This window comes from Adiantum capillus-veneris, chromosome 29 (assembly GCF_014529385.1).
Source record: "Adiantum capillus-veneris isolate H3 chromosome 29, ASM1452938v2, whole genome shotgun sequence".
NCBI classification, from domain to species: Eukaryota; Viridiplantae; Streptophyta; class Polypodiopsida; order Polypodiales; family Pteridaceae; genus Adiantum; species Adiantum capillus-veneris.
The window spans coordinates 123563215-123635303 of NC_140959.1; positions in this window are offsets into that span (position 1 = coordinate 123563215).

The window sequence follows — 72089 nt, forward strand, 5'->3', positions numbered from 1 at the left end:
TCAATACAAAATTCAATTTCTACCAAGTTTTTGGTTAATTTGGTGATCCAAATCTATGGGCCTTTACAAAAGATGTTTGTACACATGCATTGAGTCTCTGGTATCAACCTTGGTCACTTTTGGGCTGAAAGTAAATAATCATCATGATTATTTACTTTCGAGCACTTTTTTCAACTTTTTCAGTGGACAGTCTTTTTATGAACTATTTTAAGCCTTTAAGTCAAGTCAAAACTTAATTTGGCCTAAAATGTCAAGAAAAAGTAAATAATCTGAGTTTTTGCAAACTCTTGAAATTTTACCTGAAATACGTCCTTAAGCTTACCCACTCGTTCATACAACTTTTAAAGCATACTCTCCAATCGGATTTAATGGTGGACAGTCTTCTGGTGCTATTTCTAGCCGCAGACCTGAAATTCTGCAACTTCACATACACAACTCACAATTGATTCTTTTGAATAGAGCAATGTTCTGAGATTCCACCTCGGATTCTACTTACCCTACTCTTAGGTTCTACTACAATGGGGGTTGTGGGAAGTGTCTACAAACACTCGTTTTCTTGTTTTTAATGGTTTTCTGAGCTCTAATCTTAAGACTTATCTCGTCCATCAATCATTCTCAAAATCCTAATCTAATTCTACAATCCTAAAAGGTACTTAGCAAGTACAACCTACTTCCCAGCCACCTCTACACAACAAAAATGACAATCTTAAGCTATGCAATTTTAAAAAGAAAGTTTTGACTCTAGGTGATCCTAGAGGAAGAAAATGATAACTTCACAAGATGCTCGTGTTTTTCTCTAGTTTAGGTCTCTTCGTTCCTCGATAGCGGTGCCAAATGTGGGACGGGTGTCTAACTTCACTCCTATCTTATTGCAGACATAGCGAGAACCACTAATATAATTGTCAATCCATGGGACGAAGCTGACTTGACTAGTGCATAGAGTCTACAAGGTGTTGTCAATCTCTTGGAAAACAACAAACAAATCGCATCTAACTCAAGCTACACTCAAATGACAAAAATCACCAAAAGCTGATCAGTCACATTGGCAAATAAATCATAATCGTTACAACATCAAACGACATCCAAACGTTACAAAACTTTTAGGACACATTTATAAGATCTAAGCACACATGCTTATGGTCTCAAATCTCACTTTAGGTCAAGTGCAAAACTCACGATTATTAACAACAGTGAGTTTTTGACCTAGTCATTTTCAATCGAGAATGCATCTAAATGCTTAGCAATGATGCCCCAATATCCGCCTATACTTAGTTTATGATTTTGAAGCTTAAATTTCTATTTATGATGAAATTAGGTTGTGGATCGACGATTCCAAAAGCTATGGATTACCATGAAATGCTACGCATCAATGCGTAGAGCTCTTACCTGTGGTTGCACCGTAACAGATGGCACTACAATGTGAAAATCGGGAAGGGAGTAGGAAGTGCGAGAAGGAGAGAAGCGAGCGTCGTTAGCTCACACTGTGTTTTTATTATCCAAAACTTATAAAATACTTACAAAAATTGGCTTTTATACCTTAGCCAAGGTTTTTGTGGTCGAAACTAATAATCTAGTAGCTCTAACTAAAGACATGTTGATACAATTTGTAAGCTTGTAGCCTCGGCTCATCAGTTACACTATTTATCTGGAAAGTAGGAGTTACAACATTCCCGATTCATCAATGCGTAGAGCTCTTACCTGCGGTTGCACCGCAACAGATGGCACTACAATGTGACAATCGGGAAGGGAGTAGGAAGTGCGAGAAGGAGAGAAGTGAGTGTCGTTAGCTCACACTGTGTTTTTATTATCCAAAACTTATAAAATACTTACAAAAATTGTCTTTTATACCTTAGCCAAGGTTTTTGTGGTCGAAACTAATAATCTGGTAGCTCTAACTAAAGACAGGTTGATACAATTTGGAAGCTTGTAGCCTCGGCTCGTCAGTTACACTATTTATCTGGAAAGTAGGAGTTACAACATTCCCGATTCATCAAAATACTAAGTGTTTTTACAATAAAAGCTCCAAAAAATGTTATCAGAGTTAGCTTGCGGCTAACAAGCCCTTTGATGTGTGGTTTCGTTTTTGACTACTATAGTAAAATCAAACTCAAGCAATATGATAAATCATTGAACAGTACATCCCGTATTGCAAGGTATGTTCACTAAGTATAATAGTGCTTGATGATCCACGAAGAACACAAACTTGTTTGCGAGAAGGTAATGTCTCAACTTTTTCATAGCATAGACCATTCCTAGCCCTTCTCATTAGGGAAAATTTAGGCTCTCAAAGGGGTCCTGTAAGGAGGTTTGACTTTGCCTCTCTTGTCCAAAGTGGGCAACCCATTGAAGTACATAAATGCTTTGTCAAAACCCTATTAACCAACATATCATTGGAAAGATCTTAGAAAGTAGGTTCTAAATCCCCAAACTTTGATAAATTTGGAGTTGATTTGTAAACGTTATGGCCTCCGCATTAAAGCTGAAATGTGAGGAGAGATTCCATTTATAAGACAGAGTTATCACATCAAAAAATGGAATCTTCTAGAATATAAGAAATCTGATGGCTTGCTATATATCAGTGGATAGATCTCGATGATTACATTCTAAATCCAAAAGGTCCGACAAGTTTTGATTTCATTCGTAAAAATTCTACTGTGCACCTTGCACCCGTTTTGGAAAAGAGGCAGAAAGTCAAAGTCCTTATAGGGCCCATTTGAGAGTCCAAAATTTCCCTAATGCTCTCTATGGTCGTGTAATTCTTTTTGTTACTATTAAGCTATTTGCTAGAGTAACAAATGGAAAAATCCATGTTGCTCTCTCCAAACTTCACTAAAATGTATCAACATGGACATGGAAGAAGATCTTTGTTTAGGACCTTTCAAAGTTGGAGCATGCTTCTGCACATTTGTTGGTCCACTCAAATTTTGTGATGAGAGCATAGAGAGGTTTGGCAATGATTGCGTACATATAGATAAATCTTCTATAGTAACCACAATGGCCCATGATTTGAATCTTCTCAAGATCAATGGAAATGTCATTCTTGGACACAATATGCCCTAGAATTTCCCTTGTCTTACTTTGAAGACACATTTCTTGGGATTCAAGCAAATACGATAGGTTTTGCATTTCTCAAAGATCGTCTTTAAATGCTCTATGTGCTAGTTTCTTAGGAAAGAATGCACGCATAAGTCATCCATGTAGATTTCTAAGAATTGTCTTAGATATTCTTTAAATGCATGACTCATTAGCCTTTGGAATGTGGCAGGTGCATTGGTCAAGCCAAATGGCATCACTCAATAAACGAATATGCCCCATTATGTGGCAAAGACCATATTATGCTGATCCTCCTCGCTTTATAGCAAGCTGGTTGTAGCTTGAAAAGCCATAAAGATAGCTTAAGCTTCCTTGTCTGCAACTCTCTCAATCACTTGATTAGTAATTGTTAGGGGATAGTTGTCTCGGTTAGTAGCAGCATTTACCTGCTTGAGATTTACACTAACTCACAATTTTTCATTCTTCTTGGACACTACCACAATCAGTGAAACTCAATCTTGTCCTTAATCTCATAGATAAACTCCACTTTCTTAAGCTTATCTATCTCCTCCTTGATGTTCTTGGAAAAAAAAATCATTGTATATATAGGGACGTTGTCTGTGAGGCTTTGCTTCACTCTTAAGGGGTATGATATGTTGACAAATGCTTGGATCTACACTCTTAAGGACGTAATTTTCGGGCGAGCACTTCTTGGCAAGCGCTTTTTGGAATCAGAGAGCAGAGTCCAAAAAGATTCCTCCCTCTATCTTGATAGTTTAGGATATGCCCATTTATTCTCTCTCCTCATCTTTTCTCTCTCCCTCTATCTCTCTCTCTCTATCTCTCTCTTTCTGTGTGTGTGTGAAATTTTTGTTTCACTGACCTCAACTCATACACATGCACACTCATATGCAAGTACAAAAATACACTCTTTTCAAATATCATGATCTACGTTGAGGCGCAATAAGTTTAGCAACAAAACGGACAATGATACATACACCATAATTATTTTCAGGAAGCCAATTTAAAGGGTTTACATTACAAATAATACAACTGAACTTGGACCTTTTAAATCAATTGATGAATATCATTGAAAAATTGCTAGAACAACTCATGTAAACTAATATTTAAAGACATAAAAATAAGTACATGTGAGTTAATGAATACATCATAGGTGAGGGGGGAGATAGAAGGATGGTGGAGCTAGAAATTCTCTTGCTAGAAACAAGGGCCGTGCCAATGGTGGCCATTCAAAAGCTGCATCCATGGCTGAGAAAGGTCCAACAAACGGGAAAGGGGGTGCACTGAAAGCAACAAGAGGTGTTCCAAATGGAGGAGGAAGTGCCCTATATGGGTGAGGATACAAACCAATGTGGGATACTTGCAGGGTGTGTGGGTGGGACCACATCCACTCAAGGGGGGCCCTTAGGGGCTGCAGCGGATGTGGTCACACTCGCATCAAATCCTGGGGGACACTCAGGTTTCAAGGCAAATGTGGGAGTGGCTGCTCCATATACGGGCCATGCTATTATTGGGGCATAGCTGGTGTCTACCTACTATGAGATGTGCACAAAGGTGGTTCCAATGGAAAAATGTTCTCTCCTTCATGCTATGGATGAATTTTCTCTCCCTCCCGTTGTGGACAAATCTTCTCTTCCCAAACAAAATGATGTGCCTAGCTTTGTAGGGAGGCGCTGGGCTGGTGCAAGACATGCACTGAAAACGATCGAGTCCATCTCACATCTGATGTAATGTCTATGCAGTGCTAGACACTATAAGGAAATGTCCCCACTCCGACAAAAAAATACAGCACAACATTTCCCATGTTGGTAAAGGTACCTAGTAGACACATGCACGCCCACACAAATCTCATGCATTTTGTTATGGAGTAACAAAGATTAAACTGGGAGTAGGTATCAAGTACCTGGAAAATGGTGGACTTCTCTTAGTGCCTCTACAAAACAGTCTCCCAATATGATCAAGCATCCATTGTGCGGGCTCCGTGCATGGTAGGTTTTCCCATAAGATGTCCTCATCTACAGAGAAACCACATATATTGGCTGTAATCTCTCCATCTACTCGAACATACCTTGGAAGCCAACTCCCAACACCTCTAAGGGATGCAAAAATGGCCAACAACAAAGTACCAACCTGCAAAGAACATGAATAGCTATACATTTTGCAATGTAGAAACGATTAACGTGCTTTAAGACAATTATATGGATGAAACTACCCCCTCTACATAGTCCTCGACGGTCCTGTAGCTAGTCTCATGGAGCCATATGTGTAGTATCCTTAGCAAGAAATATCTAGATCCAGACCTCTGACATCCTTCATACATTTATAGGTTGTCCTCTTCCTTAGCAGAAGGTCTAATTCAATGGCTAGGGAATGACAATCTACAGTAGACTACCGCTGCCATTGTGGATTAGCTATTTTGTCATCAGAGTTTAGCACCCATTCATGCACTCTTTCTAGCAATTGAATTCTGCTAGGATGCTCAGGTAGTTGGCACACCTCTTTGTCATGGAAAGCAACTGATTTCCAATGTTGGACCTTTTCTCTAGCACCGACATACAGTCGCTGAAACCGTTCCAGATCAGACAAAAGATCATCATCCTTTAGATACCTCCTGGTTAAAGGAGCTTGCTGATGCCTTAGTCTCCTGTTTAGTGTGATGAGCTACAATGAATGTTTCTCATCACCTTTTAGAACCTCAGTCATAGCTTTTCCTTTCCCTTTCTCATCCGTACTGTGCTGTGACTAGTGCACTGGTGAATTCCTAGTGTTGCTGGGTTGTTGATCTCCAGCTTGCTATTTACCCAACTTCTGGCCTTCATACTGGTCTGGTTGGTCTGTGTTGGGACGATTTCCTCCCGTGGCCCCTGCTCCACGAGCACCAGATCCTGAAGGTGGAGATGGAGGAGAGTCATCATCATCATGCTTTTATTCTGGTTCATCCTCCTTCTCGTCCTCTTTTGTTGCCTTATCATCATCCTCATCGAGGCTGTTCTGCTGCTCAATATAATCCAAGATAGCTTGATTTGCCAAATCACTATTGTATTGTTTATCTTGCAAATCACTCTGCATTGTTTCCATAAGCGCTCTTAGATGATCTATATTGGAAACAACATTCCCTTCTTGAGTCAGTATCTCAGCCAAATTATTATAGATATATCTTTCAGTTAAAGTGGGATTTCAAGGCAATGTGACTAGTCAACAATGAGTTAAAATCAACTCTCTTCATTCGCAACATGGTTTCGAATCTGTCAGCAGCTCTTTCAACCTCTGCTTTTTCTTCTCGAAGCATCCACAACATCTCAGATTCCATCTTGGACAACTTATCTTCCAAGTGCTGAATGGTCCTAGCTGATTGATTTTCAACGACACTGTGCCGCAGGGACTGGGCTCCTCTCTCCTGCTCCAACTTTTCAACTTGCTGCTTAGTCTCCCTCAGTTCAGCTTTCAATTTGGTCAATTCATCATTTGACACTGAGGCATCCAACATTTTTCCTATGGCATTCACAATAGTGTTCCATGATGATTGAATAAGTACAGAACATCCATCATTCACTGTGGCTGGGTTACAGGCAACTGGCTTGTAAACTGTGATAGGAGCCATATATGGTAGTGTAGTGAAATCAAATTTGTGCAGGAGTAGACGTCCTTTGAGAGGATGAGTCTGCAGCTGTTGTAATCGGTCCTTCTTGGTTAAATGCAGAGCTGCCTCACTATAAGGAATGGAAACCTTACCCAGTGGACTTGAAGGTAGCGCTGGTCCTTTCTCCTTATCAATCTGACCCGCTGGCTACTCAGCACTAGTCCTATCTGACTGGTCTTTCTAGCAGTGGTGGTTCCTGAAACTTGCCCTTCTGTCTGGCTGATTCCACCAATGGTTTGGACAAGGGGTTTTTCTGACTGTCCAATTAAAGTCTGGTCTGCTGGAGTCTTTTCAGCAGACACTAATTTGACTTGACTTTCCAGCTGCCTGAGGAAAGCACTGCTTTTGGCCAATGTAGTTTTTGTCCTTTTTGAACTGCCAGCCTCCTCTGGCGTGGCTTTCCTCTTTTGCCCAGTGATGATGACTAACTGGTCATCTGGGGCTTCTTCATCTGATGACAATTCCACATTGTTAGTTACTGGAAAGGGCTTTTGGCTCCAAGCCATCCTTACCTGGTCATGAGCATTCAGAGAAGTCGCCCAGTAAAGGAATTGCCAAACATACCAGGCTTTGAAAACATTTTGGGATTGCAATTTAGCAGTCTGCTGAAGCACATTATGTAACAGAATCTGACATAGATTGATTGGAACTGTGGCGTCTAATCTTTTTGCTAATAACATAGCAAACAATTTTTCTTACACATAAGTTGGGTTGTTTTTGAGACTCATAGCTTCAGCTACAAAATGGTAAGCAGCAGGAATGTCCAGACCTGCTACTGGACCCCTTGCACGCTGGCTTTGCGTTTCTTCTTGAGAGAATCATATTCTTTCAGAGCTGCACTGATCTGTTCTGCTATTGCTACAGATGGCTTTGGCTGGTTTGGCATTTTGAATGCAAAAAGAAATATTCTCAGGTGTTATCGACACCTTTCTACCATAGACCATAGCACTTCCATCCTCAACATCGAAAGTATCAAGAACCTGTCTAATGATAGCTGTGTCAAACTCAAATCTTGTGGCTTGCACAACCACATGTAAGTCCCACAGTCGGAGTAATGCCTCGGCTTGCTTAGTGAACACATACCGCTGTAGTTTACTGTGAGAGGAATAAGTGGAAGAGAAGCTTTTGCAGCAGCAATAAGTGCTTAGGTTTCCTCTACAGGCTCTTGCATTCTTTTCGACATTTTCTTTCTACCCATACACCGTGAAGATGATGACTCAGTAGAGGAAGAAGAAGAAGACTTACTTGAAGCTTCAAATCCGTATCCTGGTGTAGCTGATAAAGATAAACAGTAATCAGCAGTTTCCTTAGACAAAGAAATTTGTGGTTGTAGTGACGAAACTTCAGAGCTTGGTGATGGTGAATGGATAACATTAGGTAGATGTCGCGCAGGAGATTTATGAGGAAAAATACCTACGCGCCTTACTGTTATACGCATCCGTGCCATAAAAGCTCCACTACTTACCGTTCCTAGAGTCCTGTGCACCGCAAATGATGTGGCACACATGCATTGGCTAATCCTCTCCATCTTCTATGAAATGATTACCACTGATAGTCCAACTGACCCTTTTCCCCATAAAAGATGATATTGATTTCGACAATTTATTGATTCTAGTACTGCCATGGTGTTATCATACTGAGACTTTTTTGAACTTTTGACCGGTTCTGGAACTGGCTGTGCATAAAAAAGGCTTAAAATAGCTGATTCTGGAATTTCTTGATCCTTAGTTCCCAGATTACCAGTACCCTTATTTCTGGAATTCTCTCTATCTTCTGAATAATAAAGCTTGATTTTGGCCCCATTATAAACCCCTAGCAACAATAATCCAGATAAATCTTTCAATCTAACTGTGCCATTGGAGAACACCCAATAAACTTCGTATGGACCTGCCCAAGCTATTTTTAAGTTCGGTTTCTTAGGGCCTAGCTTTCATTGATATAACAGAACCAAATCTCCTTTCTAAAACTCCCTAAATCTGATTTGTTTGTCATGCCAATGTTTCCTTCTTTGCTGAACAATTTCTTGTTCCAGCATAGCCCTCTGCCTTAACTCATCCAACTGTGTTAACTCCTCCAGTCTCTGCCTCAGATTGTGATTAAATTCTAACCCATACTCGATTGCCATCGTGAGATTGGGTATGACAAACTCCATAGGCACAACAACTTCGATGCCATACACCATTCTAAATGGTGTCAATCTCATGGTGACCTTATAAGCTGTCCGATATGCCCATAGAGCTGTTTGAAGTTTCAAGTCCCGATATTGTGGCTCTTTCTGCACAATCTTAGTGAGAATAGTCTTGACAGTCTTGTTACTGCTTTCGGCTTGCCCATTGCATCTAGGATAATATGATGTGGATTTTTGATGCTTGATTGAAAGCATATCCATGAGAATATCCATAGTGTCATTGATAAAATGCGTACCCTGATCTGACACAATCTCCATAGGACATCCGTATCGACAAAGAATATTTTCAAATAGAAACATAGCAGTAGATTTTGCTATGTTGTCGGGAAGAGCCTTAGCTTCTACCCATTTGGTCACATAACAAGTGGCCATCAATATATACCTATTCTTTCTTAGAGTAATTTTCTTGAAAGGGACCCATAAAATCTAGACCCCTTTTATAAAAACACCCAGTGGTGGCTGAACCGGTGTGAGAGTAGTCATATCTGCTGCCGTGGGTCTGCCAATTCTTTGGCATATATGACAAGTTTTACAAAAGCTTCTGACGTCAGATATTAAAATCTGCCACCATAAACCAGCCTGTAGAATATTTTTGGAAGTGATATTAGTAGAAAAATGTCCTCTAGAATCCCCATTATGTGCCTCAAAAAAAATGACTTGCATTCGTCCCTCCATAGGCACACATCTGCGAAGAACCCCATCACCTCTCCATAGGCACACATCTGTGGAGAACCCCATCAACTCCCAATCTGTAAAGTGATCCTCCAATGATGGTGAACTTCAGACTCTTAATAATCAGGGCCTTCTTCTGATTCTGAGTCTAGTTATCTAGGAATCCTCGTTTAGAAAGAAACTGGTATACCTCATACAATTTTGGATCAGTTGATTCTACCACTGTTACTGGAACAGTTCTGCATCTACTGGCTTGTCTCTTAAAGACACCTCAGAGTATCCATCCGTGCTCCTGGACAAGAAATCAGCAGCACAATGGTTTTTGCGGGCTTATGGAAGATACGAAATTCAAATTCCATCAGGAACATCATCCAGCGTATCACTCTGCCTTGAATAATGACTTTATTAATTAGAAATAATAAGGCCTGATGATCCACATAAAAATTAAATAGCTTGCCCAACAAATAATGTATGAATTTGGTAGCACTGGAAACCATCCCTAAGGCTTCTCTTTCAGTAGTTGTATACCCTTGTTCAGCATGTCTGAACCTGCGAGACTGGCAAAGTATACTGGATAATCGGTTCTACCTTTGGATTGAGCCAGTTGCTCCCATCACCAGTCCTAAAGCATCGACATGTACATGAAAAATGACATCCCAATTTGGTTGTCAAAGAACTGGCTTACTGATAATAGCATTCTTTAAATTCTGAGAACTCTCCTCACATTCATCAGTCCAACTGAACTTGCTGGTCTTCTTTGTAAGTTCATACAACGATAATGCTTGGGAAGAAAACTTGTGCACAAATCGTCGATAAAAATTGATATATCCCAGAAAAGAAATTAACTCTGACACATTCTGAGGCGCCTTGGCCTGTTGGACACACTGAATCTTGTCATTGGCCATTTCTATACCAGTCCTTGACACTACATGTCCCAGTACCTGTCCTTTCCAGACTAAGAAAACAGATTTGAATGGATTCAAACAAATCCTCTTTTACTGACAGCACTGGAAAACCATTTCCAAAAAAAGTAAATGCTTCTCCTCGGTTAAATATATAGTAAAATCATCCATAAATATGGTAAGGAATCGGTGAAGGAATTCACTGAATATTTCCATCATACATTGTTGAAAAGTGGCTGGTGTGTTGCAAAGACCAAATGGCATTACCAGATACATGAATTTTCCCCACTCAATAATAAAAGTGGTTTTACTCCGCTCTTAAGGAGCAATCTGTAACTGGTTATAGCCACTATAACCATCCATAAAGCTATACAATTCATATGCTGCGATTTCATCAAGCAACATATCCATAAATGGTAATGGAAATAGATCCTTTATTGTTTGAGCGTTCAGCTTCCTATAATCCACTCACACTCTGAGCTTGCCATTTTTCTTTGGTACCACCACAATAGGGAACAACCAGTCACTACTAGCTACTTCAGTAATACCTAGCCTTTAGAAGGTTATCAATCTCTTCCTTGACCTTCTTGGCGTAATTTGGATTCATTTGGTATCGCTGCAGCCGTACTAGTCTAGCATTTGGTTTCAATGGTATTCGATGTTGACATACCTCTAGATCTACTCCTTTAAGATCAGTATGTTCCCATGCGAACACATCCTTGTACTGCTGGAACATATGTCGGGCCTTCTCTTTCATCTCAGAATTCAGATGCTTGTTGGCTTTATTCAATCTAGGATTTTCCTCAGAACCTAAATTCCATTCCTCTATTTCCTGATCATCTGGAAGTAACCAGTTAGGCCCGCTGCCTTTTCTCTTGGTTGACTCCTCAGCGTAATCCCAGGATGGTCCTCTGATTTTGGAACTGCTATGCTGATTCTCAGTTACTTTCTTCCAAGTGTTTAGAATCCACTAGTATAATGGAATTAACTGGTTCTTCTGGCCTTCCAGTTAGTTGAACTGGCCTTTCTCCAAAGTTCTGCTCAGTGAACTGGTCTAGAAATTGCTTCTTTTACTTTTCAGCCCGATCTTTGTCTAGTAACACTATGTTGAGATCTATCTCGGCTAATGGGAAAATATTCATTGTTGCCAACATTCTCTCAATTTTCTTCACCTTATACTTCTGGCAAAGCTCTTCAGGTCTCAACTCTTTTTTCCAGCTCCTAGTGTTGTTTGTCTGAATCTGAATTCTGCTATTGGCACCTTGTATTGTCAGAGTCTGATTAGCATAGTCGTGAACAGCCTGTGCCATTCGCAACCATGGGTGCCCTAATAGCATCCCATATGAGCCTTGCACGTCTAATACTAGGAAGCTAGATTTGAAATTTTTCTTACCCACTCTTATCTGCATGCCTTCTATCATACCAGTTTCCTGCACTACCTGATGGTCTGCCATTCGAACTTTGAAAGGTGCAGGTTTCAGATTTGTAATTCCCATCCTTTGCTGAAGATGTGCCCCCATGATGTTTACCCCTACTCCGCCATCTAGTATGACACCAGATAGTGGCTCCCACTGTTTCCTAACTTTATAATATACCTGGATCACTGGCACTTCATCATCTCTGAGAGTAGCCAAGTCAACCGTTTTGGCTTCCGCCTTAGCCTTCCTTCGTTGTCTGATGAAATTTGCTGCGTAGGCAAAGTTTTTCTAATGTCCTCTAACTCCACCGTGAGTCTTTGAATTCTGTCACAAATTTTGACATGACTTTCCTCCTTATCATGATTGGAGTTGCTATCAGAACTTAAAGAATTGTTAGTATTTGCACAATACCATTGCTTTGTTTTAGTGATTTTAGCTCCCTTGTCAGTCCCTAATTTTTCCATCAATCCCTGAACTGTAGCCAACATGCTCTCATGTGTTCCAGACCTTGACTAATCTGGTTGTGCTTTCTCAGAAGACTTTGCTGGTATCTTCTGAATGACCCGAGCATCAAAATTCTCCGGCTGCTCCGGCAGCTTATTGGCTAAATCCTCTGTAATTTTTGTCGCCAATTCTCTCTGCTCCTGCCATTCATCAACCACCTTTTCTTTACCCTTGGATTTCCACACCTCTCTCTGTTGAGCCCATTTGCTACTTTCAGGATTAATTGGTTTTGCTAGATTATCTGGGATTTCTTCAATCAGTACCCCTTTGCTGCGTGTGACCGCTTGTACAGGAACTCGTTCTGGGGTTTTTGCCTCAGTAGCTGCAGTAATAGGTGTTTCTAGACACAGAGCCGCAAAATGCCCATTCTTGCCACAAGTATAGCAATTCAGACTTCGACTCTGGAAATTACCGCGACCCCGGCCTCGGCCAGTACCCCCTTGGTATCTGCCGCACCTCGTACCTGCACCGCTGATACCTAATTTCTCTTCTTAGGGTATACTGGTAGTCTCCACTTTTACTGGTTCGGCATTAGTAAATGCCAGCACAGACAGATCTTTCCATTTTTTAAAATGATGAATGCGAATGCCACAGTTGTTCCATAGATGGCCATAAGCTTTGCAGTAAGTACACTGTCGACATTCATTGGAAACATGGTCTTTGGATTTACCCTTCGAAGACTAGGTTTCCGCTCTTCTTACTGGTTGTTTGGTCCAGCTAATTTTAGCAATCTGTCGGGCCATCTCATCAATCTTCCTAGACCAAGACCCCTTCTTAGTCTTGTCTTTGCTCTTCTCATATGAACTGCTTTCAGAACTACTAGAGGTCTTACTGGAATCAGAGTTCTCAGTAGAAGTACTGCTACCACAGGACCTCCTCTTCTTATGACTTCTTTCCTTCTTAGCCTGCTGTTCTAACTTCAGGGCTCGCTCCACCAGATCATTAAATTTCTTGGTTGGTGTAGGCACCTCCTGTTCCCTAAGCTTCATACTACGGAAACCATTCAAGAATCATGCCCGCAACCGTTTTTCTAATGGTGGTTCTTGTGAGCTGCCTAGTTAGTTCCTTGATTTTCTCAACATAGCTTCTGACTGATAATTTCCTTTGCTTTATCTTATCCAGTTCACAGAGGATATCCTCATCTCCTCTATTATCTGAATGTTCCAGTCGGAAAGCTTTAAGTAGTTTGTTATATGATCTGAGTTGGCAAGCTGGGTAATGGTAGTACCATTTCCTTGCTGCCTCCTTTAATGTCTGAGGAAAGTATTCCCCCCAGTCATCTTCATCAATGTTTTTCAACTCAACATAGTGTTCAAAGGCTTGGATATGAACATCCGGGTCATCTTTCTTCCCACCCTTAAATACTGGAAAAGAAATTTCCAATGAAGAGGTGTAATCATGTCGATCAACATCGTTTCAACCTCTTCTCATCTTAGGAACCTGACTCCTTTTTGAAGATTTCTTGTAAAGGTCTGTATCTGCTTCCCAGTCAATCTCTTATGCAGTCTCAGTTTCTCTTCCCTGGCTTTTCTGCTAGAACTATGGCAACTACCTTTACTGCCTTTGGCTCCTTCATCCCCATGTGTGGTCCAAGAACTCCTGGCCTTGCGTTCTTCCCTTTCAGCCCTCCTTCGTCTGGACTGACTGGAGTGCCGAGAGCCCTTAGCCTCATCAGCTTGACCGTGCTTCTCTGGAGCCTCAGTCTCAGTATCCGGTTTAGTTTTAGGATCATAATCTCTTTCTGACTCCTCAGGGATAGGGTCGACACGGTAGGATGGTTTTTGACCATGGATGGTTTTGGGTGCCATATCTTCTCCTGAAAATTCAAACTGGGAGAAGCGGTTTGGTTAATGAGCAAACAACTTTAGCCACCGTGATCGCCAAAATGGAATTGGAGTTGATCTCTTCAGATAGCTGATTCCAATGTCAGAATTTATAGCTACTACTGGAAGTCGTCAGCTCAGTCAGTGAGATTGGAATGGAATATAGAAACTGAGCTGGAATAGTTACTGAACTCAAATACTCTACTGGAACTAGGAATAGACTGAATGACTGGAAAGTGTTTTAGATTCAGAGTTTATGAATACAAGGTATTATAGAATGAAGCTTAATGGATCATTGTATTAATGATTACAAAGTAGAGTTACAAGAAGAGATTGTCACTCAAGAAAGCTTCGAAGACTAGAACCAAGAGAGTAGAAGTAAGAAGTCAAAGAGCACAAACAGCCCAAAGTACAATCATCCCAATTACAATGTAATGGGTCCTATTTATAGCTTCTTGAGGTTACTGTGGTAACCGCCATGGTAATTACTGGCTGGTCCGCTGTTCGGCTTCCTAGAGATGATTCCCACTTGTTGAGACTGTCTCTGCCGTCTACAAGGTGGCCACTCCTAGGAAACACCATTGCCCATTGCATTCTACCTACTAGGTTGTGGTGGTCATATGTGTTTTGAGATGTAGTGAAATATGCTAGGTCTTGTGATCCATGCCAACAGTGTTCCACAAAACCAAATCGCCAGGCCAACCATCCCTTACAGTTCTCTTTGGCATGGTTGCCTTGAAAGATGGGGTATTGGTTTTGTTGGGCCAATCAACCCAGTTGGCCAGCCAAGGAATAGAAGGCATCTTTTGATTGCCACAGACTATGCTACCAAATGGGCAAATGAAAGGCCGAGGGGAGGCTGAACACTAGATCCCACTCCCAGCCCACCTAATATAGAAGAGCCCATGGCCCTTTGCCCTAAACGGATCCCCTGTCCACACCTTTAGTCCGGCCCTTGGCCTAAGTCCCCGACTCCCCTTGTTCGGTCCCTGCTCTATAGCCCTTGGCCTGACATTACTCCCCCCTTGGAGAAGTGTTTTTGTCCTCAAAAACACAAGTGGTAGTATCTCCGTAAGAACACTGTGTTGGCATCCCATACGCGGCCAATTGTCCATATGACTGATACTTGGTTCAGTGAGGAGGTTCAATGAAACCAAGAGCAACATCTTAATTTTCAACATTGTTGTCCTTTTGCAACCACTTGTATCTAAATGGTAACTCAATTTATAACTCACTTGAGTACTTTAAAGGAGTAACCACAACTAAGAGGTGTCTAAAGGCATAACCAGTTTTCAAACTTTCTGAAGGACTTGAATAATGCAAGAAAACCTTGGCGCAACTTTCCATGAAGTTGTGAGCCAGATTTCCAACTCATGTTAGTATCTTGAAAAGCTTATAGCTACTAAGGAATAGAAGAGGGAGTATCCTCATGTTAGACCTCTAAACATTTTCAAATACACAGAACTACATGTTCACCCCTAATGTAGGTTACATGCCAACATACTTTGTCAGCACACCTACTAAGTCCTTGACTTACGAAACTATTGAAACAGTATCCAATCCACCATAACAGGTGTTCAAAGTGGAAAACCTAACCTAAGTAAAGAAGAGATGTAAGCTGCCCATCCAACGCAGGATGAATAGCAGTAGTAAGAGTGAGGTACTTTCCCCCAAGCACTTACAGACAGTCTTCCCAAATGACTGGTAAACAGGGTTTACCATATCCTACAACCTTACTAAGGAACCAAAAATTACCTGAATAACCATCTTGGTTATCTTGGAAGGTCCACAAGCACCCCGAACCGAGCCGTGACCTCTATTGGTGATTGGTAGACCCAAAAGTAATCTCATAGAGATACTGCACATAGAGTGCCAAATGCTTTATAAGCAATTGATGTGATGAATATGCATGCAGCTCCAAATCAGCCTTTGCTAAACACTAGGGCCCATAACACCTAGTGTGCATGCATTTAGCAAAAAACAGATCCGAACCTATATATCCATGGTCATGTTTGTGATGCTCATAGCACACATTAAAGAGGGATGTTACTAGTTTTGAAAAAAGAAACTAAATACTGTCCGCTGCAATCATTTGCAAGCCTTGCTAAAACGTTTGAACCATAATAGAAGGTGAAACATTAATCACTTCTAGGGACAAACAACGAAACTTTTTCATTAACAATTTCGAGCCTTGCTATATGTATAAAAAAAAATCTATAATGTTGTTTTAAAGTACTTGTACGTGAACAAGTCATTCGAAGTATCCGACAATTTTTGAACACCAAAATTGTTCCTGATACATCGTGTTGAAAATGGTGTAGAAAACAGATTTGACAAGCACCTAGGGACTTTGTTGTGACACATACTTGAAATAGGGGACGCCATTGCCAGTCCCAGAGACTCATATTCTCCACATGTGGAATATGTCTCATGTAAGAATGTCTGAAAAAAGAACATCCTTCAAGTACAAGAGGTACTTGTGCGTGGAGGTAACTTGAAACACTCTAAGACAGGAGTGAGAGGGACCCACATTATCCTTGCTCCACACTGGCTAAACCGAACTCCTTGAGTTGCTAGACCATGTTGTATCCCATGTGAAAACATGTGCCAAATCGACCCCGACAAGTGGGTTCGGAACATCATAATGTATAGTGGACACTACGGCCCAAAATACTTTGTTCCGGCATGCCCTTGGCATGGCTCTAAAATATTCAAGCATATTTATACGACTTGAAAAACCAAGTAAAGCATACTAAAAAATGGAATAACACCAAATCAATAGATGCGTACCTGGAGATGTGAACTTAATGTTCACTTACCCATATTCAAATGCACAGGAGCATGTCGCCCACCTGTGAAAAAACTAAGCAACATTGCACTGGAAACCCTGGGTGTTGCCTTCACAATCCAAACCTGTTGGTTATAATCTACGTAGTCAAACCCCTTGGTAAGACCCTTTATAGAAACTGCTCAACTGGTAGGTAACGGTAACCAACATGGTCAACCGTGTACCGAATGAGAGGAATCAACTTGAATAGTTGAATTTGTCCGCTACCGCGTGGTAGATTGCAAAATTCTTTCCTTGAAATTATAATGGAAATAAATCAAATTGTTATCCTCAATGCCTATGGGATGATTGAGTAAACACCCCCTGGGTATTACCTCAAAGCTGCGCTTCCATAGACACTCGTAGTGCTATAGAGAGAGCAGGATATCAACACAAGTGAAATGCCTAACTCTTATGGATAGCCATGCTGTCACAACGGTTTGCTGCATCTAGAATGCGTGGGAGAGATCAATTAATGTGAGTTTATGGTTATCAAAAACTCAATGTGAGCGTTGCACTGAAAACATGTAGTGCAAAAATGACACCCTAAACATCCGTAATGACAAGAATCTTGCTTGTCCATTAACGTCCATGTATACTGCACTGGGTAGATCTGTTCGATCTTAAGAACAATCACCCAAGGAATGCTAACAATTGGGTCTTACTCGAGATCTGACAATGACTCTTAGCCAGCGTGTGTGGCTCATAGCCCTCGTGGCAATTAATGGTCAATCGACAAATTGATGAAGACTAATTTGGATGGCGTCTTGCCCAATTTCTAGCTGAGAGTTAGAGCACCTTGTCTCAGGCTGAGTCACGAGCAAAACATGTATGAAACAATTCTTAAAAAGTTTTCTTTATTTGTTGAGAGAAATAAGAAAGAGAGAGGGAGAGAGAATGTTGGACTGAGGAACTTTCCGTAAGTGACTACTTTGTATATGTTGTGCCCATGCTCGTGTGCATCTTATGCGTAGCGTGTAGCTTATCATATAAGCGTGCAACAGTTTTCTTCTATGACTCTCTCATCGAGAGAGGTAAAAGAAAAACACAAACAAGTCAAAAACCATGTATGTGTTTGTGACGACACCAGTGTGACTTAATGATAGCACTTTGCCTGTGAATTAAGTCCTTGATTTAGGTTCTTTTTAGTGTTGTTGTGCGTTGACAACAACCAAAATTATGTGAAACAATCTAGAACTTATCTTGTCCTTGACAAAGTGTTTGGTGTTATAGCGGAAGCGTGTTTTAGGAGGCGGTAGAATTGAATCCACCTAGCTAGCATGTCATGCATACACATTCTTAAGCCCTTGGCAAAAGTGATGGCCTCAAACGTGAGAGCCAAAACCATAACTATCTTGCACAGTTTAGACTGGTAGGGATTCTGTGAGCCTAGATTCCCTATTTTTCCAGTTTCCCAAACTTATGTGCCAATGCCCTTGATGCCAAGTCATTGGGCAGTACTTTGGCACAAGGGAGAAGCCTTGCTTCTGTAAAGAATGAGGATGCAAGAGAGCTACACAAGACAAGCACAAAGCACACAGAGATGGAAAGCTTCTTCTTCTTCTTCACAGAAAAGAGAGTACAAAATGACTTAGTGCTAAAGCTGAAAAGTAGCACATATGTACATGTGGTCACTAAGTGTGAACTCGCTAGAAGCGTACTAGGCTGGCACTATAAGTGTAGTCCAGCTGTAGAATCACTGGCAGAGATCCTCCATGTCGGTCACCTAACGCGCCAGTGAGTAAATGCCGTAAGCGGCCAAGACCCGTAGTGGATGCCAGCTCAAGATGTAGAGCTCGACATCTCAACACTCCCCCTCAAGCTCTGTATGTCGCAGAGTCCAAGCATAGTCCGGAAACGTCGAAGCTTCTCAACTCCGAGGGCCTTGGTAAAGATATCCGCTATCTGCTCCTCTGTGCTGACGTAGACCAAGTCAATGTCGCCCGCCAACACTCGCTCTCGAACGTAGTGGTAATGGACCTCTATGTGTTTGGTCCTGGCATGGAACACTGTGTTCCTAGCCAACTGTATGCTGATGAGGTTGTCACAATGGATGACAATCTGCTGGTCCACCTGCACTCCCAAGTCCTCAAGTAATGTGCGTAGCCAAGCTACCTCACACGTCGCAACTGCTGCACCTCTGTAATCGGCCTCTGTGCTCGATAAAGCAACCGTAGGATGCTTTTTGCTGCTCCAAGTAACAGCAGCACTCCCAAAAGAGAACATGAATCCACTCGTAGATCTCCTATCAACAATGATACCTGCCCAATCTGCATTTGTATACCCATACAATGCTAATGGTGCATCTGCTGCATATAACAATGCGTAGTCAAGAGTACCTTGCACATACCTAAGTGTGCGTCGTACTCCATCCAAATCTGGCTTCCTCGGAAGGTGCATGAACTGACTCTCCAAGCCTACTGTGTAGCTCAAGTCTGGCCTCGTGATAGTCAAGTAGATTAGACTACCCACAATCTTCCTGTACATGTTGACATCCTCAACAACATCACCCTTCTCTGCACTCAACTTTGCATTCACATCCAAGGGAATAGAAATTGGCTTACAATCAGCCATACCATACTTTGACAACATGTCCAAAGCATACTTTCTCTGTGATAGCCATACACCCTCTGGAGTCCTGATCACCTCAATGCCAAGAAAGTAGCGCAACTCGCCTAAATCTTTTATTTCAAACTCATGTTTGAGAAGACCCTTCACATGGTCAATCTCCATAGCATTGTCACCAACAATAATAAGGTCATCTACATATATGGTAATGACCACAATCCCCACATCACTCTCACGTACATAGAGTGAATGATCAGCATGAGCTCTCCTAAAACCAATACTGACAAGATACTTGGCAATCCTGTCATACCATGCTCTAGAGCCCTGCTTCAAACCATACAAAGCTTTGAGAAGTCTGCATACATAATCTGGGTAACCTGGATCGACATAACCAGGTGGCTGATCCATATACACTTCCTCTTGCAACTCACCATTCAAGAAGGCATTCTTTACATCCATTTGATGCATAATCCATCCTCTAGATGCAGCCACTGCTATGACAACTCTCACAGTCGTCATCTTTGCCACTGGAGCAAAGGTCTCCTCATAGTCTATGCCATACGTCTGTGCATAACCCTTTGCGACCAGCCTTGCCTTGTGACGCTCAATGTTACCATCAGCCTTATGCTTGGTTTTATACACCCATTTACAGCCAATAGCTTTCTTGCCACTTGGCAATGACACCAACTCCCATGTGTCGTTTGCTTCCAATGTAGCCATCTCTTCATTCATTGCATCATCCCAATGCACATTTCCAACTGCATTCTCAAAACATGTGGGCTCCACATCTTGTATCACCTTAGCCATGTAGGCTTGGTGATGTGCTAGATACCCATCATAAGTCAATTTCTGAACTGGATTTCTGACTCTATTAGATCTGCGCGGTCCTGGGTCACTCCTTTGCCCTCTAGCATCTTCTTGTACTTTCCTTACACCAGGTGTCCTGACAGCCGGAATTCCAAATTCCTCATCAAGACTTTGTTCAGAACCATCTGAATCCATGTCTACATGTGAAAAACTTGATGATGCATCAGCCATAAAGGGAGGTTCATCAACCTTTTCCTTTCCTTTTCGTGATACATTCCCTGTACCTGTTGGTGGAGTAACCTGCGTACGTAGTCTACCATTCCATGGCTTCTCAACAGAGCCACGAGAAGAGGACTCTTGTGGTCCACTCAAAACCTGTGACTGTGGCCTCACATTTTGTACAACCACATCATCTTTTACATCAGCCCCAATAGTGCCATGTGCATTACTGTACCAACTGCTCATCTCATCAAAGATTACATCTCTGCTTACTCGTAATTCTCGTGTAGTAGGATTGTAGCACCTGTACCAACTGCTCATCTCATCAAAGATTACATCTCTGCTCACTCGTAATTCTCGTGTAGTAGGATTGTAGCACCTGTACCCCTTTTGTTCAAGGGAATATCCCACAAGAATACATTTCTCTGCTTTAGGATCCAATTTCCTACGCAACTCATCTGGTACATGCATGTAAGCTATGCAGCCAAACACTTTCAAGTGTGCCAAATCAGGCTTTGTACTTGTAAACTTTTCCTCAGGTGTTACATCATGCACCGCAGCTGTAGGTGTCCTGTTCATAATGTACACAACTGTATTTACGGCTTCAGCCCAGAAATGATGAGGCATATTCTTCTCATTCATCAATGCACGTGCAACCTCTGCAATGTGCCTGTTTTTCCTTTCTGCGACCCCATTCTGTAGTGGAGTATATCTGCATGTAAACTACCTGCGTATACCATGCATTCGCAGAAAATCTGAAAAATCATTGGAGAAGTACTCTCCCCCTCCATCTGACCTCAATGTCTTGATTTGCATATCTGTCTCCTTCTCAATCATGACTTTGAAGTCTTGAAAGTGACCAAACACTTCACTTTTGTTACGCATGAAGTAGACCCATACTTTCCTTGTATGGTCATCAATGAAAGAGACATAATACCTGCAACTATGTATACTTGCAGTATCGGTTGGACCCCAAACATCTGTGTGCACCACCTCAAGTGGCTTTTTACATACATTGCGCTCATGTGGAAATGAGCCCTTTGACTGTTTTCCAAACTGGCATGCTGCACACACTTTATGCATACCATCCACCTTGAATTTGGGCAAACCTTTTACAATCTGTTTTGATTGCATGCTGCGCAATCTCTGCTCATTGACATGGCCAATGCGTTTGTGCCAAATGTCAACATCAGCCACAACACCTGTGCCCTGTGTAAATAATGCAGCTTTTACCTCAGGCATGTCTACATTCAGCGTAAACATTCTGCCCACACATTTGCCCTCTGTGATCAGCTTACAGCCATTCTGGAAATCTTCTACATAACAGCTGGATTGAAGTGAACCTGCAAACCCTGCTCAACCATTTGTCCAACAGAAACAAGATTCTTTGTAATGTTTGGGACATGAAGTACATCTGCTAAGTACTTTGATTTCCCACTCTTCGTATTTAGAGGTATGTCCCCTACATGAGCAATGGGGTGAGCTATGTCATCTCCTGTCTGCACATAGCCTGACACATCTGGTTTGCGCATATCTCTAAACCACTCTCCACGAGACATCATGTGATTAGAGGCACCTGAATCCACATACCAAACATCATCTTGGGTGGAATTCTCTGCAGTCATTGTATTCATTACATGCTGCATAACAAACATGCGCTCGTTTTTGCTGTCATCTGCATCTCTGCTAGTAGATGCATAGTTGCCATGTTCTCTCTTTCCACTTGCTTTTCCCTTTGGACAGTCACGTGACATGTGACCTCTTTCACCACAAGTCCAACATTCTCTGCTATCTGGAGTATGTTGCTGCCTGCTTGATCCTGCACCACGACCTCTTTGACTCCCCCTGCCTTGAGACTGGTTTCCCCTGCCACCTGTATTGTTTTGATTTGATTGGCCTTCTAGAAATTGGCCCCTGCAACCCCTTGGGCCTCGACCACGACCTCTACCTCTACCTCTGTTGGAGTTAGAATAGAAGGCCTGTTCAGAATTATTTCTGCCATGAGAAGAAGATGTGTCAAGGTTCTTCTCCTCAAGAATAAGCATAGAAATCAAATCTTGGAACACGGGGATGTCGTCTCTTGTATTCATGGAAGACCTAAAATGTACATACTCATCTCCTAGACCATCCAAGCATGCACGGACAATGTCATCGTCTTCCACTGAGACTTTAATAGATCCAAGAGCCTCAATGATACTCTTGATCTTCAAGGCATAATCATTGATTGAGAGGTTGTTCCTCTTAACCTGATTTAGCTCTGACTTTAGTTGAAGCTTCCTGGCCTTTGTGTTCACCTCAAACACTCTGCCTAAGTTTCTCCATGCAATGGCGAGGGTTTCAGCATCCTGTAGATAGCCCATCATGCCATCTGTGATGCTCATAGAAAGCCAATACATCACTTTGCTCTGGCTTTGTTGCCAGTCCCTCAAAGCTTTCCTTTGTTCTGCTGTAGCATTTGCCTCGGGAATCTCTGGTTCCTTTTCATTGTCTCCTTCTACATAGTCCCAATAACCTTTTCCTTTTAGGAAGTTTGTTATTCTGAACTTCCATGCAGGGTAGTTATTTTTCTCAAGCTTCTCAGTAACAATCTGACTGAAACCGTCAGACATCTTGAAGCACTAAGACAAAATAGCTGCAATCTACAAAAATCTGCAAATCTGCTGAACCTGCTATCGTGGTACCTGTAACGCTTTCTATACTCAACAAGTGTCCACAATCAAGCGTACATACAACCACTGTACTTGTACAGTAAATCTCTGTATACTGCACTTTGGAGACCTGTTCAGAAACTCTGTAATCCTATCATGCAACACACTAATCGCAAGCACGCACACAGAGATCTATCGAGCACCACACTCCAATCAAACCTACATGCACACACAAGAAAAAGAGGGCAATCACACAAGATTAGAGAGAGATTAACCACTAATTAGTTAAGAAGCATGAGAGAGGCATAGTGAAAGAGAATGAATCATTGATTAGTGTTAATCAAGTCTCATGAGCAAGGAGAAGCTCAAGGACTCCATAGCCACACACCTCAAGAGCTCTCACCAAAGAGTGCTCTCAACCAATGAGCTTGAGAACCCTAATTTCTTTTACACACTGCCTTATGTACCTAGGGTAAAAATATGCAATGTTTGGGCGCCCAAGGCCTTTAAGGCTCAACCACTTACTGTATCTGCAACCTAGGCACAATAATTGACCTATTCTTTACAACTTGGAACTCCCATTGAGCCCGTAACATATTAAAATATTACAATGGCTTGAAATAAATCGAGAATTATAATACGTGACCATTTTGGAAAAATGTGGAAAATCTGTAACTCCAATTTTTACTGCTTCTTTGTATTCATCCCCGGTCTTCAATCTTTAGCAGCTTCTATTAATTGACATTGACTCAGTTAACATTCCCCCCTTCTGATTTTAGTGCCCGTCCTCGGGCAAGGTTGAAAGTGTCCGTGGAGGCTGTGGAAGGTTTTTGATTGGTTGTTGATGGGCTGATTGTCCTCAGTTGTCATTGAATTTGTTGATGAGGTTCAATTTGTTGCAGCATCTTCATTGGTCCAAATATGTCTGAGCATTTGTCCATTGTAATAGCATAATGATGAGGCTGATGTTTATTTATGAAAAGTATGTACAAGGGAAGTAGAATGATGAGGTTCTAAATTAGGGTCTAATACCTGGATGACCAAAGGAGAAAAACCCAGTGGGAAAAAAATGCCTTTGGCATACACGCATTAGTGAAGTACTTATTAGCATTGGAAATTAATAAAGTACTCAAGGGATTATTTGTTAATAGATATGGAATTAAAAAGGCAACAAATATGAAAGGGTAGCATGGTGGAACATTGGTTTGCCTGTTGTAGTCCAATCAAGGTGCAGAGGTGGAAGCAAAAAAGAGTGTCCGATGCATATGTCCAATGGTGGGACATCCTTTTTATGCATACACAGAAATGCATGGGAAAAAATATGCTGTGCAAGAAAGATTTTGAGGGGTTCTTTAGAAAGATGGTGTAGCTATAAAAGCATATGACATGGCTTTGCAAGCTCGCACCCCTTTAAGAATGGTTTTCGTTGACGAGGATATGTGCTCTCATCTTACTGTGCATTGTGCCTGAGTGTTGGACTCTACGTCACTTCACCAATTGTAAGTTAATAGACTTTGACTCTTATGCTCATCTCATCCAGCATGTGCAACAGGACTTAGATATGCTCAACTCTTCCAGCTTGAGCGTAAGCCTAATAACTATGACTCTTAGCATAGAGTTTAATATGACTTGAAGATTTGGAACTAATGCTTTGCTCATTTCATGGCTCAGCAGCCCAACTCTGACTATGACAAAGAGTGTTTTTTGCACCCTAGCGACTTGACTTTTTACATTCTTGTGCTTACTACAAACATTTCTTCAGGTAAAAGTAAGCTTGAATCCTCAAAAAGAGGATTAGTGAAGGACCAAGTTGGCATTGAAGGTTTCTTTTACCATACTTGTTTTATCATCTTTGAATTTGGATTCACGTTGGTTGGGTTGTCCTTCCTTGACTGTGAAGACTCCATTATCTGTTTGATTCTCCAATTAGGCTTGTTGATAGGAGTCTTTGATATTGTTGTAGGCCCCTGTTCACTGTCGCCATCTGGCTTTTGACTAGGAAAATTGAAAGACTTAGGAATCCAAATCTCTTGATGACCTTTGTATCTCCATTGTTGAATTTGATTCACGCTAGGTCTTGTTAATTTCTTGATATCTTCATGCAAGTCTGGTGTAGTTGCAGTTGGCTTATGGTTGACTGGTAGCCAGATCTTTGTATACCCTGTGTAAAATCCTTGTCTAAGAGGAACATTCTTTGAGATCTATCTTTGTTCTGTATCCTCTTGAAAGTTGTGGTTGACTTTAGCATCTTTTGTCGTTCTGTTGTATACCTGCTTCTTAGGTATCCAAGAATATTGTCGAAGTTGATACCTTGTGGGCCTTCTTTCTTGGGAGGGTCCTGACTTCACTTCATATGCTCTAACCTGCGGTTTTGGTACCCATATCTGTCTATTATCTTGATAGTACTCGTGTTCCTTTAAGCTCCATTGTGATGCTATCCATCCCATGTGTTTGTATTCATGTGTTGATTTCCTATCCTTAATCCAAACCAGATCATTGACTTTGACTAAATTGCTAGGAACAAACACTTGCTTGTCTTTCCTTTTCTTTCTTGAGTACTTTGACTGAAATATCGTTGCTTTTCTGGGTGTCTCCTTAGAGGGTTCAGTTGGGTCAGCAATTGATTTGAAGTTTTGAAAGCCTGACTTGCTTGAAGTATTTGATCCATGAGGGTTCTTTGATGTAGAGGCATATACTGTCACAACTTCTTTGCTAGTCGTTGGAAGTTCTACTTTAGCTTTACCTTTGTCTGCAAGATTTGTCTTTGATTCTTGTGACTTCAGCAACTTTGAATCTAGCATTAATGGTACCTATAAATGCTGCTGGCTACCTCTTGAAAAAAAGAGTATTAGCATTTTATCCTCTTTGTAGGCCTTGTGTTGGTCTAGCCATTGATGTCCAAGGATTACATCTGCAAGCATGTCTTTTGAAGACTTCACCTGAAATTTTACCTGCTCTTCATGATTTTGGATGCTAAGGGTAGCAACCATTTCTTTTTGACTTGTAGCCTTACCCATGATTTCTCTATTATCTGGCTTGCATCGACTAATCTCTAGAATGCTCTGAATGTTGTTTGAAACCATATTGCAATTTGCTTCTTTATCCAGTAGAGCATTATATCTGACACTTGCTTCTTTTGTACTGTTGAGAACTACAACTATTCTCATTGCTAGTTCTACTAAAGATCTTTGTTTTGCTTTCGCCATGGTTTCATCTTGATCTAGCTATGTCTTTATGGAGGGTAGCTTGAGACTTTGTTTTCCAATCTGACTTGCATCAGCTGATTCAACTAGCAATGATTGATTGATCTTTGGACTTCCTATTACTTCTTGGTTGTCTTCAACCTCGTTCTTCTTAACTTCTGGATTTGATGGCAATCTCTGCTCAATAGATTCCGTGGTTGCTCTTTGCTCTATTTGATCTTCACTTGATATTGCCTGATTTGCTTTCAGCTCTTTTGAAGTTCTGCTCGATGGTGGAGATGAATCATCTTCAATAAGATTTTCTTTGGCATCGGTCTCCATTTTAACTGTGCTTGAGGACTTTGTGCTATCATCCATGGGCGACCAGTCTTGGTCTTCATTCTTTGTTGTCTCTGAAGATTGCATCTTGTTATCATTCTGTATCGCAAACATCTTCTGTGCCATTGGCATTCCCATTATGATGTCGTCTGGCATATCCTTTGCTGTGATCACATGGAATTGAGCTATGATGATTTGTGAACTTACTTCAATGGTGGTGGAGATGACTTCCCAAAATTTTGCTCGTTTGTTTCTTGATATGCTCACAAATTCAAGAGTATCTTCCAGTTGTGGTTGGCCACATCTTTTCCAAGTGCGAAAAGAGATGAGGTTCTTGTCTAACTGCAAATCTAGCTTTACTTCTCTTGAAAACTTTTCTTCATTTTCACCAACAATGTTGCACTTGATCGTCTCAGGATTTGAAGTTTTGTATTGACTTCTTTTGCTATGGCAACATCCTTTGGTTGGATTTTATCTGCATTTTCTTTGCTTTGACCACCTGCTTCCGTTGATGTTGACTCGTATGACAGTGATACTACACTTTTTGGCAAATTGTTGAGCATTGTCCACCTGCATCTAAGTAACCTTTGACCTTAAAAGATCCATTGTACTTTCTGGCAGAATCTGTCTCTTCGGAGGAGATTTTGGTGGTGACCTTTGTGTAGCTTTATGGACTTTAGCTCCCATTGACTTTGACTTTTGTGCCACCTGTTCTGGCAGCTTGAGGCTTTGCATCATCTTTAGAGTCTTTGACTTCAGTCGCGGGCCATCCGTAGGGGTTTGTATAAGGTCACGACCTTGCTGATATTTTTTACCATGTGCATCTTGATATGCATATGTGAGCTTGGTGACATGTAACTGTTTGAACACTATTGTACTTGTTGGCTTTTGACTATGACTTGTAGAGATCAACTAAACTTTTGTCCTTGATGATCTTCATAGAGGCATTTGTGTGCAAATTATGATGGAATCTGGGTCAAGTGGAAACTTCCAACAACCATATGATCTTTCAATGGTTTCTCCCTTGAAGGGGTCTATTGACTAGAGGCTCTAGGGTTTCTAACTGGTGTAGCATTTCTTGGTATAAGAGTTGAGCTTGATGGATTTATAGCTCCCCCCTACCTAGGGTGATCACTATAGCCTCCTTCATTGTAAGAGTTCAAAATTGTTTGACTCTGGTTTAGTCTCACCTTTTGCAACTGTGTAGGTATACTTTGGGTAGCAATGTTGATGTTTGGCATCTGTAAACCTTCTGTAGAGTTTCCTATGTATCTTTGTGAAACATGATAAATTATTCCCCAAGTCAATAGCACTATCTTTGCCCTGATATTGTCTATCCCATGGGTCTCCTATGATATGAGCTTCCGTGGTTTCAAGACCCAATGCATCATAGATGCTAGACTCTCGTCTATGTATGACTGTTTTGGTCAAAGTATATGTTCGTTTGGTCACAACATCGAAGCTTGATTTCCTATGGAGGAGAGTTTGGCTCTGAATAGATTTTTGGGTTCACTCGGGTAATATCCTTCGGCTCTAGAGAGGATGGGCTATAATAGATTCTTTCCTTTGAAATGAACCATCCTTTTTGATCTATCACTGGACGTACTTCTATGAGTTGGTATGTGGGCCGTTCAAGCACTGGTTGATCCTTTTTGTACAGTTTCCCTTTTTGGTCTACATAGCGTGCATATGAATTATGTGTACCATACAAAGCTAACATCATTCTGTTTGATGTGTCCCTTAGACTCGTGAGTGATTGCACACTTGTGGTAGTGGATGTAAAATCGTTTGTAGATTTAATAGTCTTTTCAACCTTCGGTGATATCTCGACACCTTGACTAAATTCATGCAAGAATTTGTTGTTCAAAGAATTAATTTTAAGCCTTTCAGGTGTCTATGCATCTTTATGCTGATTTTGAATTTGCAGTAATTTTACTGGTGCTTCTAATGGTAATGCAGAATCATCTGATAGCATTAAAAGTGACGAGCTAGATGCACTTACATCGAGATTTTCATTTCCAATTTTCTCTGTACCTTGCTTGGCAGTTGATGTATCCTTGTTGTTAGGATTTCTTTGACAATCTTCAAAAAAAAATCCACCTTTTCGTCTACAATCTGAGCAATATGTCATGACTGGTGGTATTTCATTTGGTTCTATCATGTCAAGCTCTACCTGAGAAGCTCCTGTTTCTATGCTTGCCAAGTTGTCGACATCTTCTTTTAGAACACTAAGCATCAATCTGTAGATTGCTCCATCTTGACCTTTGTACCGTCCTTGCTTGGTTCTCCAATTAAACTGGCTTCTATTGTCTGATCTATTGGATCTTGCAATGCTGGTTCTTGACTATAGATCTGACCACTATAATCCATGTACAATGATCCTGATTGCATATGCACCAACTGTATGTTTTGTTGGCTTGTGCAGATTTCTGGATAACCACTTGGGTTGACTTTTTGAACTTCTATCTATACTTCATCTTTTAGCTTGCTATATCTGGCTTCGCTAAAGCCTGTGAACATCTGGGAGTTCTATGAATCTGGCTTTACTCTGATCAATAGGATTTTGGCTCCTGTGCTGTTTTTATTGCTCATCAAGTATCTATGGCCTTCTGAATCTGTGCACAAGAATTCATCTCCATTGTAGACATATAGCTACAAAATTTGCTTTGTTGTAGTTATGTATGTGTTGCCACTGCTACTAGCTTGCTTTGCTGTACTTGAACTCTCGGCTCGATTTGAGTCCATGTTTACTTGATCTACAAAAACTGTCTCCTAGCAGATTTTGGTATTGATTAGTAGAATTTTTTCTGCTCGTACTAGCCTAACCTGCAATCACATGTGAGTTGTGCCTATTTGTCCAATTGGAAGCTAATTTACAGTTCATTACCTCGCATTAGCAAATTTCTAGTGTGCAAAATTTGAAAATTTGCATGCCGCTCCACTGCTTAAAGTTGATCATTTTCTCGCTTTTCTTCTGCTGATTTGGTTCGCTTTGGCACACTTTACTGCTGTTTTTGTGGTGTTTTTTGGCGGTACACTCTCCGGCGTTGCTTTTTGGCTTTTGATTTGCTCGAGGGTGATTTGTTCTAGTGGTGCACATGTTTTTTACGTTTCGGCTTCGTTTTGGCTTTTTCTGGCACTTTCAATGAGTTTCTTTTTATTTTTCTTAATTTTTTGTGAAATTTTGAATTTTTATAAATTTTTAATGTATTTTTATAAATTTTTATGATTTTTTATAATTTTCCTGTGAATTTGTGAATTTTCTATTTTTTTAATGAATTTAGAATTTTTGGTGAATTTTTTGAAGGTTTTATGAATTTTGTGATTTATTTTGTTTTTCTCGGGCGATTTTAAACTTTTTTGGTGAATTTTCTCTGACCTTTTTGATTTTTTAATGATTTTCTATGTTTTTAATGATTTTTTTGATTTTATGGTCATTTATCTGTGTATTTTTAAATTTTTAATGAATTTCTATGAGTTTTTTTAATATTCTTTTGTGAATTTTTGATTTTTTAATATTTTTCTATGTGTTTTTTTATATTTTTTTTTGATTTTTTATATTTTTCTATGTGTTTGGTATTATTATTATTTTTTATTTTTTGTGATTTCTTTTTAAAATTTTTAGATTTTTTGAAAGAAAATTCTTTTTTATTCCTTTTTGTGAAATTTTATTCGATTTTTCTTTTTTTTTGTAAATTTTTTATGAGATTTGTGATTTTTTACATCTTTAAATTTTTTTTGGTAATTTTTACATCTCTTTTTTGATTTTTTTAATTGTTTTTATTTTTTTATTTAAATGGTTTTTATTGTAATGAAAAAGAAAAAACCTACCTACCAACCTGTTGGCGACGAGCTGACGTTGACGAGGCGGAATTTGCAGGCCTGACGGCGGTGTGAAACGCGAGAGTCAGAGGTGGGTGCAGTTGACCTGGAGGCTGGCGCGTTGCACGAGGTGAAGAGAGAGAGGGACGCGCTGAGCTGTTGACGCTGTCAAAGCCGGGTTTGCAGAACGGGACAAGGGGGAGAGAGAGAGAGAGAGAGAGAGAGAGAGAGAGAGAGAGAGAGAGAGAGAGAGAGAGAGAGAGAGAGAGAGAGAGAGAGAGAGTTAGTTAGAGGAAGAATGAGAGGAGAGAGGGTGCACATGGGCAGACAAGGAAGGTGTTTGTGTGTGTAGGCTACAAGACAAAGCGGGGACTCGGGAGAGAGAGTGAGAGTTAGTGAGAGAGTTTAGAGAGAGAGAGTGAGTGGATGCCAGTGTGTGTGTGTGTTTAATGGTGTTCACGCGCCGACCAAAGAAAATAAGGGCAAACTCGAAATTCTCTCAGTTTTTAAGTGAAAATTTGAAGCTTTTGCAGGTAATTACACTAAAACTTGAGGAAATTTTCCGGTTTTCTTCAAGACCAGCTCAAAATCTAATCGGGATTTTATGATTTCAGTTGGTTAAAATACATTGGACCGTGGTTTTTATTCTAACACTGGGTTCACGCACTGCGCCGAAAGGTAGAGAGAGAAAGAGAGTAAGTTAGAGAGAGAGAGAGAGAGAGGGTGAGAGAGTGCATGCGTGGGGTAGGTTCACACGGAGCGGAAAGAAGAAGAAGAGAAGTATTTTATGCGCCACAAGGCACGGACCGTTCAACTCGAACCGACCTTGCTATTTTTTTTTCAAATTTCCAAATATGCCGAAAATAGGCCGAGAATTAGCTGAAACTCCAAAAAATCGCCAAAAATTCCCAAAGTTTACCTGAGAAGTCCAAAAACTTCTTGAAAAATTCTAGGAATTTTAGAAAATCATTGTCATTCACAATCGAGCATTTCCAACACGCAAAAGCACACCGAAAATAGCAGATTTTATCGAAAATGCAATTTTCAACACGACCATCAACCCGGCCCCCAAAAATAGCGAAACGCTCAAACTCAACCACGGAGGGCACAAATGCGAATAAAATGATGCCGTAAATACGAACACAAAAAATAGCTCGTAAAGATCGCAAAATATCAAATTTTAATGGAATTAATCAAAAATTAATGCAAAAATTAGCAAAAAATTACCAAAACATACCCAAAAGATTTCTACAAATTCTCCACACATTGGGGAATAGTGCAGCCAAATAAAATTGCAAAAATCACCTCAATTCATGCCAAACAATTTCATCAAAAAAATAATGACTAGGCAATTAAACTAGCAAAATTATAGACAAAATTAGGTCAAAAATTGACGCAATTAGAGTGTGTAAATCCCCGTTTTGAGCACAAAAACATAGAAATTAATCATTACACACATCAATTATGCAATCAAAATATGAATCAATCATGCAAATTAAACACTTTTTAGGCACACATACACTAAAAAATTGACAGTTTTTACCAATCTTTAGGTGCACACACCAAAGGGTTAAATTTGTCGAATTTTCAATGTGACTTCACAAATCATTAGTTGGGCATGAGCATAACACAAATCAATCATCACAATTGAAAAATCATAACGCACACATTGACTTCTAGATGCTCAAACATGGGCAAAATAGCGCACACACACCTAAAATTAGCATACACACACTCAATTAGAATGCACACACACTTGATTTTAGTGCACAGACACTTGCAATTGACCATCCAAGCAAGCAATTTACTCAATCAGGCACCCAATTAGCAACAGACAATCACCAATTAGCAATTGAAACTTGTCAAATTCATGCGCCACCAAATCTTAAAAATTTCGGCATTACGACGGCATGAAAATGAATAATCGTAAAATTTTCAATCCATAACATCAACATTACATTCCATGAACATAGCACATCATTACATAGCATCAACATTACATTGCATCATGGTGGGATCTCTACACAATTCTACCCATCCTTAGATTCTAGGGAGGTTGAGAATACCACCTTAATTACCTTTTCATTGAAGATCAATTGAATGGACGAATGCTCCAATCCTTCATAGCAAGTTAGTAAACTACTAAAAATTAGTCAAATTAGCAAGGGGTTAGTGTGAAATCAGAGTGTGTAAACACACAATTGGCAAGATACGGCGACACATTATGGAATTATGAACACATTGCTTCATGCACACACATCCAAAATCCACAAAAACATAAAGACACAAGTGAAATTAGTGAGGGAACGCATTCGATTATGCCACAATTACACTAGCGTAGGCCATTGTCCCCAACAACGGCGCCAAATGTTGGGGGTTCCATCGTTGCAATAGCTCCAATGACCAACAAAATTATCAATCCGGAGGGATGAGCTACCCGGCTAGGGCATGGAAACACTCACACAGTTAGTGATCTAATCGTGGCAACACAAATGGTTAACTCTATGAGGTGAGCTTCACGGCCTATGGAGGAGCTAAGCCGCAATGAGGGAAAATCTCCATATCCACTTCTCTTCACCTCTAATCAACCCAAACACACACACTATGATTGCAAGACGCACACAACACTAATCCTATCATGCAACACACTAATGGCAAGCATGCACACAGAGATCTATCGAACACCACACTCCAATCAAACCTACATGCACACACAAGAAAAAGAGGGCAATCACACAAGATTAGAGAGAGATTAACCACTAATTAGTTAAGATCTCGCTAATCTAAGCATCATAGGCAATCATAAGAAGCATGAGAGAGGCATAGTGAAAGAGAATGAATCATTGATTAGTGTTAATCAAGTCTCATGAGCAAGAAGAAGCTCAAGGACTCCATAGCCACACACCTCAAGAGCTCTCACCAAAGAGTGCTCTCAACCAATGATCTTGAGAACCCTAATTTCTTTTACACACTGCCTTATGTACCTAGGGTAAAAATATGCAATGTCCGGGTGTCCAAGGCCTTTAGGGCTCCACTACTTACTGTACCTGCAACCTAAGCACAATAACTGAACTATTCTTTACAACTTGGAACTCCCATTGAGCCGATAACACATTAAAATATTACAATGGCTTGAAATAAATCGGGAATTTACAATACGTGATCATTTTGGAAAAACGTGTTAAATGTGTAACTTCAATCTTTACTGCTTCTTCGTATTCATCCCCGATGTGCATTTGTATGTTTTCGGTCTTTAACAACTTCTGTTAACTGACGCTGACTCAGTTAACACACATTCTTGGGGGAATCCCTTATCTTATTTAATGGCTCCTGGCTCAAGTCATACCACACTTATTCTTTCACTCGCATTTCACTCGCAGTACGATGGCACCCAACTCATTTTCTTTCCACCAATTACCTATAGAGCTGGTCCATGATGCACTGCTCCAGAAACCTCCCACTGCTACACCATTCATAGTGGCATTCTCCACCTTGACCTCTTAGTCATTAGGCCTACCAGCCCGCCTTGATCAGAATTGGGTGCTCTTGGATGCTCATAGCATCACCATGCAAGTTCGAGAGCACACCGATACACTCTTGTCTTTCCATTCCCAGATACAATAGATCTACATTGCTCAAACTTGAGAGCTTGAGTGATTGGGGATAAAGAGCCTTGACCTCTATCGGGTTCTCAATCGCTAGGCGGCCACCATGACAACATAGGACACTCAAATTTCTTCTGTACAAGAGGATATACATTGACTAGCAGAATGCTATATCAGCATGTTTTGTTGAGCAACTATAGCGGAGCGTGCACTGGCCACCTTCCCAATGCTAGCCTTGATGACTTCATTAGAGCCAATGGTTACTTCGGCTCTACCAGTCACGTCAAGTACACCTTCTTTTACCCTATCGCCACCTTCACCATCTTACTCGCCCCCAACTTCCCCACATGCACCATGGCACATCAGCACCACATTTGCCACACCTAACACACACTTACTCCCCATTTTTGACACCACTTGCATGACACAAGCATTTTTGCCCACGAATTTCACTTATTTTACCATTAGCCCCCATGCACACTCATCCTCTTTACTGCTTGCACCATCTCATACAGTCGTTTCTATCACTCCCATGATACCACCACCCGCTTAAGGTAGCATGCGGGTCATCTCGCTTACATCTATTGGCTCCTCCTTATTGGAGACACCACCAATGGCACATGGTACTCTAGTAGAGTCTACGACATGCGATTCCACTTTCCCATTATCATAGGCTCCAATACATTCCTTTTGATAGATCGCTTCTTCACTCATCTCTACACTCCCACCCTTACTACCTACAGCTCCAATACCTCCATCTCTACCAACCACTCCACCTACACATAATGTGGCCTCCACAGCTCCTCCTTTACAGTTCCACCCTTACATGGCCCACTATCCACATTACCCATCTCCTTACATGGGCCTCGCCACACCTCACGTCTACCCTCCCCATGGCTTTCCAACTCAATCCTCAAAACCTCCCTATTACCCAATGCCTCCAGACTATCCCTACCGTATCCACCATAACCTCTCCACTTCCCTCCTCCACCCCACTCTTTTCCATTGCACCCCATGGCACCACCACCAACCTCTTCCTCCTAGTCATTAGAGAAGCAACAACATCCTTAGTGCCTCCCACCTTTTTGAGGCCAATGTACATACCATGTTGGAGTTTCTTTTCCTAGAGTTTCTTTCACTGTCCAGTTTAGTTTTTAGTTTTTAGGTTCAATACACTTTCATCTCTTGGTGCACCACTCCTGGATGGTGAGTGGAATAGTGACAAGCATCTATAGCATGGCTATAGAGCTACACATAGCTCAGCTTGCATGGCCACCTTGATGGATGTGCTCCAAACGACATCATCTTCGAGTTGGACTTTCCTTGGTCGAAGCGTCCGGGCACTTTTTGACAGCACATTGACGGGTGCTTAATGTGGACACACCAGTCGGTCCGAGTGGGGCTCAAACCACCTTGGCCATAGAGGTAGCATTGATCATCCAGAGTATGACTAGTCTGTGGCCACTCTTTTCAGAGCATTCATGAGCTACCAGACATCACTTCTTTAGTAGCCGGGGCGATAGTGGACCATGGCTAGGCTGTCCAATGGCTAGCGAGGCGATTGGTGGCCCGACTCACCAGTGGGTTTACTAGGCCACCACTAGCAAATACTTGTAGTTGCCAAGGTCACCTTGGCTAGATATCTCTAGTGGGATCAGATATGTGTCATGGCTGGTTTGTGTAGGTAGTTCTTGTGTGCCACTAATGGGAATCTCATCTGCAACACCACTTTTGGATTGATTTTGAGTCCTCATAGTGAAAGATAAAGATCTTGGTAGATAATGAAAGATTTAGAGAAAGAGGGAAAGGTGAGAGCTTATGTGAGCTAAATATATCTTGAGAGAGAGAGAGAGAGAGAGAGAGAGAGAGAGAGATTAAAAATTGAGAGATAGAAGGAGAGTTAGAACTTGAAAGAAAATGGAGATACTAGGAGAGAGAGAAACTTGGAACTTAAGAAAGAGAGAAAGAGATGAAGAAGAAATGAACAATGTGCCCCCTATTTATAATCTTTCAATAAAATTTTAATTTTAAAATAATAGATATTTTAATAATTTTATGTGTGTGTGTGTGTGTGCTTGCACATGGGGAACATGGCGGTGGCAGGCGGCCCACACCACCTTTATGTGGTGGCGTGTGGCCGCACGCCACCCCATAAAGTGGCAGAGACACGCCACCTTTATGTGGGGCATGCGGCCACTATACATGCCACCCACATGGTGGGCCTGTGTGACCACGCATAGTGGCCACGTGGGCCGCCACATGTATCGTCGACAACATTGATACACACGATGGCCCACGTGGCCATTACGCGTGGCCATGGAGGCTCGCCATGGGGACCCATGCTCACACGAGACGGCCTATGTGGCCACCCAATTTGACCACGTTGGGCCACCAAGCTTTGTAACCACGTGCGCTTGTGGCTGCTCATGGTTTTCCACGTGCACACATGGCCATGAGGGACCGCGAGGCCCCGTAGCCACGCACGTTCGTGGGCCACACATGGCCCGTGGGCTTCGTCCCATGGGCACCATGGGAGACGAGGCCCGGCAACCCATGGCATGTGGCCATGTGGCGAATGCCACATGTATCGTCGACCACTGACGATACATGTGGCAATTGACATGGCATCACCACGGGTCCACGTCAACAGCCATGTGTACGATGGATGGCCGATCGTATATGTGCCATTCTCCATTTGGTCGCTATCCATGACACGTCGCATGTGGCCACTACAACACGTGGTTCGTGGCCACATGCTAGGGCATGATAACACACACACACACACACACACATGCTTATTCACACACACACATATTTTGACACATATTTGACAATCATTTTTTAATTTGATTTTTGAATTAAAATAATTTATATTTATATTTATAATATATTAATATAAAATTTGAAATGGTTAGTTTGTTAAGCATGGGTATATAAATAGGTTTAAAGTAATGATAATTCATTGTTTTCTCTAATTAATCTTAATTTCTTTTGATCTCAATTCTTTATATGGAATCTTCACAAGATACTCCACCCATTCTCCATTTCAAAGGCTAGACAAAACCACTAATAATTTCAACTTTCATTATTTGAACTCGTCACGTTGAAACAACGTTTCAACGAGGGTCCAGCTAAACCACTAGGCTACAAGCCTATGGTGGCCTTTAAGCATTACAAAAAAAAAACTTACTTGGTTCCCCCCCCTCCCCCTCTCCCCTACTTCCCTTTTACTTTGTTCCTTTCTCAAGTAGTTAATGAAAAGAACATATGTAAGCCAAAGGTTCTGCAGCACATGAAGTTTTTCTTATGGAAGGTTATGTGGGGTGCTCTACCGACGGGGGTGAAGATTCAGGAGAGAGGGATTGGGTTAGATTGATGCTTGAGGTGCAGGATAGCTAGTGAAGATCTGGCCCACCTATTCATGGATTGCCCAGCTATCAAAGGCCTTGCAGGGAAAATATGCAAGTGGGTCCAAAGAACATGGAAAATTATTTTTTTCAAGACTGACCTATTCCTTGGAGGTAAGAATTCAGGTAGTCTTGCACTCCTCCTCAGCACTTAGATCATTAGATACTTCTTCTTACATAATATATGGCAGACAAGGAACTGCCGTGTGTTTTAAGGAGGTTTTGAGGTGGCAAGCTTTGCAGAAATTATACAAGAAAGCAAAGTGCTAATATGGACACTTGGAAGATTGGTCTAGGACTACTTGTTCCTTGCAGAGAGAATGCCTAGGATGGGGGCTAATCTTGGTCATCGGTAAATAAAAGATCTCAGAATGACATGATTATGGACCTTGTGTATTAACGAGGAGGGGGCGGGTTGGTAGGGGTGGCTACCCTGATAGCCGATGTAAGTATGGTCCCTGAATGAGGTCATGGCTTAACAAGAGCATGACAAGACCTTGTAATTTTTTGGGCTGTTCAATATAATTCATCACAATTGTGAGTTTTGCTAAAAAAAAATAATTTAATTTGATATCGAAGGAAAACTTTCATTCCAACTCAAACTCCCTTTTCCTTCTCGAGTGCCCAAGGGATCTCTTAAGATTCCATCTAATGAAAAGTGTTTGGCCACCTACAACTAGTTGCTCTATCTATATTTTTCTAGTAGGAATCTTCCACGATTCCTTCATCCTCCATTTGCCAACCTTGAGCGCTCTCACCTTGAAGGGGTTCCCATGGCCCTCATAATGCACACACACACCTCAACGCTACGTCCTCCCTTGCTTTGCCGAGTCACGCACATGCCTTAGTTTGCCTATGCAAGATCCCCTCCCTTCACTTGTACGATGCTCCCCCTCGTCATCACACTCACACGCAGACCGCCTCAATGCTCCTCCTACCCTTGCTTTGTCTCTTGCCTCTTCCATTCACCTGCGTTTGTGCCTGCTCCCTTCACTCAAGGTGTGTGTGGATTGTCGCCTACGTTATGTCGCATGTGAGATAGAGAGAGACACCGTTTGCGCACGTGCACACACACACACACACATAGAGAGAGAGAGAGAGAGAGAGAGAGAGAGAGAGAGAGAGAGAGAGAGAGAGAGAGAGAGAGAGAGAGAGAGAGAGAGAGAGAGAGATCCTCTCTTGGCAAATCTCCACTTGAAGGTCCTCCTCTCTGGCCCACCCTCTTGTCCTCTCTCTTCCATTGTCGCACAAAAAAGGCATGTCCACTTCAATCTGCAAGCAATCCTTGTCTGTAGCCACCTATTCATAACTTAACATGCTTTTGGAAAAATTCCCCTGCTTGTAAAACCGTCCCCATCCCATCTCTCTCACCCACTAGACCGTGCAGACCATGATGGGCGCACTAGCACAAAGCAGCCTGGGTGCATCAAGACAAAGAGAGAGAGAGAGAGAGAGAGAGAGAGAGAGAGAGAGAGAGAGAGAGAGAGAGAGAGAGAGAGAGAGAGAGAGAGGCTCCACACAAAACAACTATGCAGTGTCGTCCGCCAAGAATGAGCAGTGAATAAAAAGAATCTCTCTCCTCTCTCCATCTCTTCTCCACTTGGCAACATCCCATACCAAGAAATCAGGTCATCACCCTCACTAACAGCTTTCGTAACAACCAAGGAAGGCCAAAATCAAAGAACAACAAATCAGAACCAAAAAGTTTCACAAATTTGGATACCAAAGAGCTAGCTCGTCCAAGAACATGTATGGATCAAGAAGATGAAAATCTCTGATGAGAATCACAAGATCCAACACCAAAAGGAATACAATCAAAGTGTGCAAGAATGGCTAAGAAAATCACAAAGTCGAAAGCTTTTGCAACTCAGATTTGGGTTCCAAAGAAGTTGATTCAAGCACAAAGAGATCAGGAGTTTATTTGGATTCCTAAACGATTAAAGTATCAACTACCAAAGTCTGAATCCAATCCTCAACCAAGCATACAAGGACCGCTGCTGACTCACACAAAGACAAGGTGGATCCCAAAGAAGTCTCTTCAAACACAAACAAAGCATGGACAAGTATGGGTTCTCAAACAAGCAGCATCAACAAAACAACCAGTAATCACAAAGAAGTGGATCCCAAATGAAACCAATAAACCTAATGTCACTGCACCATCGCTTGAATTCTTTCAATTCTTCCTACGGTTACAGTACCGTTAGAAGAGATCTCACTTCAAGCCAAGACCCAATACTGCAAAACAATGCCAAATACGACAACCAACCACAGGGCTAAAATGGATCCCAAAGAAGAATCAAACAGATAAGTAATCCTTCAAAAAATCTCTACAACCTTCAATCAAGCAAACGACATAGGAGCTTCAAAGAACATCACATTGCTTAGAATAGGAAGCCTCTCTAGAGAATGCCAATAAGAAAATTTCTTATAACCACATCTTGCACATCATAAATCTTTTCCATGCATTGACTGTGTATGCATAATATGGCTACATTACAAAGCCTTCACAGGCACAATTTTTTATTGCCTAAGCACAACACATACCCTTGGTGATACCCTGTCGCCAAGGAGGACTCCAAATAGGAGGGGGGGAGGCATTCTAAATGCGAACCTAGTATTATCAATATTAGAGGGCAATGTTTTGTGAGTTGTATTGAATTTTTACGTTTGATTGTGATGAATTTTTGACAATATTAAGAGTATATGCCCTCATAATAGCGTTACAAGAGTATTACGGGGACAAAAGCCATATATGAGCCGCTAGGGATATGTGTACAGTGTACATAGCGTTAATATTCTAGTAGAATGCTTTGCTTTTTGGTTGAGTTAATTTTTGGTTTTATTTTGTTAATTTTTAAGATTAAAAAAAATAGTCCATAATCCAGATGAAGACAAGACTGAAGAGATGTCCTGCTGTACAAAACGAAGAAGGTCCAAGAAAATGATCGCGCTTCACGAAGCATGTCTCAAAAGCCATACACACAATGGGTAATGTCAGAGGGAAGAAAAAAACACTGATCAGTCTTTGACTATAATAGAATGGTCATGACACTCCGGGATGGACTACAAGGAAAAAGAAATTTGGTGATCCACTAAACCAAATCATCCATCAAGTGTAAAATCTTCTATCAGATATTTCATGCGACTACAAGGCCGTACACAGGAAGTATATCTTTATACTGTAAATCTTCTATCTTGTATGTGACTTAATGAAGCCTAACAAACAAAAGGGGCTAACAATATTGGCAAGAACAAAAGGGACAAAAATGACAATTTAGTCAACTATCGTGATAGATGCCTATAGGAACAACCAGGGATCATCATCATTGGTACTACATGTGATTGGCTGACAGATGGTGCCAGAGATGCCCATCAGTCATTTTTGAGATTGAAATCCAAAACGTGCCAAATACAAGTCCAAATCAAGCCAAACTTTGTCAGTAGGCTATGAGTAGAGAATACAAGCTACGGGTTCTATTTTATTTTAATAAAAAAAAGTATAATCCCAAGACAAAGATGCAATTTTTTCAAATCTAAAGCCATGATAGCCTTCTACATATCCTGTACATCATATATATGAATTTTGGGGACAAATGGACAATGATTGCTCATCAATTGTAATCTATCATGAATGATGTCGGATAAGGCCCTTTTGATGCAAGTTACTAACTTGGGGAATTAACTGGGTTTGTCAGGCTTTAATTAAGTCATGTATCAAGTGGAAGTAGTATAATGATTTACACAGCACAAAAAAACTAATAGTGGCAGATTTGTTCTTCACTTGCAGGAGACATTTCTACTTCATACTATTTGCTAACTTTTATCTTATTGTTTGCCATAAACTTTATTTAGGAGGCATGCGGTGGAACAAGCCAAGATGATCGAGTCAGCCTTCTCACTAGTTGTATCAATACCCATGATGTGATTTCTATCTTACATTCACCTGGGGAGGGGAGCACATTAGGGATGCAGTCACCAAGGAGCTCATGCACAAATAGGCCAATGCGGTTAGTGAAGATGACTTGCACCAAGCTTGTGATGAGATTGGGATCAACACAAAAGCCTACAAGGCTATTTTTCAACTCCTAAAGGATGCCTTGCAGGAGTGGCATCGAGGAGAACATGTTTCCCATTCCACAAAAGGTCAATCTTGCAAAAAATGCCACAAATGAAGATATGCTCTCTCGTGTTGGGGCATACCTACACATAGAGGACACAATGCCAACTTCACTTTATGCTTTATGCACACCAAAGGCAAGGGGAAAAGGTAGGCAAAACTCCATAAGATATTTGGAGAAGGGCTTCCCTTTCACAATGTGGAAAAATATTTTTGTGGACCTCAAAAGGCTTCAACAATCTATGTGTGAGAATGAGGGGACTAGAACCTGTACCTCTCCACCCAACCATGCCCTATATAGACCTTGCCTTGCTAATAATAGGCCCCCCTTGATTACGTGGCTCTGTCCTAGCCCTTGGTCTGCCCAGTCTTACCCTAGGCTTGACATTGCTCCCCCCTTGGAGAAGCGTTTTTGTTCTCAAAAACAAAAGTGGTTATGTCTTCATAAGAGCACTTATGTTTTCCACAATGGCATCCTTCATGGATCCAACTACTCGTGTGAGTGGAATGCAGTTCATAAGGATGTTCAATGAAACCAAGACTAATATCTCAATTGTTTACATTGTTGTCCCTTTGCAACCATATTGTATAACCGGCACGTAATCAGGATAGTGTGTAAACTCCATTGACCCCACATGAGCATACTGAATGAGTTATCACAATAAAGATGTACCCCAAAGAGTACCTCTTTTCACTTTCCATGAAAGCAATTGACTCATGTAACTCATCAGCAAAGTATAAGCCCTTGACTTGTTATCTTATTGTTATCAGTAAACAACCCCACCAAAACTAGTGTTCAAGGTTGAGAACCTGACTTAATCATGCCTAGTCAAAAACATGCTTTACCTTATGGTTAGCAAACTCCAAGTAGAGAAATACATGCTTTCTAATTATATTGGTTGCTGCTACCATAAGCACATTGCATATCCTTTAGCATAAGATTACACTTGTAATATGCCTATCCTCTTTGGATAATTGATAGTACTGAGGTGTATTTCCGCATGGTTTATAGATAACCTTCCAAAATAAATGGCAAACGGGGATTACAATGGTGTAAAACATTGCTAAGGAATCAACAATGTCATGAATAACCATCTTGGTTAACTTGAAAGATCCACATGCACCCAAAATAAGCCATGACCTCTATTGGTGATTGTTAGATCTATGTCATGAATGTGCATGCCGTTCCTAATCAGCCTTTGCTAAACACTAGGGCCCATAACACCTAGTGTGCATGCATTTAGCAAAAACAGATCCGAACCTGCATATCCATGTCTGCTCCTAGACCTTGGCTTATCATTGGACCATAATGGAATGTGAAAATCAATCACACCTAGGTACCAATGAAACATGTTCAGCAATAGAATAGAGCCTTTCTACATGTATAAACAACCATCCATTCAAGTTCTTTAACGATACTTGTGCCTTAAGGAGTCTGTCTAGGTATTTGACAATTTCTGGCCACTAAAATTTTTCTTGATATGACATGCTCAAAATGGTCTTATAAAAGGATTTGACGAGCACCTAGGGACTTGTCGTGACACATACTTGATAAAAGAGTGTACCAGTGTTAGTCCCAGAGACTCATATTCTACACATGTGGAATATGTCTCAAAGAAGGATGTCTGGAAAAAAACATCCTTCAAGTACAAAGGTGCAGCCAAAGTGTGTCAACCATAGAAGATGGCACAAGCCGGTATGTGCAAGACAACAGGTACATGGCAAAGGGCTAGAGCAGCTACAAAGAGCCTGGGCAAACAAGTACCAGCGAATGTGTATGGATGATGCAATTTTATAGGCCAAGAAGGTTCCAAGAAGGGCCAGTTAGGGTGTCTGATGAAAGAGGTTCAAGGTGTAGAATATTTTCTTGGAAATGTAGAGCTTTAAGTGCTGAAGGAGCAGGTTCAGATGGTTTGTCAAACAGAGCCATGGTGTGCAAGATATGGAGGTTTGAAGCTAGAGATGCCTTGCAGATCTCAGACGGATAGGGCAGGTGATGCCAGGTGGCCCGAGCTAGTTTGGAGCTATGGGTGTGTAGTGCTTGATTTATGGATCCCGCCGATCTTTTCAGATCGGCAATCTAAGTCTTGGATGCTGAGTTACAGTGGTTTGAAATTTTGACAGGGGTTGGTCTTGCGTCACTTTGATTGCTTTGGAGAACGAGCCATCTGATAAATTTTTAAGCTCAAGAGGGTTCTAGGATGTGGTATGCACTATGTGAAGTCAGCAAAAAGTGGTTTCTTGTCAATCAAGTGCCTGTACAATGAGATATGGCTAGTTGAGTTTTGACAATCGTGGTGACCGCAAGTGATCTAATGTTTTTTTTCCCATTTTGGTGCTCGTTGTTCGAGGCCATGCAAAGGTTGGAATGCAGAGGGAGCAGGTGGAGTTCAACTCTAATATGTGAGTTTTTAGATGGTTTTGACGGCTTGAAAATAGGAGCTCTGAGCATTCTATGGCAGGATGTCAAGGTCGGGGAAAAAAGAAGTTCTTTTTGAAGTTTTGGTGGTAAAGTTTGAGGTTACTTTCTCACATGCTTCCATGTGGCAATACATCTAAACCCACATGCGATGTGGAGCCTGGAGAAGTCACACTATAAGATCTAAAGCGCCCCCCTCACTTGGGCATAAAGTTGGTAGAGAGAGAGCTTCGGTCTATGGGCTATGGCATGCTCCTTGGCGCTATCGTGGTGTTAGCTGATGGGTGATGGTGTTGTGGGATGGTGCCCAACGGTTTTGACCTGGGTTGGCGATGATGGGCACTGTGACACCTTTGATGGCCATGGAGTGTTAATGCTCACGTGGCACTTGCTGCATGGAGGCCGATTTCACAAGTGTCTGTGGGAAGCTCTTTTGAAGAGAGAGAGGGTGAGCAGTGACGACGCCATCATTGCCCCTCTCAACAGGTGTTCATGTGCCAATGGGAGAGAAAGGTCTCGAGTCCTACAAGGGGTGACTCACAAGAAGAACTGGAGGTGGGAAGTGTACAAGGTGGCACTACATGTAGTAAAGTGCTAAATAAGGGCTTCAAAGTGTTGGGAAATGCACAAAAAATGCCAAAAGGGTCTTGAATGGCCTACATGAGCAAAGAAACCACTTTTTTTGCTTTGGAGAAGTCACACTATAAGACTTAAAGCACCCCCCTCACTTGGGCATCAAGTTGGTAGAGAGAGAGCTTGGCTCTGTGGGCTACGGCGTGCTCCGGTGTTGTCGTGGCATTAGCCGATGGGCTTGGTGGTCGTGTGGGGCGGTGCCCAACGGTTTTGGCTTGGGTTGGTGGTGATGGGCGCTGTGACACCTTTGACGGTGATGGAGTGTCAATGCTAACTTGGCACTTGCCGCATGGAGGCCAGTTTCACCCACGCTTGCAGGCAACTCTTTTAAAGAGAGAGAGGGTGAGCAATGACGGCGCTTGCCCCCCTCAAGGGCGGTTCATGTGCCAATGGGAGAGAAAGGTCCCGAGGCCTACAAGGGTGCCTCACATGCAGAACTTGAGATGGGAAGTGTTCGAGATGGCAGTACATGCAGTAAAGTGCTAAATGAGGGATGCCAAGTGTTGAAAAATGCACAAAAAATGGCAAAATGGTCTCTAGTGGCCTGCACGAGCAAAGGAACCCCCCCCTTTTTTTGAAGCTTTGTAAAACCCTATAAAAGGGGATTCTCACAAAATTGCAAGGGTTATTTTTCAAGGCAAGCAAACCAAAGGACCTTTGTTTTTTGGGCCGAGGTGCGGCTATGGAGTTAGTGTGGAGCCGTGAGGGCTGCCAGGCTATGTTTTGATCTCGCCGAGGGTGTGCCAAGTTTGAGCATTGTGTATATGGTTGGGTTTGTTGAAAAAGAGCCATCATGGTTGTGAATTGTATGTTGATTTCCCCTTTCCCCTTCTTTTCTCTACTGTGTGCGTGTGTTTCCGGGTGGGAGTTGTGCCCCCTGATGGTCTGCTATGCTCAGAGGAATTGGGAGAGGTTGTGTGTATGGTGAAGGCTATGAATCGTGTTGTACAGGGTGATCGTGATCAGTTTGTGTTGACACATCAAATGTGTGTGTACGGTTGTGTGCAAATGGCGGTTTTCTTGTGAGGTTGTTGAGCTTTGAAGGTGAACTCTAGTGGTTAGGGGTGTTTTGTATATCCTGGGCTATAGAGAGGCGTGTTGATTGTGTTATTAGTGTGTTCACCTTTCCCACTTCCCAATGATATGTACTTGTGTGTGGAGGTAATTGCAAACAAGTTGCGTCGTGAGTGAGAGGGACCCTCATTAACCTTGCTTCACACTAACTAAACCAAATTCCTTGAGTTCCTAGACCATGTTGTATCCCATGTGACAACATGTGCCAAATCAAACCCTACAAGTGGGTCCACAAGTACGTAATGCAAAAATGTATTTTGGACACCACGACCCAAAATTCTTGGCTCTTACATGACCTTTTCATCTCTCTGAAGAGCAAAAATGGATGAAAGCATTCAAGCTTATTCATCTGCCTTGAAAAGAATCAAGCAACGCATATTAAAAAATGAAAATAAACCAAAACATATCTATACCTGGAGATTTAACATAATGTTTACTTACCCATAGTTATGCGCACTTTGGAAACCAAAAACATACAACTGGAAAGGTGATTTACCATAAAACCAACCATAAAGATGTGGTTACTGGTTACCCGCTAAACACTAAAGGAACAAGTAGTGAAAAACAAGCAATAGGAACTGGTAACCATGGGTGTTGCTTTTGCAATCCAAACCCCTTGGTTAGCTTCTGCAATGTCAAACCGCTCGGTTAGACTTTGTATGAAAACTGCTTAAACTAGCATCCAATGGTGACGAACATAGTCCACAGTGGTTGAAAGTGATTGGAATCAACTGAGAAACCCCTTGGTAGATTATAGACTTATTTCCCTGAAAGTACAACTGTGCTAAGCTCAAATCATGGCTCTTAACACCTATGGAGTGATTGTGTATTAACGGAGTCATACTCCTAACAAAACCACTCCTAGAGATATAATCAATGCTACAACTAAGCAACATATCTTCTGCAGTTGGAATCTTATTCAAAACTAAGTCATGAGATAATCTTCTTCCTCCATGAAGAGAGGAGAAAGATGGAAAATATCCTCAAAGAAAATGTCATACTAGATCTTCTCAGATATTTACAAAAGAGACTACGTGTGTGGAGGCTCTCTTAATGTATTCATGACTTCCCATGAATTAGTTGTTTGATAGCTAGGCCATCCCTACTTGCTACTCATAAAAAACGTCAGTGGGATTGGATACACCTTGTGCATAGAGCCAATAATGTAAACTGCTCAACGCTGAATACATATACAACAATCGGAAGCCCATCCACCAGTCTCAAATCTTTGTAGACATAGTAGCTGATGATATTGTGGAAGCGTATACAAGGATGGGGTGGCTATAATGCCATCATATTCACATGCCATGCATGCATATCAAAAAAATGGATTGCAAAGCCCTTGGCTTCAATAATAGTCTCAACTTTGTGAGCTATTGCTATACATGCCTTGCATGATTACATTGGAATGGATACATCACAGTGCGTTGTTGCCAAACTCCAACTGTGAACTTATATCCACTTATCCTTTAGTGCCAAATATTTGTGCCATTATCCTTGATCTGAAGTCAATTGATAATACCTTGGCACATAAGAGAAGCCTTGCTTTGCAAAAAATCTGGCAAAGCACTTTGTGTTTCACACTAGAGAAATCTTTTTGAAATGGAAGGTTAAATTGCAAAAAAAACAAGCATAACTTGAAATTTACTACCCTTGTCGCCCGTTTAAGATGAGTGGCAGTTCCTTGAATCTGGCTCATAGCCTTGTATGCTAAGAAATCTACCCTACATGCTATTGTGACTTGGGTCATACCGACCTCCAAAAAAAAATCAGATAGACATAGTGCCAAGTTCCTCGAAGTCCGTATGCTAATATAATATTCCAAAATTAGGAAACTTCTATGCAAGATGCCCTAAATTTAAGCCTTGCTTTGCATAAGTTCATCAAAAAGATGAGACAAAACACAACTTGAGTGCTCATAGCTAACAAGTGCTCCTGTTGATACACATATGTCAAAGCAGGAAAGAAGACCTTGTCAAAATTTCATAGAGAATCGGCCTTGCCAAATGGTACCGCTGATTGAGAATCATGAGATTGCCCAATATTGATAGAGATAGCATCTACAACTTAGCTATCAAGTGTCATTTATTGCCAAACACTGATTGATCAAAGCAACATTTGCTTGTCAAGTTGGTAGGGTGAAAAATTGCAATTCCAAATTTAGCGTACTTACTAACTTTCTAGAATCTCTGTGTTTCAATGTAGTTTATGACGTATACTTACTTTGCCTATACTCTAGCAAGCTGTAAGTGTTAATTATGCATCAAATGCATATACATAACTATGGAACCATGCTCTTGGAAGCCTTGCTTTAGAATACGTATTTCCAAAAATGATTATGCTCGTAGCTATGTGTTGTGTTCACAAATATTCAGCTAAATGAGGCTGACATAAGGGGGATCACCATGTGTATAAAGCAATCAACCTTTCTAAGAGCAAAAAGAAACCTTTGGAAGTCCTAAACTATATAGGTTATATCTATCTGTCTATTGTATCTTATACAAAGAATAGAGAAAATAGATAACCACTAAATGGCATAGGGACACCGTTTTTTTTTGTGATAGCCCAAGGGAACGTGTGTGGGATGATTGATTTGTCGTAAAGTGTGCTGCAGTTGAACATAATTGTCTAGTCGACGCTCCTGCTCTTCTTTTTGTTGCTATACTTTTTGATTGAGATTCGCCATCTCATTGTTGAGTTGCTTCGTCTTCTTGTTGGATTCCTCTTTGACTTGCTAAAGATGTACTTCTCTTGCAATGATGAATAGGCAGCAAAGAGATGTTTACTTGCTTCCCTTTCATCGACGAAATTTGAATACAATCTCCAGTAGTAGCCAAATAGTGCGTCTCTTCCATCTCCAATAAAACGCAAAAGGTCAATGACATTACAAAAGGGTAGTGGTGCATTGGTTATTGGATCACCAGGGTAAATGTGGCCAACAATCCATAAGTTGATTGCCTTGCACCCAATGCTCCATAGCTGATCTGCAACATTCGAATTGGATGTGCCAAGTCACACTGTAGGGTACTCCTACTCCAAATCAATGTTTAATCGATATTGTTTTGCCCTATTATTAATGTCTTGTAGTGGAGGGGGATTGAATGAAATGTTTGTTAGCTAATTAAGCAAATTAGAGAGAGAATGTGTAATGGTGACTACTGCAAGTAGGGAAAGCTTGCTATGGAGGGAAAAAGTAGAGAGTACTTAGAGATAGTAGAAATGGATAATGTTGTGAAGGGGAAAAAAGAGAGGGAGTGCAACTCAATCTCCTTTGAATTCAAATTGTTGATCATGAGAGCTTTAGAGACAGAAATGATGCTGCACAAGAGGTAATGGAGTTTTTCATTGCTCTCACTTGGAGCTGGAGTGGGAGAAGCATGAGAGAGAGAGACAGAGAGAGAGAGAGAGAGAGAGAGAGAGAGAGAGAGAGAGAGAAAGACATTAAAGGAAGACAGTGGGAGAGAGAGTAGATCTGCAACCTTGGAGGATCTGCACTTTCTGTCAGATGTAGGCAGCATAGAATGTCCTTTTAATGATTGGGAGGTGGAAGTGACAAGAGAGAAAAGGGGGGGGGGGAAGAGAAAGAGTTGCATCACAATTTAGAGAGAGAATGTAATGAGAGAATATGAAAAGTTTACTTTTTTGGTAGGGAGAGCTGAAAAGTGCTTCTTTTAATGAGAACTAAGTGAGAGAGAGTGTTTTATATGTTAGAGAGAGGAGAGATATATGGAAAAAAGACATTTTAAAATTCAGTTACCCACCTCTCTTTTGGGTTAAAATAGGCTATTTTCAAATACATAATCTACAAATGGTATTTTTAAAAATCTCAGCATCGGCCTTTTTTCCCTCTCTTTTAGGCCTGGTCAAACTTGGCTTAAGCTTTAAGCATTTCCTTAAACTGCCAAATAAAGAGGCCCTCCTATACCTCATTTAATTCCTAATGATGGTGTTGACTTGGTTCCAACCACTAAACAGACGGGATTTCCTAAACATTGATCAACTCTTGCGAGAGTTTGCCAAGGAATTCTCTAAAACGAGGAATCAAGCACAACACAGTTTCTAAAATTTATGATTTTAAACAGAAAGAGACAAGGTGAAGGTAGCTTTGCTTTGCTTTAAATAATACATTGAGAGATGTCCAATGCGAGAGCTACCGCAAGATGATCAATTGTCAGTTCTCTTCATAGAGGGCTTGAGAAACAATACTCTAAAAAAGGACTTACACTTGAAGGCATGCACCACATTCGAGCAAGTCACTAAGGAAGCCTTATACCTAGTCGACAACTCCAAGACGTATGGAGAGGTAATAGAGGACATAGATACAAACACCAGTAGTGCCTCTTCTACACCTAGCAATTTAGCTACGAAACATACCGAAAAAATCCCAATCTGAGACCATAGTAGCCACAAGTAGTCAATGCTCCAAGAGTTCTGAAGTGGTGTGCAATTGAACAAATATACACCAATCATGATACAAATGAGTGATTTTACAAATAGAATAACGTGAGAGAAAGGCAATATGGATCTCCAATGGTGCAACAATTGCCACCACCTCTAAGATACGAGTTGGACTAATAACAAAGCATAAGGAGGGACAAACCGCAACCTGTGTTGGGCCAAGAGCCTCCTTTGACTCATGACAATTGAGCTATTATACGATACGCACAACTGACTGAGCCACTCTTGAGTTAACCAGCGATGCCATTGGCTATTTATTATGAGGAACCTATAGAACCCATGTGAGAGAATTTGAGGGCGTATCATATGCTAGCAAGAATAGTCTAATATGGGCAAACATAAATGAAGCTACAAAACCTTCACATGTGGCTCAAACAACTAGAAAGCAATTCACAATGGATGAAAATACTCTCATGTTCATAGCAAACCAAAATTACAAGCATTTAGGGGATGTTTTCCTAGGCCAAGACAGCCAATGGGAGCATCACTAGCTGCCCAATAGGAAGGTCCATGCTATCAATGTAGAGGTGACCATTGGGCACAAGGTTGTCCACACAAGGGTCAATGAAAAAAAATATTTGGTTTCTATGAGGTGTGGAAGAGATCACCTACTCCAACATCGTGCTAGGAATCCAGAAAACACTAGAAAAGTGATTGTGAATGTCATTGGAATTTTACCTTGCTCGAGTGTATTTGAGTCAGAGCGGATAGTTCTGATCAAAGTGGTGACTAGGACTCAAGCTCAAGAAGCAGCCAAAAATAAGCAAGTGGCGGGGATGAGTTGGAACTTCTAGAACAAATCAAATTTGGTCAATGAGGACTTAGTGGAAATTATGGAAAGCAAAACAAGACAGAATGAAAGCGAAGAGGCTCAGGGAAAAAATGGCCTTGGAGGCTGAACTAAACCAAACAAGGGAACATCTCAAACGTGAACATGAGAATAGAATTGTTTCTCTTCTAAGACCCATCAAACAAGGGAACATCTCAGACGTGAAGATGAGAATAAAATTGTTTCTCTTCTAAGACCCACCTAGGTTAGAGAGATTCAAGACTTTATGGGCCATTGTGGCTATTATTGAAGGTTTATTTACATGTATGTGGTTGTTGCAAAACCGTACTATGCTCTCATCATGAAATTCAAGTGGAATGAAGAGTGCAAGAAAGCGTTTCAACAATTGAAGCAGAGAATGATTTCTGCTTCAATTTTGCAAGCTCCTTATTGGAGCAAGATCTTCCATGTTCATGTAGATGAGTGAGCCTATGCTATTGGATGCATCTTAGTACAACGTGGAGAGAAAAAAAAAGATTTTTCAATATGTTACTCTAGTATACAACTTAATAGTGCAAAGAAAAATTACACAACCACAGAAAGGGAGGGATTGGGAATAATCTATGCGCTCAAAAAGTTTAGACATTACCTTCTCGCAAACAAATTCATATTTTGTATGGATCACCAGGCACTATTGTATTTAGTGAACAAACTATGCAATACTGGTCATACTATTTGATGATTCATAATATTGCTAGATTTTGATTTCATTGTAGTGGTCAAGAAGGGAACTACTCATCAAAGGGTAGACCATTTATCACGGTTGATACATGGCAAAGCACCTATCGGGATGGATTCAGATGACTTTCTAGACTCGTACCTTTTCAACATACAGATGGTACCGAGGTGGAGCGAACATGTGATACCATTTCTCACCATTGTCTCTCTACAGATTGAAAGGCAACCATCAATCATTGAGAAATCATGCTTGCTTGTGCTTATAGCAAGACGTCTATATAAGTAGGGAACGGATGGAATACTTAGGCTATGTATAGAGCCAATGGAGAAAGAATTATACTTGAGACAAGCTCACTTACAAACGATGGGGTTTCAGAACACATGAACATAGACATACTAGAGACTGATGAGAGGTGGGGTTTATTGGCCTCATATGAAGAAAAGCATCCATGACTATGCTAGTTCATGTGAAACTTGTGCCATTTGAAGGCCAATCAAACATGCTACACTGTTTAGGATAACAAAAGCACCTAAGTGAGGAAAATACATTGTGGATTACATAGAACAAGGAGTCTCGCCAACAAGCATCAGTAAAAAGCTAGACTATGCTCAATCTAGAGAGAAGCTAAAAACTACATCATCATTGAAAATAACCTTTATTTGAGCGGGATAGACACCAACTTGAGAATCTATGCCGCGAAGCATGAGTACTTACCGATACTTGAGCAAGCACATGGCAAACCGGCAGGAGGTGACTTTTTGGCCAACAAAACCGCAAAAGCAATAGTCCTCACACAGGAATCTGGTGGCCTACTCTATACATGGAAGCAAAATTTTATGTCAAAGAATGTGTTGATTTCCAAGGAACAAAAGTAGCAATGCAACAAGCTGAAATGCTGCTAAGACCAATGATGGGGGCATGGGCATTTGCCAAATGGGGGATAGGCTTTGTTGTACCTATCTCACCATTGGTACGTTACACACATGTTCAATACGTCATAGTGGCCACAAATTATTTGATCAATTGGGGAGAATCCAAGGCAACACCAAAAAAAGATGCCGAAACAACAACAAAGTTCTTGTATGAGAACATTTTCACTAGATATGGGCTTCCGATTGAAATAAAGAGTGATCGAGGAACTCATTTCCTCAATGATACGGTTGACTTCCTATTGCAAGAATCTATGGCGATTCATTCAAAATTAGCACCATACCCCCCTCAAGAAAATGGGCAGGCTCATAGCACAAACAAAATTCTATGGCATGGTGCTCACAATTTTTTTAAGCAAATTAAGAGTGGATTGGGATCAAAAACTACACTTTCTTTATGGGCATATCAAGTATCATACAAAACGCCACAAAATACAACGTCTTTCAATCTGGTGTTTGGAATAAATGCCATATTGCCAGTGGAATTCTTGATTCCTACACTACATGTTGCACAAGAATTAGGGTGGATGGGACACGAGTTGTTGGGAGACTAGATTAGCTAACCCAATTGGATGAGTTTTGACTCAAAGTGGTTGCAACCATCTCCACACAAAAAATGACAAATGAAAGAATTTCATGACCAGCATGTGATCAACAAGGAGTTTCAAAAGGGTGAATATGTATTAGTCCACACCTTGAAGTAACACTTCAAGAAACTGAAAAAGCAAGGTAACGTCCCATTTGTGATAATGACATATCACCAAGTGGTGCCGTACAACTTGAAACATTGGAGGGATAAGTGATGTCTAACTGGGTCAATGGATGCAAACTAAATCAATCTTTCATCGTGGAAACATTGAAGAAGCTGCACGAAGCAAAAGGATCCAAAAATTCAAGAACAAGTATAGGAAGAACCTCGGTTGTGGATTTTAAAGCACAAAGAATGACAAAATACAGCTTCAGTACAAGTAGAAGCACCTTCTCCTCCTATTGCAGCAGTCCAAATCAAGCAAAGTTAGCTTGGAGGAATGGATGTACGGATCAATGTCCAACTAGCTGATGGAAAGATAGAAAGAGAAATTATAGATACTGGGATGCGTGTCAATGCTATGCGATGTTTGGCATACCTCAAATTATCAAACTCCATGATCAAAATGACCAAAATTGAGCTAAATGCAGTTAACAAAGGAACAATGGTTAGCTTGGAAAAAACCAATGTCTCAATCAAAATCGATGGTAACCATTGCCCATATCAATTCCACATCATGGCTGATACGGACCTCAATGAGAAAATCATCTTGGGAGTTTTGTGGATGTGCACTTACAAAGCATTTCTAGAATGAAAAGATGACACTTTGAAGTACAATCTCAAGGGCATAGCTTATGTTACACCATTGGCACAAACATATCACATTTGATATGTACAGCCTCAGCTGAAAGAATCATTGATAGGGAAACCACAGTCCACTAGTCCACCACAACAGTCTACAAGCATTTGTGAGAAAAGGATTAAGCAAGTTTGGGTAAAAAAGTCAATTATGGAAACCGAACCAAAGTAGATATGGATACTCAAAGCCCTGCTTTCCAATCAATCTTCCAACTTGATGGAGCCAAGTTTCCAAGTTTCCAAAACTCCTAATCATAAGCCAAAATGGTGGAATAACTCCAAGCAGTAACTCAATGCTTCAACAAGCTCCCCAACTTACAAATTGATTCCCAAATATCAATAAAAAAAGCCAACAACCGCCAAGACATCGACATGGCAATGGAGATCAAAACCATCAAACACCCTCACACTCTCCAAATTTGTCTTGAATTGGATACCTAAAGCCAGGCCAAGACAAATGAACAACCAACCCATCGTACTCACCAAACCAACCATCAAAGAGTGAGCGATTCGTCCTAATCACCCATGCACATCACACAAAACTTCATCCACGACGACTCAAAATGGGAAGGGGGGAGTAACTATAGTTGGAGCAGCATATTGCAAGATCTCAGGCTTCAAAATAATGAGAGATTATGTGCACAATGTATAAAGTGTGTTTTGATGCTTAAATTTTTTACTTTTTTCTTCACTTTCAGAAGAATGTTTCTCTTATTAAGCAAAATATTGAGCCATATTGACAAATTTTGACGAGTAGCATGCCTAGATTAAGAGTATGTACATATGAGAGTGAGAAATAATTTTGGCAAATTTTTTGGCCAATTAATAATAATTTTCATAAATTTTCTTTCCTTTTTAGCCTAATAATGATAAATAATTTATAAACAGAGCCTGGAAATTTGGATTTGAGTTTTGAAAGAAAACACCAAAACTAGAAAGCAAGAGCTTTGAGCATGTCAAACAAGGAAGGATTGGACACATGCCAAAATTTGGGCCAACTTACAACGAAACATAATTGCAAAATCATGACCAATTAACGACCAAGTGTCCAATTGACAAGCCGTCTGAGCCATAGGTGGTATGGCACAAAAAATTTGGGCAAGTAAGATAAGTATGCACAGTACACTTGGGACAAGCCAGACATGTGTATGAAAAATGGGCAAATCAAGCCTCATTTGCAGTCAGCCACTTTCACACACACACACACACAAAGAGAGAGAGAGAGAGAGAGAGAGAGAGAGAGAGAGAGAGAGAGAGAGAGAGAGAGAGAGAGAGAGAGAGAGAGAGAGAGAGAGAGAGAGAGAGAGAGAGAGAGATATTTTTGACCTAGTCCACTCCATCGGGTCTTAGCCTGCTACAGTCACGCATGACGCTCAAACTACACCCAATTTTACAAGTATGATCCTTATCAGTCCATGAACAACTGTGTGTGGTCACCCCTGCACAAGAACACTCACAACAACAGAATAAAACAAATCCGGGAAGGGATTTTGGTGGGAAACTATCATAGCACTTTTGGGAGGGCAGGCATAGTCCAAACTCAGAAATAAGTTCATAAAAATGTTCCAAATCTTTGGCATAATCAAGCCGTACCATCAAAGTTTGGAAATGGGTGGAACATGGATTGCAATCCATGACTCCTCACTTCAAATTGCAAATCTAAGTGGTGCAAACTAATGCTGAGAAAAGTACTTGTCCACTATTGGCTTCACATTTAAAAAATTGCCGAACATGGATCGCGATCCATGATTCCCAACTTTCCCAAACAGAAAATTTGTGGTACAATCAGCTTGAAAATGCCTTGGGGAGTGTGCCCTAGAAAATTGGTATCAAATGGACATGAGAACCACCAAAAACGAAGTAAAATTGGGATTTTGACCCATTTATGGAAAAATTGATCCAAACCTAGAAAAAAGTGCACCAGTAGCCTGGAAAACATGCCAAGAAATTACCCCTGAAGTTTTGTCCAAGTTGGGTTCATAACATAGATTGCAATCCATGACCCCTAGATGAAAATTTTGTCAGAATTGGTTGCAAAGTGTGTGTATAGGCTAGGAATTTTGCAGTGTGCCAAACTTCAACCTTTGGTCATGATAATTGCTTCGTTTGTCAAAACTCAACATCTTCAGAGTGTTAGAGACTCGAAGTGTGTTATTTATCAAAGTGAAAAGTCAAGTGTACTTGTGAGCTAGTGTTAAGTAGTGCCTGAAAAGTGGTCCAAATTTTCTAGGGAAACTAGAGGATTCAAATAGACTCCAATTGTAACAAAAATCTGCATACATCTGGGGTTTGGGCACTACTTCAACCGCAAATCATTAGAGGAGAAAAATCCCAAATAGATTGATTACAATGATGGATCAAAGTTGCAAATCAAAGCCAAATATGGAAAATTCAAACCGAATTGGGCGAAAAACTTGAGAATCTTTTTTTCCAAATTTGAAAATAATTTCATCAGTGTGTTAGGATATGCTATAGGAACACACACCCCAAGTTTCACCCCAAAAGGATGCAGAACATCGATCGCAATCCATGACCCCCTGTAAGCCATATTTGACCTATAACCTTGCAAACATAATTAGAGGATAAGGCATCGAGTCGTGCTCTAGCCAAGGCAAAAGGAACCTGGCCCTAGAAGTCGTGCATTCTAGCAACATCTTTGGTGTGGGAATGGCATTTAGTAGTGTACATTTGCTATAGGGTAAGCTACTGTCTTTTAGGCCTGCTTGCTTCAGACGGGTAGCTTAAGAAGGGAATAACGCAAAACCAAAAGTGTCCCGTTTTTGCCCTATGACTCAAAATACCCTAGCATTCCCATTCTCATCTTTGATAGTAAAAGAAGAGAATTGCTCGAAAGGCAAAAGGGTTTTGGTTTATTAAACTGAAAAATGCCAAGACAAAAACAACCCCTTTCATTTATGTCGAAATAAACTCCTTCAACTTACCACGGCTTATAGTCCACCGGAACAATTTGCCATCATTCCATTGATTCCCATCCATATAGGAAATCCGTATCTTTTATTTATCAATTCCTCTTTATCTATGCTACCTAGTGTCTGCAGGTTTGGACTTGTTTTGATTAATTTATGCTCATTTTTCATTTTATGGTGAAGTTTGCATTTTTTTGACTTTCTTGACAACTTTTTGGCCAACTTTTGGAGCTAATTGAAGGATTTTCTGATGACAGAATTCCCTGTAGACGACCAAGAAAGTAGTGGGAGGCTCCCCTCTACCAGGTGGTGGAGATCTCATCTAATGAAAAAGCTCACATCTTCGAGGAGGAGCTGGCAAAGATTCCATCCAACATCTTGATTGGGAGATTTCAAGCAGTGGATGACACAAAGGGTCAAAATGACCATATTTCCTAAAGAGCTCTAAACTTTGCACCAACAAAGAGAAGTCATCAATGGGTCCATATGTTTATAAATGGAGACATTTTCCAGATTGCCTCCATGGGGTATAGAATTTTAGAGAGCCCATGAGTTGATGAATTCCATCCAGTACAATGGTGAGGCTACACTAACCGACAAGGATGGGGAGTCAGCCAAGGTTTGGATCACCACCAACCTTATCAACCAAGCACTCCACCTACCTCCTCAAAATCACAACGTGCTGCTCAAAATAAAGACCATAGACAATGACAAAGCCTTTATCAAGTAGCAAGGCCATAAGTTCACCTACAAGGACCTGGTATATTCAGAAATAGAGCTGCTAGCACTGGGGCTAATTTCAACATTCCAAAGTACAAAAGCCGCCAAGATACATAGAGCCAAATTTGCACATTGTAGTAGTCATGGAAATGCAGCTTTCTGAGCAAAGGATAGTCCACTACGACTCGGGGAACTATATTTTAGAGAATCTAGTCAAGGCCAACCTCAAGAGAAACAAAGCCTACATGAACACACGGCCAATGCTAACTAGGATATCATTCCAAGCCCTCAGAATGATCGACCATGACCAACTCTCAGATTGATCTTTTGCACATGTGAGGTCCCCACCCCGCCGTATCAAACAGCGGATTTGATGGTGAACCTGGTGGCCACTAGATCTATAGCGGAAGCAAACAATGTGGTTCAGGGTTCAACTAGTGGACGATCTCTCATCACAAAGTGAGTCGAGTTCGAGCCTACTAGTAATGAGATCTAGCTCCATCTCGTAGGGGAAGCGTACTTAAAATATTTAGCGATCCTAAGACCCACCTTCCAAGAGGAGAGAAACCCCGAGTGCCTTTTTCTCCATGTTTCAGAGGCACGTACTCTCGAGATTTCACCGCTCTAGGGGCAATGAGTATTACTAGTATCGATTTAAACAATATGGGGACAGAGAGTTCCCGACCAATCGGGACCACCCATCTCGTAGGCATTGGCAACCTGAGCCAAGCCCCCACTTTCCACCCCCACACTCACACTTCCTCGTGTGACCTAATTACTACCACAAAGGTTGTTCAACATAGATATTCCTTATTTAATTCCGAATCACATGGTTCCTTAAAACAACCCTTCAACCAGTATTGCAAACAACACCAAGACAGAATTCTAGTAAAAATTCCACTCAAACTTATTCATTAAAATTCCAATGTTCTGGAGGTACAACATCCCCCCTCCAGCGAGAGTTTACTCCTCCCGTTGTCGCCTAGCTGCCCATACGACTAGGTATGTCCACCGCATAGAAAGCACGACATGGACATTCCCACTGCATAACCAGCAGACGTGGGTTCCCACCGCTTAACCAGCAATCGTGGGTATCCACCGCTTAACCAGCAGTCGTGGATTCAAGAGCCCTTAACCAGGAACTCTGCCCCCTATGATCAGGAGGGGGTTCATGACTAATTCAACATTGGAAATAGAATGAACATACCGAGCTAAATTTTCCCTAGCAGACATTCTTTCCTATTGCAAACAGCATTCCCATCAATCATTTCCTTCCTACTTTAGAACTTAATGTACAATGCTTTCAATGCCGAGGTTTCCGTCGGATTTCTCCAACATGTTTGGGGATATGAGCATTCCTAACTAGCGTATGCAATGTTAGTTTAAACAACTTGAATAAAAATATGATCTACCTCTTCCACTTCTTCATCGATGGCCCGTGAGATGGCCTGTATTTGTTCCTCCATAGGAGCTTTCCCCTTTCCGTTGACATTACTCGTTCCTGCCTCGCGATCATGGGCACCACCGAAGCGCGTCCTCTTAATCGGGGCCATTTGTCACTACTTTAAATGATTAGCTTGGAGAAAGAGCTAAGGTTCGCAAGCATCATAACAGTCCAATGGGTAGATTAGTGACATTAATTAATCCCTCCTATATGATAGATCTAGATTTTTCATAAAGCAATCATTAAGGATGGCACATAATCCTATGGGAACCGGATCTAAAGATAATTACTCGGCTTACATGATTAAGAATAATAGGATTTCACTAATGGAATTACCAGAGAGATGAATTAAGCACGATTAATCTCTTTCCTAGCAATTTAGAGGGTGCAGAATCACCACATGCATAGGTGTGAGAAAAACCATCTCTTAGAGACTTAATGACAGATTAATCTTACCTTAATTATATCTTAATGCATAACAAAGATGGATCTAAATCAGCTACAATATCAATGCGTGATAGAAAGAGTGATTCTCATCAATCTACACAATTACCAGCTTATCGATTAATTTCTATGCTACCTAGAGAGAGAAAATTCTAATAATCGTGCATTAATCCTTGATTAAGGATGATGAATGGCTGAATAAATTAACTAAATGAATGATAATTATGTACTGAAGTATAGCTATGAAAACTTAAAGAGCAGCTATAGAGAATTATGGCTAAAAGTAGGCAAAGTAGACAAGAATTATGAGTGGGTAATGATGAGATTAAGAAGAGCAGTAATTAAACCATAATTACCGTGATTAGGGGCTGAGAGTCCTCTTAAATTACTGATGCAATGAATCCTCAAGATGGGAATTTCGGCAGCACCTCCCTCCTTGCTTCTCCTTCAAAAGCTGTGTGTGTGCCGGCAGCACCTTCCCAGTGTGTAAGTGTGTGAGTATGCAATGTGTGTGTGTGAGCATATATGTGTGTGTGCCTATGTGTGTGTGTGTGCAGGTCTTTAAATAGGCTCCTCAAGCTGAAAATCGATCTGGGTTGCTAAATGCATCTGGGAGCTTCTCCAGTTAAGCATGGCAAGTCCAGTTCCCTGCCCACCAAGTGTCAGGTTGGCTTGGTTAACTGGTTCTGAGACTTAGTTACTGGCTTATAAACTCTCCCAAGACTCCCACAAGGCAAGAGGGCGCCCCCTAGCTGCTAAAGCTGATCTGGAGTGGCCTGGAACCTGTTCCCACACAGCCCCGGGCCCCCGATGCCTCCCCGGACAATTTTATGAAAAATTGGTTTTAGGCTAAAACGGGCCATACGAGTCGGATTTTGATGCCGTAAATTTCTATATTGAGCTCTAACTAAGACGTACGGGTCTCAGTACCTGCCATATATAGCAGCCCTCGGGGTCCGAAAATGCATTTTTTTCAAATTCGGGGTACGAGTGTGGATTTTCGAGACGGTCAAAACTAGACGGGTCGGGTGACCAAAAACTTACTATATTTGGAAAATTTTCACAAAAATTATTTTAATTCACATTTCGAAGATTTATGACATTTTAAACATCATGGCACTGACAGAATTCGGAAAACTGCTAAAAATAGTAACTTTTTTCCATTTTGATCATTTCATGGTACAAGGGTGCTCTTTTTGGTTGGGGTCAGAGACCTTATAACCTCCCCAACGTGAAAAATTTGAGATGTCCTCATCTCAAGAATACATCTGGATAAACTCTATGCTATCTACTTAGGTACATATATCCTTTGTCTAAAGTAAAGATATCCTTTGATAATAGAGTAGTCTTTAGCTTTATGCGTCTTATTCTGCTAAACTTTGATGAGATTCTGGTGCTTGATTTATTGCTCTCTAGGATTAGCAGTTGCATCATACATTGCTGCTCTCTCATCAGCTTCATCACCCACAGTTGGTTGTCTCACTGCGGCATTAGCGAAAGCTCTACTTCCTTGTCCTATGTTTTCTCTTCCTCGGCCTCCTCTTCCGTTTGGTTGACCTCGCCCGTTGGCGTTCAGAGGTACATTATTAGCACCAGATGTTTGGGAAATCCTTTTTGGACATCGACTTTTGTAATGTCCATACTCCTGGCACTCAAAGAATCTTATATTGGGAAACTCGGTAGCTGCCGTAGTAGCTACTACCAGACGATGGTCGTATGCAGGGTTGATTGGTCTGTTACTCCAGTTGTCTGTCCTGGCCCTCTTTGACAAATAGTATTCACCATCTTGGGTAGTCCTCTGAATCTCTTTAGCTAACGGTCTGGCCCTTAGCAAGGCATCTTGCAAAGTTGCTGGCCTGAGAGCTTCTAGTCGGTTGTTCAGGGGGTCGATGAGTCCTTGGCAGAACCGTGCTACCTGTTGTTCCAATGTCATCTTAGGAGCATATCTCCGAAGAGTGACAAACTTTGAATAATATTCTTCGACAGATGAAGTCAGCTGCCGAAGGGAAAAGAACTCGTTCATCTTCAAGGTTTTATAGGCGGGTGGTAAGTAACGCTCCATCACAGCAGCCTTGATGTCTTCCCATGACTGGGAAGATCCCTTGATATCCAAGTCCCTGCAATGTTGTTTCCACCAGATCTTGGCATCGCCAGACAAGCGGAACATCGCAAGCATGGTTTGGTTCACGGGTTGGGTTCCCGCAGCTTTGAAATAGTCGTCCATTGCTTCCATCCATACTTCCGCATCTCTCTCCACATTAACCCCTTCGCCTTTAAAGGTTGGAGGCTGAGCTTGTTTAAGGAGGAGCTTCTTCTCTTGCGCTGCCGAGTAGAGAGTAGCAGGCGGTACCTATCCAATGGTATAAAACTCATTACTATAGCACTCGTCTCAAATGAACCTAAGCTTTTCCATACTCAAGAAGAAATTTAACTTTTGGGCTTAACCAGCCTATTTAATCTGTACATCTATCACAAAGGATTTTAACCATTCCACCATTTAAATTCCATTGAATACATCCAAAATTGTTCGATAAATAATGGTAAAAACTTTACTCGAGAGCTTTGATCCATACTTATAACTTTATGTGGGCATCCACAGGCTACCTGCCCGCAGTACTAGTCGCACCAACGACTTCTCAAAAAACATCATGTGGAACCCACTGAATCCCAACAAGCTCAACGAGTAAAACTCATTAACATCACTCAGGAGACAATCCACTAGACAAATCCAATGTCATTATTCTGGGAAACATCATGCTCAAGCTTTGAGTACGAGCTATCCTACAATCCCTTAGTTTTCAAACAACATCATTTTCCCAGTTCGTAAACCTATAGCTCTGATACCAGGTGTGAGGTCCCCACCCCGCCGTATCAAACAGCGGATCTGATGGTGAACCTGGTGGCCACTAGATCTATAGCGGAAGCAAACAATGTGGTTCAGGGTTCAACTAGTGGACGATCTCTCATCACAAAGTGAGTCGAGTTCGAGCCTACTAGTAATGAGATCTAGCTCCACCTCGCAGGGGAAGCGTACTTAAACTATTTAGCGATCCTAAGACCCACCTTCCAAGAGGAGAGAAACACCGAGTGCCTTTTTCCCCATGTTTCAGAGGCACGTACTCTCGAGATTTCACAGCTCTAGGGGCAATGAGTATTACTAGTATCGATTTAAACACTATGGGGACAGAGAGTTCCCGACCAATCGGGACCACCCATCTCGTAGGCATTGGCAACGTGAGCCAAGCCCCCACTTTCCACCCCCACACTCACACTTCCTCGTGTGACCTAATTACTACCACAAAGGTTGTTCAACATAGATATTCCTTATTTAATTCCGAATCACATGGTTCGTTAAAACAACCCTTCAACCAGTATTGCAAACAACACCAAGACAGAATTCTAGTAAAAATTCCACTCAAACTTATTCATTAAAATTCCAATGTTCTGGAGGTACAACATCCCCCCTCCAGCGAGAGTTTACTCCTCCCGTTGTCGCCTAGCTGCCCATACAACTAGGTATGTCCACCACATAGAAAGCACGACATGGACATTCCCACCGCGTAACCAGCAGACGTGGGTTCCCACCGCTTAACCAGCAGTCGTGGGTATCCACCGCTTAACCAGAAGTCGTGGATTCAAGAGCCCTTAACCAGGAACTTTGCCCCCTATGATCAGGAGGGGGTTCATGACTAATTCAACATTGGAAATAGAATGAACATACCAAGCTAAATTTTCCCTAGCAGACATTCTTTCCTATTGCAAACAGCATTCCCATCAATCATTTCCTTCCTACTTTAGAACTTAATGTACAATGCTTTCAATGCCGAGGTTTCCGTCGGATTTCTCCAACATGTTTGGGGATATGAGCATTCCTAACTAGCGTATGCAATGTTAGTTTAAACAACTTGAATAAAAATATGATCTACCTCTTCCACTTCTTCATCGATGGCCCGTGAGATGGCCTGTATTTGTTCCTCCATAGGAGCTTTCCCCTTTCCGTTGACATTACTCGTTCCTGCCTCGCGATCATGGGCACCACCGAAGCGCGTCCTCTTAATCGGGGCCATTTCTCACTACTTTAAATGATTAGCTTGGAGAAAGAGCTAAGGTTCGCAAGCATCATAACAGTCCAATGGGTAGATTAGTGACATTAATTAATCCCTCCTATATGATAGATCTAGATTTTTCATAAAGCAATCATTAAGGATGGCACATAATCCTATGGGAACCGGATCTAAAGATAATTACTCGGCTTACATGATTAAGAATAATAGGATTTCACTAATGGAATTACCAGAGAGATGAATTAAGCACGATTAATCTCTTTCCTAGCAATTTAGAGGGTGCAGAATCACCGCATGCATAGGTGTGAGAAAAACCATCTCTTAGAGACTTAATGACAGATTAATCTTACCTTAATTATATCTTTATGCATAACAAAGATGGATCTAAGTCAGCTACAATATCAATGCGTGATAGAAAGAGTGATTCTCATCAATCTACACAATTACCAGCTTATCGATTAATTTCTATGCTACCTAGAGAGAGAAAATTGTAATAATCGTGCATTAATCCTTGATTAAGGATGATGAATGGCTGAATAAATTAACTAAATGAATGATAATTATGTACTGAAGTATAGCTATGAAAACTTAAAGAGCAGCTATAGAGAATTATGGCTAAAAGTAGGCATAGTAGACAAGAATTATGAGTGGGTAATGATGAGATTAAGAAGAGCAGTAATTAAACCATAATTACCGTGATTAGGGGCTGAGAGTCCTCTTAAATTTCTGACATTTTAAACATCATGGCACTGACAGAATTCGGAAAACTGCTAAAAATAGTAACTTTTTTCCATTTTGATCATTTCATGGTACAAGGGTGCTCTTTTTTGTTGGGGTCAGAGACCTTACAACACAAGTCTAAGCATGCGGTCCGGGTAGTTGCAGGTCCATCATGGGCACTAGGCACCAACAAAACAAGAGGACATGGCTCTAGAAAGAAGGCCTCAGACAGTGAAGAGATAGAGATTTATTTAGAGCTCAGCGATGAGGTAACGACAAGAAAGAGAGACGCACCTTCCGAGTTCAAACCACACAGATGAAGAAGACGAGGATGAAGAGGAGGATGTTACCATACCTCTAGTGTGGATCAAGCGGAGAACAACCAAGCAAAAAGATCAAATTCCAATCTCTCAGACTCAAAGATCCATGGAAGGGGCACAAAGACTGAGAGAGGAGCAACAACAAAAGTTAGCTGAAGAAAAGAAAAAGGTAGAAGCAGAGGGAGATGATGTGGACGATGAAGAGGAGGATGATCCGGACAAGCCTTTAGAGAAAAGGAAAGCGGAAATAGTAGAGAAGGTAAATCAATACAAGAGAAGAATAGAGGCTAACAAGGTGGAGCTTGCTCGCACCATGTGGAAACACACCCATTAAGTTCAAAGTGGAGCAAAGAGCCCCACAGGAGTCAAATAAGCAAAAGAATGATGACTTAGGATCCTTGTATGACTCCTCAAAGAATAAGGACAAAGATGATGAAGAACCGCCAAGGGAGGAGATGGAAACAGAGCCCCTAGAAATCCACACTCAAACAATGCCACCTCTCTCCCCCAAGCCCACCACCCCTTCTCCTTTTGAAAACATCAAAGATGTACCTGGCAGTCAAGACAAAGCTCAAGAGGAGCCACCTTGAGAGCAACCAATTATTGAAGACAAAGAGAACGAGGAAACAAAAGAAGAGACCAACCAACAGCAAGTTCCTCCAGAGCAACACGATTCTGAAAAGCAGCTAGAAGACCTTAAGGGTAAGGAACCAAAAAACATGGAGAAGGCTCCACCCAAGGACCAGGAGTAAGAGAAGCAAAGGGAAATATTCATGAAGAAAGAGCCGGAAGCTGGAACCTCTCAGCAATGCATTACATCCGAAAGAGGGCTAGTATCTCTGCGCTCAAAGGCTATCATTGAGATGGAGCAATACTCTTTCAAGATTTTGACATGGATGAACACTTAGAGCACATCAAGTTGCAATTCAAGTGTCATAGAGCAATTACCAGCCTACGAGAACTGGATCTAAAGGATGCCAAATCAAGATAAGAGAGCTTACACAAAATTTTTATGATGTTTGTAGCCTACTCCCAAAAACGTTTTGTATTTGGATCACTTTTTGCCAATCAAAAGGGAATTTTTGGATCTGCTTTGCAATTTTTGACTATTTCTTGATTTTTTCTCTTTTGACCAACTTTTTCAAAATTTTTCCAATGTGTCTTTTGTGATATGTGTTTCAAATAGCTATCTACTTACACAAATATGAGCCAAAATTATGATGAGGTACATGGATCACGATCCATGTTTGACCTCATTTTGACATGAAACTTGGTTAGCTGGTTGGCAAATGCTATTTTGGTGCTAAACCCCAAAACTTTTTGACTTTAGATCACTAAAGTTTGAAAAATCCCAAAAATTGGTCAGTTTGATAAGCTTTTGGTGAATTTTCTTAATTTCTTGATTTTGAGTGTATTTTTGGTGTTTCAACTGATTAAAAGTAGTATGTCTAATGGTATCAACTCTTGCTCAAACTATCTCAGGGGTACATGGATGGTGATCCATGTTTCATCACAGAATTGGATAAAACTTATCAAATTGCTTCGTGAGTTTTCTAATACCCTTGGGCACCAACTTCTTGAGTTTTGGTCCAATTTCAAGCCCTTACCATCAAATTTTCTAAATTTCAAAGTTATGGTCTTTTTTGATGAAATATGGTTTTCAATAGTTTTTGTCGTGATCTTTCAACGCGCCCAATTTTGATGGTGGTAGTATTACTTTACCCTACTCCTAAGTGTTGGAAAGAAACCATGAACAAAAACAAACAAAATTGTACAAATTTAAAGCAGAATGGAATATGGAATGGTACATTCAAAGCATCGTGAAATTTGAAGAATGAAATTCTTTTTATATCTCACTCACAACCCTCTCTGCCCCTCAAGGATAGATCAACCCCTAGACTCTAGACTTTATCAAGCACTAAACCCATGTTTAACTGCTTTACTGCCAGGGTATGGGTGACAAAATATTTTGAAAAGAAGACTCTAAATACAACTTGGTCACTCACTGCCTAAGGATCAGTCCCCATCAATGACGCCAATGTTAGCAGGTTACTGTGATGGACGTCTGTAGCATACCTCTAATGACTAGGCCATATTAGATATCCTCATGTTGTAATCCCCTAAGGAATCTATCAAGCAATTGGTTATTATTGAAGCTCTCATTTGGATTACAACGAGAATTCAAATGCTTCAATCGACTTATAAAGTCTCTCACCGACTCTCCTTCCTCTCGTTGGGCTTTTTGGAGTTGAGAGGCTACACCCCAAAGCACTCCCTCTCGTATGTATTCTTTTAAGAACAGTCTCCTAAGAGTAGGGTAAATCGTTTTTTCTTCCACCCTTAGGGTTCTATACCAATCCCCAGCCTTTCCACATAAGGTTAGGCTTAAAGCATTGCTCTTATGTAAGTCATTGTGTTCTCCTAGAGAATTGCATATTTGTTCAAACACTTCGATATGCTTTCTTACATCCCCGTCTCCACTAAATTTTTGTGTGAGCTTGGCTATTTGTACTGCCTTACTTCTAGGCTCTCTATCAGGCGCGTAACGCATATTCTCAGCAATAGATCAACCGATAGCTTGAGCAAATGTTGCCAAGTCACCTAAGTGAGCAGGCACCGTGGGTGGAGGTGCTCCAGAGACTACATGTGGAGTAGGTATTGGCATCGGGCTTGGCGCATAGGAAGCCCTTGGGTTCCACGTTTGGTATGATGTTGTGCCATGTGGTGGTCCATAGTTCATATGGGTGGCCCTAGGCATAGCAGACGTCGGATGTGACATGTTAATGCTAGCCGGTATAGTCCCATGGAAATAAGAACTTGTGTGTTGTGGTTGTGGAGCATAGGTAGTTGAAACAATGGGAGGGGTAGGGACTACATGAGTGTGATGACCCATAGGTGCATACGATTGGTACACACTTGTAGGTACTATTGCAGGCATTGAGCTACCATGTAGTGGTGCTTTACTAACAAATGAGGTCCATGGAGTGTTTCTCGGCATGCCCATCATTGGGGTAGGCATGGTAGCCGCGGTGTCATCAAGGGAAAGATGAGCTAGACTTGAAAAGGTGAAGCTATCACTTGTGGGCTCAGATTGCACTGAGACCCCTGGAGAAACAACATATGGAGGATCCATCGGACTTACCGAGGGAGTCTCCATTTGCGATAAGGTCGGTTGTTTAGCCTTTCCCGTATCCAAGAATCTCATGCCTGTTGAAGGCATGTTGATCCCCTTGTTCTTTCTTTCTAACTCGATAACCCTATGGATGACCTCACAAACTCTTTGTTGTTGATCCTCCACACTAATAGCACCCATTGTGGATTGTAGGACATCTAACCAACCCACGTGATAGGTGTGACTTGTGTATAGGTTGGTAAGAGTCTCTGTTTGTAATTCGTACTCCCAGTTCTCATTTAAGAACACTCCATCTAGGATTGAGGTGCTAGGGGTGTCCTTTGAGCTATATGAAATGCTGCTTTCTAGGGGTTGTCCCTTAGCGGTTGCTAAATCAGGAGCACTTGATTGCTGTCTTAGCAAGGATATTGACATAGGAGCTTTCACTTTTAACTCTCTTCGTTGCTCCGCCTTGCGTAAGCTCTCGAATTCCTTTTCCCTCACTGCAAGGATATATCGCTCAACCTCTTGCACTTCAGCAAGGCTTCTACCATCGGGTAATATGACCTCGGAGGGAAATAACTCTGAAGAGTCAGGAGGTGCAGTGAATGAAGTATTCACGTGCACATTCGCTAGCGGTATAGGGTCTACGTTTGTCACGAATGGAGAATTTACGTCCCCACCCCCCTCATTTACATCATTAGCTCCATGTTCGGAGCGAGTGGCTCTACTAAAGGTTTCCTTCAGGCGGCTAAGCACACTCGGCCCGGACCGAGGACCCATGGCATGCATGTCTTGGCTCGAGCTATTGGGATTAGGCATTGGGAAACCCTCCATGAAGTCGTAGTCAGAGGAAGAGTCACTAGCCACTATGTTCGGGTCTTGGTTTGTACTACCTTGGGTCCTTGCCGAGGGCCCGGAACCTAAAGTAGGTGGATATTGAGAACTCGCGTAAGTCGAAATTCTCTCTAGTTGCTCCGTCTCTAGCACACGACCAAAGCGCAGATACATGTGCCTTTGGCACCGTTCAAGCGTCGGCGGTTGACCTCGAAGGTTAACCACTTACCTTTTTCAAGTGCCCGTTTTCACTCGTGTTTTTTACGTTTTTAATGTTTGATTTTTTTGATTAAAGTGTGTGATAGCTCGAAATGAGCATATCACTTAGAGGGTCGCTGTGTGCTTTACAACACAATTTTCGGGCATCTGATGTTCCGTTGGTCCTCAAAAAATCGATTTTAGCTACGTGTGAAGCTAATTTTTCTTTTTTTTTAAAGGCGACTGAGGCCTAGGCCTGAGCGTGAGCTTGGGCTTGGGTCTGGGCTTGAGTCAAGGAGATATTCCCGATCCCGGTCCTACCTTTAATTTTTTTAAATTTTTTTTTAAATTTTTATTTTTATAAAAGGATAATGTCGCCGCGGCCTGCGCGAGAGCACACACACACTCTATCTACCTACTTCTAACTAATACACCTACTGTTACACACTAACACACTCTATTAACTCTCACTAATCTACTTCCTACTTACTGTACACAGAAAACTAACTACCTTAATACACAGAGAATAAACACAGTACCTTTGAAATCTCCATTAACAAAGAAAACTAACTACCTTAATACACAGAGAATAAACACAGTACCTTTGAAAACTCATTTAACAAAAAAATCTCACAGTATAACACCAAATCCCTCTTCTCAACACACACACACTCCTTCCCTACCTTTCCTATAATTGAAATTGCACCACGGAGAAGCATAGAGTGCTACTCGAGCTTAATGCACGACATTCCCCGGAAACGGCACCAAAAATGTGCGCTTATGTCGCACGTGTCAATGCAAGGAACTTGCCAATACACCGTGTGTGAGCCACAAATGGCTCCAAGCACACAACAAGCCTAAACTAGTAAGCTCAAAGAAGGCGATGGTGTGTCACTCACCGCTCTACGCTTGCTTCGTGGAGGATTCCTCGCCGCGAAGAAGAAGGAAACGCTGCTACGCTGCGCTCAACCGCCTCGCCGCCGTCGTGCCGCCGTCACAATGCTCTATCGCACACACACACTCCCTCTCTCTCTCTCCCTCTCTCTCTCACGCATACACACACACACACACACACACAAGGAGATGAAGAAGAAGAAGATGGAGATGGAGCAAGAGCACTCTTCTATCGCACAAATGAGAGAATGAGTGAATTTTAGGTTTAGTTGACTTTTATATGAGCTCACCCCATTCACACTTGGGCGCCCATGCTTAGCCAACTATTCCCTTGAATGTTCCAGTTAGAGTGCGCCTCTCATCGGCGATCACTCTTACCCTTTTACTATTGGACCGACAAGCCCGGTACCTGACTCTACCAAATAAATAATACAATGTCCGCCGTAGTTTACAACGTCCATCGTCATAGGTGATAGGGTGTCCGTGAGCCATGAGGGTTAACAGCACAACACATATTCTCCTAATCCATCGTCACCCTATCACACTCACTGGTCTCTATATCATCATACCTCAACATGAATGCCTATTACAAGGGTGTAGATGGCAGCCATGAACTGACACACCTCCATCCCTCAAAGATGATCTCTTGTTGCATGCTCTGTCTATCGATCCCCCCATAGTACTGTGGTGTAGCTCCTAGTAATTTCATTGGTGACCTCTCTAACAAACTCAATAGGCAACCACTCTTTTTAGTACGCAAAAACTTGTCTTAAAATTTAATAAACCAAAAACACTCAGCAATGTGTAAACACCCTTAAATTCAACATGATATATTGTGCATGGGATATTTAACTGGGTAGGTGAAGTTCGGTTGTCATTAATATGCTTGATTGACTGAAAATCGTAAAACTCAAAGAACTCAAAGCAGGCTCGTTTTTTCAGTGTTTTAAAAATTAAAAAGAGGCTCATTTTTTTAATGTTTTTAAAACTAAAAACAGGTTCTTTTTTAGTGTTTTTAAAACTAAAAACAGGCTCTTTTTTTAAGCACTTTATATTTCATGTTGTGACTATATTATATAGTGAATTATTATTTCTAATATATATTTTATAAATCGGTAATAATTGTTCGTGGGAACACGAACGTGCAATCCTCCTGGCAGCTTGTTGTTATGGATAGAATTTTAAGGATATCAATCTATTCTATTTACACCCGCTGTATCAATTAGAACCATGCCACTGCTTTTTGATATTCTTACCTTCTGCTAAACACACTATTAACCCATGGGAAGATGCATTACAGTTTTTGGTCCAGGGCATGGACAGAAGCTAGTGCTTATGTTTGATACTAGAATTTATTCTTTGATAGTTGCTTCTTTGCAAGAACATTTTGAACTTCGTGATGCTCATTTTTGTCTTCGTCCACTAACATTATCTGGACCACAAGTCAAGGTAGGAGCTACTATATCATTAGATGGTGAGCAAACTTTTATGCTTGATCATGAGCAACACCAGTTCTACAAGGTGGATATGAGAAGCTAGGAGCCAATTGATGCTGGCATTGGCAGAGTTTCTCAAGACATGAAAGACAAGAAAGTACCTCTCTCTGAGATCAATGCGAGTGTTATTGACATGATTAAGTGCATGCCATTGCAAAGAAATTTATATATTGCCCTCCATCAAGCCAAGAAAGTGGTATGTACTGATGAGCTCCCAGCTCATTATGATGGGTATATTGCTTTTGAGTTACCGCCAGCTGGTAATTCTTCAGGTATGAGTGGTATGGAGCAAAGACATGATAGTCAGATGTGGACAGAGTATGTCACTTGTAGCAGCGATAGTTTTAATGGCATTGTCAAATTTAGAAGATGCTCTGGGCATTTGCGTTGCATCAACATTGATTGTCCATTTTATTTGCGCTCAAATATGTTCAATGAGTCACAATGGCGAGGTTGGCTTGCTGAATCTAGTCCTAAAGGATTGATCTCTTCTCAGTATGGAACACTGGTATGCACTCATTGTGGACAAATTCCTGAATGTGTATCTATATGTCCTGCAGTTATTTACTATTGTTTGCCTAGCGATAAGCATAATTGTACTAGGTGTGCTTTGCATCTTAGAGAACATAATCATCCATGTGCAGAAGGGAGGAGTCGGATGTTTGAAAGTCATATAGATGAAATGTTGCTTGATCAAGCAAGTCGGGACTCTTTGGTGACTACGAAACAATTGGAGTGGGCCACCACTCATGATCTTATCATG